This window comes from Pecten maximus, chromosome 13, assembly GCF_902652985.1.
Source record: "Pecten maximus chromosome 13, xPecMax1.1, whole genome shotgun sequence".
In the NCBI taxonomy this organism is placed as follows: Eukaryota; Metazoa; Mollusca; class Bivalvia; order Pectinida; family Pectinidae; genus Pecten; species Pecten maximus.
This window is the reverse complement of record NC_047027.1, coordinates 10273301-10345389: the sequence shown is the minus strand read 5'-3', so window position 1 is coordinate 10345389 and position 72089 is coordinate 10273301. Positions and strand designations below refer to the sequence as shown.

Sequence of the window (72089 nt, the reverse complement as noted above, 5' to 3'; positions counted from 1 at the left end):
CAGTACAGATGCATATGATGGGGAAAATAACATATTTTAATTCAGAAACAGCAAAGGAAGACCTCATTATACATTCACACCAAGGACTAAAAACTATATAAACATAGTACATCAAATCACATCCATAGCCACACAAACATGTGTACATCACAGCCGTAAGACCTCAATAAGATTGCTGGTAACACCAATAAACGACCAGCAACCACACCACCTCACGACCAACGAAAAACGAAGGTAAAACTGCACCAATTACCTTCCTTAAACAGCAGCAAGCCGAGCAAAGGCTCAGATGACCCTATTTATGGTCATAGCATGTACGACGTTCTTGAGGACGAGTGAATTTGTTTACAGCAATGCTGCTGTTACCAGACAACCTACACCTAGTAGTCCTGTAAGTCCAAAGAGCGTCCATCATGAACCTAGATAGTGGTCAGCAATACGAACGATTATATTATACAATGGAACATACAAATATAGAATAGTTTCGAAATATATCCAAAGAATTTAGACCTGCCCCATTTTGCCTGCAGGAGGTCATGCTAAAAATCCAATTACTTTCAGAAATTTCTCGCTCTACAATAGCATCGCAACGGTAGGAAACAGAGGTTGCGCAGCTGTAGCGGTCCAAAAAAATATTCCGCACAGAATTATCACGTTAAACACAAATGTACAGGTTGTTGCTGTCTGTGCAACTTAACATAGATAGGTAACTGTCTGTTCAATGTATCTTCCTCCGAGTATTGCTTTCACTTTTGAGCAACTTAATATTCTCGGAAATTTTAACGGGCATAACAGTCTGTGGGGATCCCCGAACACAGATGAGAGAGGAAGACGTATTGAGAAATTTATAGATAAAAACAACCTTTGCATGTCGCACGCACGGGAAGCCGTCCTTAAATGACCTTAGCTGTTAATAGGACGTTAAACAAAATAAACCAAACCAAACCCTTGAAGCAGGAACCCAGTTTGAGAGAAGGAACATCTGCAGGGGCCGGATGTGAAGCCGTCCCAGAGGGACCACATCCGCCAGGGAGTTGATGAATCCCACAGATCTGAGAAACCAACGAACCTGAACCAGAGGCATGTTCATGAAGGAAAGAGCCAAATCTCGAGTCTTCAGAAACTTGTCATCTGGTGGCAAAACAATACCCTGGACCGTATTGAAACGGTTGCACAGGAAGAAAAAGTCCTGAGAAGGAACCTCCTCTGACTTCCCTCTTGCCCTCGCAAGTGAAACGAAGGTATTTCCGTGCCGACTTCTTGATAGGAATATGGAAGTAAGCGTCCTTTAGGTCTACTGACGTTGTCCACATTCCATCCCCAACGGCCGCAATAATGCCCCTGAGGGTCTTCATCTTGAAGTGAGGAGAGTCCACGTGCTTGTTTAAAGCACTGAGATCGATGACCGGTCGCCAAGCACCCGACTTCTTGCGAACCAAGAACATCCTGGAGTAGAAGCCGGGTGTGCAGTCTGTCAAAGAAATATCGACCACACCCTTGAGAAGCATGGTCCTTACTTCCTCCCTCAAGGCAATAGACTTTTCTGGATCTCCTGGCAGAGAAAAGAAAATTGGCTCTGCTGACAGACGGGGTTCCAACAAGAGTGGAATCCCCAGACCCTCCGACACCACCGACACCACCGACAATTTGGTTTGGTTTATTTTGGTTAACGTCCGATTAACAGCTAAGGTCATTTAAGGACGGCCTCCCGTACGTGCGACATGTATGTATGTGGTGAGTGCGTATGTGTGTTTTGTTACTGGAGGTGTTGAAGCTGACGCAGATACTGATGAGGTCTGAACCGTAACTGGGGTACCAGTATTCATGTCTGTATATGTTATGTTTCTAAGATTATAATTGTGTTGAGGTTGTATACTCGTTGCTATCTGATTATGTGACTTCGGATTGGTGTTCTGCACAGTTTTAGTTTTCTGGGAACTTGAATTCCTGTAATTTTCAGGGGGATTTTGTTTGGCGTTCTTCATCCACGGGATCTTTGAATTCCTCACCAAGTTTTCAACGTGATTTTACGCTGGTTTTCATTATCTGTAAGTATAATGGAGACAGCAAAATTTAGTTGTGCATCTTTATTCTTCTTGTCCGAAAGTGTTACAATACAAGTTCATAAATTGTACAAACAATGATATAATTTTCTACACAAGAATATTTCTAGTAAAATGTAGAATAACAATTTGTTGTAGTAAAGATTGACATGGGGAATTTAAATTAAATATAAGAATTAGCTTGACATATGAGGGTGAAGGATGAAGACGCCTATACCTAAACATAAGTTACATATTTTTCACAACACAATTATATTTAAAACCATTTTGGTTGATCTGCTTAATAATATTTTGGCTATCTTCTAGCAAATAAAAGCTACAGATAAAAACAATATATACTGAATAACACTAAGATCAGGCTTTGTTTACATTTAAATTTTAACTGAGAACATGTTCTATTCATGACTTTCAGTCTGAATGTAGATAGCTTTGTAATATCTAATAAAGAATAAAATAATCTTGCCTTTTTAAATCAAGTTAATAAGTGGAAATTAATAAACAGTGATTAAGTAAAGCATTAGACAACACTTGTTGAGAAATAATAATAAACAATTCGATTATTCTGTTATTGAATAATTTGTAGAGAGCCAAATAAAATCAAGGTAAAGACCTAGTGCTCACTTACAATATACAATGACTGAACATGCTACAGCAACATGTTAAAAATGAAAGTTCGCTAAACATTGATCAATAATATTATCCTGACTGAACAATTACTTGTTATATGCGACAAACACCTGTTTAATATCACACAGAATCAAATGCATGACATCCAAATATGTTACCATACTTAATGATTTTACAGGTTAATTTGACAAGCATGGCTTCTGTTTGTTTACAGGAAGTAACTTCACTCAAAAAGGGGAGATAACTCTAGTTACAGTACAAAAAAAATAACAAAAAAATAACAGGGGAGCTAACTCCCGGTAAATCAATATACAGATTCTCAAATATCCTTATCCTTACATTATAGGTACATGGACAAATAATTTGGTAATATAGTAATCTAATAAAATTGACCGAAAAGTAATTTGGAACGTAGAGTTTCAACAGTCTTATATAACAACACTCATAAGTGAAAGTTATAAAAGTCTGTACGAAAAATTCTAGTTAACCAAAAATATAAACTTTTACACAAATCCTAGAATACAATTATAGAAAATTTTAATTTTCAGCAAAGCAATACATAATAACTGGATAGAAAAAGTACAAGGAAAATATTAGACTGACCTCACAAATATATATAAATTTACACACAAATAACTAACATAAAATAATGCCTATTGCAGAAAACATTATTTTCCGACAATGCAATATATAGTAAAATGGATAGAAAATACATCCAAATAATAAACTACATAAAATATATTCAAATGTACAACTGGAAAGAATTTGGTTTGGTTTATTTAGTTTAACGTCCTATTAACAGCTAAGGTCATTTAAGGACGGAAAGAAAAAGTGTGCTCGCCTGTAAGTACAAAAATGTATAATGGAGACAGCAAAATTTAGTTGTGCATCTTTATTCTTCTTGTCCGAAAGTGTGGACTTAGGCGATGGACACAACATAAAACTCAGCCGCTCGAAGGTGAGAATTATTTTGATTGGTCAGATCTAAGATAATTTTAACTTTACTTTTGTTTTGTAAATGAGATAGGGTCAGTGACCCTTACGGACATGCGCAGGTTGATTGCGTGGGTTCGGACCCTAACGCGTCACCGCAGCAAATATGTAGGTAATGCTGAGATAATACCTATTGTCCTATTATTGCACTTGGACTATAAATTACAAAAACTTGCTTACCTGTTGAGTATAGAAAGTGACATATGCCAAGTGTCGGCTTGACCATACAAGGTCATCGGAATGTCTAGATCAAAGAGAATTATTTTACGACAGACTACAAGTCAATTTATGATACAAAGGTAGACATGACCGTTCTTTGTTCAAAATGGTAACCTTGTAAATATTTCATCACGTCAGTATAATCTGGTAAGGGTAAATAAATTGACATGTACACGTTTGCGAAAACATATCCGTTGTAAAAGAATAACAATTCTATTTCTCATAAAACATACAAAAATCCAAATGAATTTTAATAATGAACTTTTTAAAATCCATGTTAGAAATAGAAAAAATATACATAAACTCAAATTGATTTTGAATTTCAGCTTCATAAGGAAAATACTAGAAAATACTAATTTTCCTTATGAATGTGGCACGCACGGGATGCCGTCCTTAAATGACCTTGGCTGTTAATAGGACGTTAAATAAAATCAACCAAACCAAACCATCTCGCGTAAAACAGCACTCCCATCAGCTTTTGAAGAATGTCGATGAATTCCTTATTAATCTTCTCATATGTCTGAAAACCATATTGTAGCATATTGGTATTCAAAGTCAGTATAATGTGACCGGGTGGGGTGTGCTGCTGGGTGTCTTCGGCAGTATGCTTCAGTGAGGTAGCACTATAAATCGGCAAAAGTTCCGGCCTATCACAAGGAGACTTACCACGAACATACCGCAGCCTCCCAAAACGCACATACAATGTACGCACTTACCACACGCATACATGTCGCACGCACGGGAGGCCGTCCTTAAATGACCTTAGCTGTTAATAGGACGTTAAACAAAATTAACCAACCCAAACCAAATCTTCGGCAGTATGCTTCAGTGGGGTAGCACTATAAATCGGCAAAAGGTCCGGCCTATCACAAGGAGACTTAACCCGAACAAACCGCAGCCTCCAAAACACACATTCACACACATGCATATCGCAAACACGGGAGGCCGTCCTTTAATGATCCTAGCTGTTAATAGAACGTTAATCAAACGTTAATCAAATAAAACCAGAACCAAACTATACATGTTCAAACACGCGTTCGTATTTACTAATTTGTTTCGCCATTTGATTTTTTTTATCTCATCAAGACGTCCGTTTTCAAGTGTAAGTTTAACGATCGATCGTCGCTAAATTTACCTAAACAAACAGTACATGCTACTTTTCCATCAATTTTAGCTCACCAGTTACAAGTTGCCGTGGGCTAATGCAATGCTAATGCCCCCGGCGTCCGGGTTTTGGGGGTAAGTTTTTGGAAAGCTTTAAGTCCAAAAGTATACATCTCACACCCTTCTAATTTGGTTTAAACATTTATTGGATATCCGGGAGTGATGTTATGGCAAAATTGTGTACAGAGAAAATTGTGATATTGTGTGAGTTATAATTTTAAAATGACATACATGCTTATTCATACATAAAATGAGTGCATAGTGTGATTGCCGCCGCCGGTGAGCTTAGCAATCATTGATTGCACTTGTCACGTCACGCTTCCAAAGACTCCTGACATCCTTAGTCACTTACTCAATCGTTTCCAAAATGTAGACATAACAAAAGTTAAACATACATGTATCCATATTGGACATGTGTATATATCCTGATGTATAATACGAACGGGGGTCACTTATGGCTTTATTTACATAACTCATATTAAGAGTTACCTCCTTTCTGAATATGATCTAATCCATCATAACACAAGTGCAACCAATGATTGAAGTTCTATTTGATTAAATCACAAGTATGCAGATCCATTAGGCGACCTGAGTATAGGATGTTGGACTGGGAAAGTCCGGAATGACTTCGTTCATTTTAGGACATGAGCTGCCCTCAAATAGTGTTTTGAACACAAAAGGGACATTTTGTGTGCTTATATCCAAATTTCCATAGATTTTATCAACTGTTTCCAAACAGACAAGTTCAATGAAAAGGTAAAAACAACCATCTGCCTGCATGTTATGACATTCACATACACAACATATGTGATCATCTAGACTATAAATCGGCAAAAGTTCCGGCCTATCACAAGGAGACTGAACACGTGCATACCGCAGCCTCCCAAAATACACATACGCACTCACCACACACATGCATGTCGCGCGCACGGGGGGCCCTCCTTAAATGACATTAGCTGTTAATAGGACGTTAAACAAAATAAACCAAACCATAAATATGGATACTCTAGATTATGATGCAAAATAAGTCCACAACACTTCAGGCCGCAAATCTGATGGGACATCTCGCTTTACTCGGGTAGAATGAAATAGGGCTTAGTCATCAGCATTGAACTTGTGACCTCACAGATCTAAGACATTGAAACTGGGTCAACATAGGTGAAATTTCTAGAAAAAAAATTTTTTCTCTGAAACAAACGACACTTTAGCGTTCACACTTTCTCAATTTTTTTTATTGATGAAATGGTGTGTTTTCAAACTGAATATTGTAAATTCTAACACGATTCGTTTGCAACGCGTGTTTTGATTGGTTACGGACCATGTTCTAATCTGCGATAGAACAATGATCTATCGTGTTAAGCCAAGCCCCGTTTCTAATCAAAACAACATGGCGTCAAGTTCGACTCGTAGCGAAATTCAACATTCTGCACCATTTATGATTGATGACCCGTGAGATTGGAATCGAAAGTGAAGAAATCGAAAAGAATGAATTAACTGAATAAATTTAACAAAAATCGTTAACATCATTCATACCGTCATTTATTGATTGAAACGTTCATTTTGTCCGTGTGTAGGCATCTAGCCAAGTAAAATCCGTAATGAAATGGAACAAGTGCACACAACTTCACATAACGGTTCAGCCTGTAGAAACACATCAACACTGACTATGTCAAAACGCACATGTCGTTATGCATACTGCAGAGTAAATCCAAATATGTCGTTTAATCTTCGGTAACAGGACTTTTACAACAATCCAAATAGGGGATATAGGGGATATTCCGACCGGTGTTAGGCTATGCTCATATTAAAATCATGGCCCTAACCATTTTACTGCAGCGAACTTTAGTAAATATCGTTACAGGAAATACGTTGCATTTCCTGAACATGGAGACATTTACATTTCGATTGTCAACGTATGCAAGAATAAAACATTTAAAAAATAAAACAAAAGTTAGATTTTGGTAATTCCGACCAATTCTGGTAATTCCGACCGATGCAATCCGCTAGGTCAGGGTAGGTCAACCAATCCAATCGTATCCTTATCGCACGCTTCGGAACGAGTGCTTTGTTTGTTTGTTTGTTTATGTTTTACGGCCCATCGACAACTAGGGTCATTTAGGGCCAAACAATATACTAACATTTTTTATTTTTAAAGTTAAAATCAGATAAAATTTGTCTGCTCTGCAGGTAGGGCGTAAGAATTGTACCTGCTGCCCCCATTGCATGATCGTAAGAGGCGACTAAATTTGGGATCTTATCTTTTCGCTTCTTTCATGACAACTTTCTTCTTCCTAGACATTGCCTCACTTTTGGCCTTTAGTTGAGCGTGAGGAAGGCTTTTGGTTCTGTCCCCTAGTCGAGACATACCAGAGTCTTTAAAAATGGTAGTTGCTTCTCCTGCTTAGCGCTCAGCATATTTGGAGTGGGACGACTGGTTGGCCCGTTGTCAGTATAATGTGACCGGGTGGGGTGTGCTGCTGGGTCTCTTCGGCAGCATGCTTCAGTGAGATAGCACTTTAAAGATTTGCCATGCTGAAAAATGCATTTATTCTCTATCTTGCAGCCATGTACCTTATTTCTGAATGTACATGCATTCAGTGCCCGCTTTTAATCTTGCTATACTGGATTATGATATGCTAAGATACTTAAAGGCTTTACAAGCCTGTACTTCTTAAGCACTTTGGAGCTTACAAGAATTTGACGCTTCAGGCGTTTATTCATTCGCATGTTAGTTCTTAATGTCTCCATCAGTTTTTCTGTTGCCTTGTTTATGGGTGGTTGTATAACACCTCTTGCTGCCAAAGCTTCTTTCTTCGTAGGTGACAGTGAAGCCTTGTTTATCAGGTATTGCAAGGTTGATGCGCACCTCTCTGAATTTCTGGGCAATTTTATTCTTGATGCGGCTTTCCTCATTGCTAAATTACTTGGAACATTTTCTACTTTTTTCTTTTCTTGTTCAGATGTAACTGTTGCTTTCGCTGATTTTTTTCTTCAAAAGGTATGCCCTATCCTTTTCTTTCTTCCTTCTTATTTTCTGGAATGTTCTTCTTTCTCGCGATTCCTTCTGTTTTATTCTCCAATATGATCGTTTTTCTTCTCTTTCCTTTCTTGTCAAAATGGATCTTTTTTTAGGTACATGTTCTTTCACTGGGACTGCAAAGATAATATAATATACTATAAGGCATAATTCAGACAACTGCATTGTAATAAATGCGCATTAAGTTCTATATATATATATACTGTTTTAATTGGTAAGCAGTACTAAGCATTAATTGGACAAACAGACTGACAGACAGTTGACACTTCCGATATAAACAGCAAATGGCGACAGATACAACTTCCAGTGTTGTTCAGCGAAAATTCGAAGTTGATAAACATTGCCAATATTTCACAAACGTGCCAAAAGGGCCTGTTTCCAAAATGGCCCCTTCTCTGATTCAAATTTCCTGTTGGTGGTGCATTGTCCATGCCGTTGTGGTCACAAATCTATAAAGTATAAAGATTTAGGTCACTTGTTTTGTTTTTTATGGCTCCTCAAAGTTGTACCTTTCAGAAGCTGTCTAAGTGTTGATAAAATGTGCAAGTTATGTAAAATATTAATGAAAATCTAATCACATGATGGTCACCGTAAAGAATACATTCATGGCATGATTGTGACAAAAAATCATGTTTCCATCGCGCCATTTGGCTGTTTTATGGAAGAAACAATGTCAAAAATGCCATTTTCGATGATAACATTTTAGACACAAAAACTGTGGGTTTTTTTTTAGAGAATACACCCTTTTATGGGCGTTGGATGCAAACCAATTTTTATCCTATTAAACAGTACGTAATATGATATTGATGAGAGGAAAAATCATCAACATGTAAGTGGTGGAACATTTTCAAATCTTGGGTTGAATTAGCCTATGGTTGAATTGCCGATTTTCACGATTTTCCACTTTCTTTAGATAATTAACAAAAACACGAGAGTATTTGCTCGGTATGTTGAGAATATGTACACAGATATGAAAAAGTGAGAGAAACACTTTTTCATCAAAAAAAATCCAAGATGGCTACTTCACAAGTCCCCGTGGTTGAAGACATTGGCTGACAAATAGACAGAACAACAAACAAAATGTGTTCCTTATGATTTTGGTTGGTTTTCGCATTTACGGGAGTGTTCATAGCTACGAGCGATTGTATAATACCTATATTTATAAGTTTGGTTAGTCACACGGTAACGGGGATCTTTCATATCGAGCCCCAGACATACTTTCGACATATGCACTCCGTTGCCGCATGGAAAACTATTTCAAGTTTTGTTGGAATTTCTTCACCTTGTGGTTGTAATAGTCGAGGGTTTTCCAGCGCCCTGTAATATCCAAGGTAGTACAAGATACTGGAGATGTGCGCACATATTCCCATCGTTCTCTCTCCAACTGGGCACTGGCAGTAGTAGTCCTTTATTGGGGCCTCATCATCGGGTGAAACGGTGAACCGTATCCAAACGTTATATTCCGTTTGGCTTTTGTGTCGAGAATGTATTTGACATCGGAGAAGGTCTGGGGAGTGCTGGTAAAGCCACACCTCGTAGTCTCCGTCATCACTTAAATGTTCGGCGATGTAACCAGGAGCCAGAGATATCTGATACGTTCCAAGGAACCTCTACCATCAAGGACAACCTCTGTAGACGGATCTAAGTCGTTACCAATAAGGTGAATGGAGCAGGAGCAGGATGAGGTGGGACACCACAGTTTGTGTGAATAGATCAGGTGATGTCTTGCACGTTTTGGTAAGACTGATGATTTTGTTCCATTTATTGCAAAGGTAACAAGACAGAGATAGCATTTTTTGTGTGAAGATGATCCATTCAAAAGATCATGAAGGGCCAGCAACGGCAGGATATGGGACGGGGAGTCGTCTTCATCTATTTCCTGGTTCTGCTGGGGTTCAGGTTCAGGGCTGATTTTTGTTCCGAAGATACTTCATGTAGCACTTCTGGCAAATAAGTGCTTGTTCCTTTGCTGACATCAATCCTTGTTGCACCAGCGTATCTAGGAGCCATTTATATTGTGGACTATTTACATTGCGTGCACTTCTGTTCTTATTGCCACTACGTTTCTTGAAGTATAGTTGACAGCCTTCTCCAACACATTTACCCTCCATCTTGAAACAATAACGATTGGTTTATGAAGCGTCGATAAAGTAACAAAATAGCAAGCCACCGATGTTTATTTAGTCGTTAGATATCATAAAACTGTCATGAAAATATCCGCTCCGATATTCAATATAAAATTTTGTATATAATGAGCTATATAATAGGGTTTCAGACAAGGTTGTTACTCATTTCCCCTTTTCTTTCAATTTACAACCACATTCAGGCGGCGATATGAGAACGTTCCACCACATGGAATTAGCTGATTTTTGGTACACATATGAAACAAGTAAAGCTCTATCCGATTTTGTGATGGAAATTTGCATCCAAAACTATATAACGGGATAAAATTGCAATTTTATGGCATTTTTCTTCATAATTGTGTCTCTGCAAGTGCATTTTCATCCGAGAAAATTTTTGTTTTATGAATAAACACGATGTTTTGGAAATATTTATCAAAAGAAATTTATACTATGTTGCGAATTACAATTTCGAGATAACCTTCTTTTATTGACGACCTTATGTCTTTGATGCTCAAAATGACAACTTTATAAAATACATTTTCACTGACATTATGAAATCTGGGTGTCGGAAAGGTGTAAAATTATTCTTCGGAAAAGAAAAAAACTGTAGTTGAGCTAGATAAGAAATTATACGGGGGCAGGCTCCTATGGAGAATTAACATTACTGGAAACAGGCCCTTTTGTAAAGAATCTAATTTCAAGTATCAACGCTTTCCGGAAATCAAATGCATGAAGAAACTGTTGAAATCTAACCATTATGTCCCTTTAAAGAAATTGTTTATCACTGTAGGGTTCGTCATTTTGGTCCTGGCAGAGGAAAGCGCCTCGGGCTTCCGGAGGGAGAGTTCTGGGTGTCTAGATTTTAATCCTTGCCACCAGGTATCTCCGGGCACACCATTTTTAAAGAGTGTTGGTAATTTAGATGTTCTGCATAGCCTTGCAGTTTTCAACAGAAGCTGTTTTTTGGAAACCCCAAATCCTTTGTTTGATGCCTCTATAGCTTTGGCTACCATGGAATCTTCGAGATTCTTTGGAATCACAGGTTTTCTCCCTGGAACCGAACCCATTTCATATTTGCCATTTTTGTGGTCAAGTATAGTAGTCTTGGGTATCCCAAATGCTTTGCTGGCCTTCCCAAACGACATTCCGTTTTCAACGGCTGTAATAGCCTTTTGTAATTGGTCACTATCGTACCTCTGTTCTTGAACTTAGGCATCTGAAAATTAAACATAGAAAGGGAAAAGTGATACTTATGAGTTATATTATTATGTATAGATAAAGAATATCCAGCATATTGTGCTTAAGGGAAAGGAATTGCTGTGGATTGCTTCATTGCCATTATAAAGACACCCGCAAACCGGTCTACTTCAGTAGATAGAACCAGTAGGGCCAGTGTATACTCAAATTTATAACACTAGATACGCTTTAGAATATATTGTTTAACTGCTGATAAGAAAATCGTCTAAAATTGTGACACAATATTGGTTGTTCGGAATTACCCCTGTATGCTTTTTAGGTCACCTGAGACGAAGTCTCAAGTGACCTATTCTAATCGCCCTTTGTCCGTCGTCGTCCGTCGTACGTCGTGCGTCCGTAAACTATTTACATTTTCGACTTCTTCTCCAAAACCACTTAACCAAATTCAATGAGATTTGGCAGAAAGTTACTATGGCTGAAGGTCAACCAAAATTGTGAATTATATGGTGCCCCCCAAGGGCCTGAGGGGTGGGGCCAAAATGGGTCAAATTGATTAAAACTTCAAAAATCTTCTTCTCTACTCTCAGATATGGTGGAGTCCAACACTCTTCATAGATGGAAGGGTCTTGTGGTGCTTTACCAAAATTGTGAATTTCATGACCCTGGGGTCTCACATTTGCCCCTGGGGAGGGGGTAAACTTAACTATAGTTTATATAGGGAAATCACATTTTTGACCGTTATTTGTTGGATTTGTATTGGAACTCATTCTGACCTGGTCAACATTATCAGCATGGGATAACAGTTTGATGGAATGCACATGTTGGCCCTGACTGAACCCCAGGGGCTGAGAGGCGGGGCTAAAAAGGGTCAAATCGACTGAAATTTCAAAAATCTTTTTCTCAATACCTATGTAAGATAGAATGAAATACTTTTCATAGAAGGAAGGGTTTCATGGTGTTTTACTTAAATTGTGAATTTCATGACCCTTTGGGTCTCACGTTTGCCCCTAGGGAGAGGGTAAACTTTGCTATAGTTTATATAGGGAATTTATATTTTTGTTTTATTAGGTCATCTGACCCAAAGGGTCAGGATGACCTATAGTCATCGTGCTTCGTCCGTCGTCGTCCGCCGTGCGCCGTGCGCCGTCCGTAAACTTTTTCTTTCAAAACGCTACTCCTCCTTAACGCTTGGGTGGATTACTTCCAAATTTGGTTTGAAGCATCATTGGGGGAGGGCAATCATATTTTATATAAATGAGGCTGGTCTGACCCCTGGGGCCAGAAGGGCGGGGCCCCAAAAAGGGAACTTAGGTGAATATTGCTATAAAATCCTACTCCTCCTTTACCCTTAGGTGGAGTACAACTAAATTTGGTGTGAAACATCATTGGGGGAGGGCGGTCATATTTTTAGCCCACCATCATCAGATGGTGGGCTATTCAAATCGCCCTGCGTCCGTGGTCCGTCGTCCGTCCGTCCGTCCGTCCCTCCCTCCGTCCGTCCGTCCGTCCGTAAACAATTCTTGTTATCGCTAATCCTCAGAAAGTACTGAAGGGATCTTTCTCAAATTTCATATGTAGGTTCCCCTTGGTGCCTAGTTATGCATATTCCATTTTGGGACAGATCGGAAAACAACATGGCCGACAGGCAGCCATCTTGGATTTTGACCATTGAAGTTTGTTATCGCTATTTCTGAGAAAGTACTGAAGGGATCTTTCTCAAATTTCATATGTAGGTTCCCCTTGGTGTGTAGTTATGCATATTGCATTTTGAGACCAATCGGAAAACAACATGGCCGACAGGCAGCCATCTTGGATTTTGACCATTGAAGTTTGTTATCGCTATTTCTGAGAAAGTACTGAAGGGATCTTTCTCAAATTTCATATGTAGGTTCCCCTTGGTGCGTAGTTATGCATATTGCATTTTGGGACCGATCGGAAAACAACATGGCCGACAGGCAGCCATCTTGGATTTTGACCATTGAAGTTTGTTATCGCTATTTCTGAGAAAGTACCAAAGGGATCTTTCTCAAATTTCATATGTAGATTCCCCTTGGTGCCTAGTTATGCATATAGCATTTTGGGACCGATCGGAAAACAACATGGCCGACAGGCAGCCATCTTGGATTTTGACCATTGAAGTTTGTTATCGCTATTTCTGAGAAAGTACTGAAGGAATCTTTCTCAAATTTCATATGTAGGTTCCTCTTGGTACCTTGTTATGCATATAGCATTTTGGGACCGATCGGAAAACAAGATGGCCGTCAGGCAGCCATCTTGGATTTTGACAATTGAAGTTTGTTATCGCTATTTCTGAGAAAGTACTGAAGGGATCTTTCTCAAATTTCATATGTAGGTTCCCCTTGGTGCCTAGTAATGCATATTGCATTTTGAGACCAATCAGAAAACAACATGGCCGACAGGCAGCCATCTTGGATTTTGACCATTGTTATCGCTATTTCTGAGAAAGTACTGAAGGGATCTTTCTCCAATTTCATAGGTAGGTTCCCCTTGGTGCTTAGTTATGCATATTGCATTTTGAGACCAATCAGAAAACAACATGGCCGACAGGCAGCCATCTTGGATTTTGACAATTGAAGTTTGTTATCGATAATTCTCAGAAAGCACTGAAGGGATCTTCCTGAAATTTCATATGTAGGTTCCCCTTGGTGCCTGGTTATGCATATTGTATTTTGAGACTAATCAGAAAACAACATGGCCGACAGGCAGCCATCTTGGATTTCGAAAATTGAAACTGGTTATTGCTATTTCTAAGAAACTAATGAAGGGATCTTCCTGAAATTTCATATGTAGGTTCCCCAAGGTGCCTAGTTATGCATATTGTATTTTGAGACCAATCGGAAAACAACATGGCCGATAGGCAGCCATCTTGGATTTTGACAATTGAAGTTTGTTATCGCTATTTCTCAGAAAGTACTGAAGGAATCTTTCTCAAATTCCATATATAGGTTCCCTTTGGTGCCTTAATCTTAACTTTTATATATAGGTTTCCCTTGTTTGAAAAGTACTAGAGGTTTCTTCTGAATTTACACAGATTAGTAAGACTTAGAAGAAGAGAAAAGTAGAGAAAAGATCAATCTGACATGGAACCTATGAAGAACATTCAATGGTGGGCGCCAAGATCCCTCTGGGATCTCTTGTATATAAATGAAGTTGGTGTGACCCCTGGGGCCTGAGGGGCGTGGCCCCAAAAGGGGAACTTTGATGAAATTTTGCTATAAAATCCTACTCCTCCTTAACCCTTTAGTGGATTTCAACCAGATATGTTGTGAAACATCATTTGGGGAGGGCGGTCATATTTTATATAAATGAGGCTGGTGTGACCACTAGGGCCTGAGGGGCGGGGCCCCAAATGGGGAACTTTGATGAAATTTTGCTATAAAATCCTACTCCTCCTTAACCCTTTAGTGGATTTCAACCAGATATGTTGTGAAACATCATTTGGGGAGGGCGGTCATATTTTATATAAATGAGGCTAGTGTGACCCCTGGGGCCTGAGGGGTGGGGCCCCAAATGGGGAACTTTGATGAAATTTTGCTATAAAATCCTACTCCTCCTTAACCCTTTAGTAGATTTCAACCAGATATGTTGTGAAACATCATTGGGGGAGGGTGGTCATATTTTATATAAATGAGGCTTGTGTGAGCCCTGGGGCCAGAGTGACGGGCCCAAAAAAGGGAACTTTGATGAAATTTTGCTATAAAATCCTACTCGTCCTTAACCCTTTGGTGGATTTCAACCAGATATTGTGTGAAACATCATTGGTGGAGGGTGGTCATATTTTATATAAATGAGGCTGGTGTGGCCCCTGGGGCCAGAGGGGCGGGGCCCCAAAAGGGGAACTTTGATGAAATTTTGCTGTAAAATCCTACTCCTCCTAACACCCATAGTGAATTATTACCAAATTTGGTGTGAAACATCATTGGAGGAGGACAATCATATTTTATATAAATGAGGCTGGTTTGACCCCTAGGGCCAGAGGGGCGGGGCCCCAAAAGGGGAACTTTGGTGAATTTTTGCTATAAATCCTACTTCTCTCTAACCGTTGGGTGGATTAATACGAAATATGGTGTGAAACATCCTTTGGGAAGGATGGTCATATTTTATATAAACGAGGCTAGTGTGACCCCTGGGGCCTGAGGGGCAGGGCCCCAAAAGGGGAACTTTGGTGAATATTTGCTGTTAAATCCTAATCCTCCCTAACCTTTTGGTGGATTACAACCAAATTTGATGTGAAACATAAGGTGACGGCAATCATATTTTTTAATGAGACAGGTTTGACCCCTGGGGAAAAAAAGATGGGGCAAAAGGAGCGCTTAGGTTAAACATTTCTTAAAAATGCAATTCCTCCTTAATGCCTGAATTGATTACAACCATATTTAGTATGAAACATCATTGGGGAAAGGCAATCCTAATTGATATAAATGAGTCTTGTCTGACCCATTGGGACAGAGGGGCATGCCCCAAAAATGGGAACTTGGCTAAAATTTTGCTTTATGATGCTGCTCTTCCTGGACAAGCTAAATGGATAAAAACCAAATTTGATCTAAAACATAACTGGCTGCGATAAATAATTTATGGTAATAATGCTGGATTGGGGTGTGTGTCCCTGCTGTGAGTGTAAGTGTTTGTCAGATGACCGTTAAGGCCCATGGGCCTCTTGTTTCTATTGGAATTCATTCTAACTTTCTTAAAATTATCAGCATGGGATGACAGCTTAATGATAAGCACATATTGGCCCTGACTGACCCCAAGGACTGATGGGTGGGGCCAAAAAGGGTCAATGAAATTAACTGAAATATTTCAAATCTCAGGTGACCGTTAAGGCCCTTTGGGCCTCTTGTTTCTTTCATGGTAATTCCGACCGAAATATATCTGCAGTTTAATACTAATTCTTCAATATTTTTTTTGTAGTTTTTAATTTTATATTTCAAGTCCTAAAATTGTCATTTAATTGATTTAAGATAAGCAAAAACGCCGTATACATACCTTCTAGCTAGTTGAAAAAAATCTGGATCGTCAGAGGACAAAGTCAAAAATTCTCGCTATACAAATGTACCTCAATCGTGGTTCGCAAAACGATCGTAATGTACGTGTTCCGCGTAAGGATATTTACCAGGCATTTTTTCCAAAAACACCGCAATAACAAAGCGTCAACTTGAGACCGATAGCGAAGCGATAGGACTAGGGCATTATTTTCCAAGCGATTTCTACCAAATTAGGTCGGAGTTACCCGACTGGTCGGATTTACCAGGAGTTCCCCTACACCGCTTCGTCAACATACAAATCGAACTCTCGCCAGTATGGGCGTGGCCAATTGACCGACTTTGAAAGCTTCTTTCTGATGGGTCAATCCGCCACAGTATGACACGTCACTAGCGGAGGTTACAGAGTACTTAACAGCGTACTTGTAGCGATGTAAAACAATGTTTCTAAATATAGGTGATAGTAAACGTGTTAGAATGGGGATAGTACGTTGTTTTTCGTGGCTATACTGGCGATAAGAACATGAAATTTGGTTTGAACTCGAGACTTATCGGTCTCGAGTTCAAACCAAATTTCATGTTCTAATCGCCAGTATAGTGACCTATCGGTCTCGACTTCAAACCAAATTTCCTGTTCTAATCGCCAGTATAGCCACTCAAAACAACGTACTATCCCCTAATCATTCCCGGTACACCTTAAATGAAGTGATAAATGCTGTAACAAGCATATTTTGTACTGAAACGTCACTTGATCATTCATACCAGTCTCATTCAACAAGGACACTAATTGATTATAAAGATGGTTATCATAGCTGCCATCTTTTATTTCATTTTCACTTAAAACATACAAATATTTGGTAGGTACCTGTTACTATAAATAAGTGATCAAGGGGCGGAAGGCCCACACTCGGGTTAATTTTACTTTTGGGGTCGTAGGAATATGTCAATTAAGCCCTTGTGTATATCATGAATAAACACACTGTATTTAACAAACAAAAATTCAAATCAGCTTATACATGTAACATGGGGAAGTCAGGTACAAAATTGTCATGCTACCACATATACACAGACAACAAGGATAACATTAAATTCTTCATGCATCTTAGGGATGTTAAAAAGAATCGAACCTGGGGCATTTACAAAATTCACTGCCAGGGATTTTTGCACTGACTTGCTACGGGATGTTTACTTTTTTGTTGGATTTGGGACAGAAACCTTAAAAACTGAGAAGGAAATGTTCAATGTTGGGAATTCGGCTAAACTTATATGACATTCATTTATTTGAATAGGAGTGGAGTCCATTATCAGCCTCAAAAAGCCCTCGGAAACGCACCGACTAAACAAACTATAATCACATCACTATAATTATCATTATTAGAAGATACTGTTAGATTTATAAGTGATGATGAACGGAGTTATCTGCGTGTATGTTATCAAATTGAATACAGATCAAGTTTGAATTTGATGATAACGCTAAACGACAAACAGTCTACGTTAGCCTATAGCTTAGCTGTTAATAGGACGTTAAACAAAATAAACCAAACCAAACCAGATATGGGTCAGTAAGGTGGATGATGCAGAGAAGAACTCTCCAGCTTCCCTACTACTACTTTTTTAACAGCTAATAATAACTAGATGATTTATTAACAATAAACGCTTTTCTAAATCATCCTTTACAACAATTACCTTAAATTATTAAATTACGTTCACTTTAAAAGGGTTAATTATGTCCATTTAATAACGTATTTGTCCTCAATGTGTAGATATAAAATGTACTTTCTTGTTGAGACGTGTTTTAACGCTTGGTCAAGTTCGTGATCGATGCGATATCTTTGGAGAGGAGGTACGAATATGTAATAAACTACTGTAATGCCAAATGTCCGAGTTCCCAGATCCATTTAGAAGATTACTTATCATATTACGTAACCTTACGCGAAATATCCAACTGTCAAACTAGTTCGCTTGACCTAGGGATTGGTCTACCACGAACGTTACCAGCCTGTTTGCTGGTCTATATTGGTAAATCATGAGACGAGTTAACGTTACAGCAGATTTTTACTTGGTACGGGAGTACTAGAAATTTGTGGCGATGAAATTCAACAATCTGTCGCTTCAACATTATTAAAGATTCGTCACGCATTAAGCCGATGTGTAGCCTACACGGTCTTTTGGGCCAAGTATAAATGCAGGCTCTTTGAAATATAGCAAAATCTTAAATGACGAATTCCTGGGCGTGAAAAACCTCTCTGAACACTCAAGTGCTATTCCCAGCCTGACTACAAGGCAACTTCGCCGTAACTTCGTAAGATCTATGTTAAAATTTAGTACTATGCAACCGTCCGACCAAATTTAAATGTGACATTCGGTTCGATAAGGGTATAATCTGTATATTACAGAAGCCAATATAGAAAGATCTTAATTAACGAATTCCTAAGCGAGAAAAGCCCGTCCTGGACACTCCAGAGCCGACCGCAGCCGGACTTTAGGGCAACTGCCATTGTTACTGTTAGATTTAATGCTAAAGAATAATATTATGCACTTGTCTGCTCGAAAAGAAATATTGCATAGTATTAAAAAGTGGTATAACCTGTATCTTTCAGAAAAATATTAAGAAAATATGAATTAACGACTTCCTGGGCGTAAAAAATACGCCCTGGACAATCAATTGCTGCACTGCAACTTCAGCGGTGCATTTTCATAATAGGCACTGGTCAGATCGAAGTGAGATTTTGCATGGTGTTACATAATGGAATAATATGTACGTTACAGAAAAAAATATCATCAAATCTTTATTTTTATTACCGAATTCCTGTGTGTGAAAAACATCTCTTTAGACACTCATTCCTCCCTGGTCACTTATTAGGTGCACCCCTTGTTTTACATTAATGTTTATCCAGAAATTTGTGGTCAGATTCGAATACAAATCTCTATCAGTCTATCGCATATACTCAGGCATAGCGATATGTTCATGCCGTTCCATTACACACAAAAATAAATTATACAAGATATATAAAAATACCCCTTAAAACGTATTTTTGTAGAGATCCTTAGCTCGTCTCTTCGGAGATGAGGGAGAGCTTATGCTGTCACTCCGGCGTCGGCGTTGGTTTTTGAAATGTTAAGTTTTTGGTGCAAGTGATGAAAGGTATAGTAATTTATGGCAATATGGTCCCTGTGAGGGTTAAACTATCCCTTGCCGGATATTTGTTTGGGGGAAAACAAATTTTTAAATTTTTTGGGACTTAAAAGATTTCTGCGTTTTTGGTGCAGTTGTTAAAAGGTTTTGATACATCACTTTACAATTGTACTAGGGTGTTGATATTTGGTAAAAGAGTCCCTCTGGAGTTACACTATTCCTTCTTTGATTGAGACTGGAAAAAACAATGTGAAAATGCTCACATTAGACAACTTATACGGTTCCACATTTTTCAAGGGAGACAACTCTCATTGGGATAATTATCAAAAAATTGAAGAAATAGGTCCAAAAGCAAATATTTAATATATTTTTTCAATCTGCAACAGCATAGCTGGGGTGTGCTGCTGGGTGTATCGGAGTATGCTTCAGTGAAGTAGCACTTTAAGGAAGGCCTCTCGTGCGTGCAACATGCATGCGTGTGGTTAGTGCGTATGTTTGTTTTGGGAGGCTGCAGTATGTTCGTGTTATGTCTCCTTGTGATAGGCCGGAACTTTTGCCGATTTATAGTGCTACCTCACTGAAGCATACTGCCGAAGACACCCAGCAGGACACCCCACCCGGTCACATTATACTGACAACGGGCGAACCAGTCGTCCCACTCCAAATATGCTAAGCAGGAGTAGCAACTACCGTTTCAACTAAAGGCCAAAAGTGAGGCATTGTCAAGGGAGACATTAGGAAGAAGAAAGTTGTTAAGAAAGAAGAGAAAAGATAAGATCCCAAACTTAGTCGCCTATTACGATCATGCAATGGGAACAGCAGGTACAATTCTTACGCGGCAGGCCAGAATTACAGAAAACGAGTATACTTAGGTTTAGACGTAGCTAAAATTGGAGAATCTACTACACTAGACGCATGGGTTTGGTTCCTTCATGAATGAAAGTATCGTCTGGAAAAGACCAGTCTGCCACCTGTACACCCCCACCCCCCCCCCCCCCCCACCCCCCCCCCCCCCCCCCCCCACCCCAAAATCAATCTCAATTGCTAGAATTAGTAGAAAGGTATGAACTTTGATCTTGACATGGACTTTATTGTGCATTTTGTTGAGTATAGGAACGAAAACAGTTTCAATTTCATATACATATTTATTTGTTGTTCCATAATAGTATGGTCGCAGTTGTCGTAGTTTGTAGTAGATGCTCATGTTCCTAAAATACGAATTTTGAAATTGAATATGTAAAATACCTTGAAATGTTAGCAATGCACGGGACATTTAGCATCGTTTCATTTTGTAGTTTCTTGGAATATGTTGTGATGTGATAATTCCATCAATTTAGTTTCATTTTATACAAGAAGGAAATGCATATTTTACAAAGAATTGTATTAATTCAGTGCTTTAATAAATCTTAAAAACAAAATACTATATCGCATCAGTTTTGCACTAATCTGTCCTTTTATAACCTTTATCTTAATATATAATTAACTTTATATCAAGAAAAACACTTGGTTGCTTCTGTTGCAATTAGTTTTAGGTTCGGCCATTTTAATGGCTAGATTGACTGGTTTACGTGGTATGTTTCAGGTTACACGGCCTCGGGATACACGCAATCGAAGATTGAAGCAAAGTCAACTAGTTTATGAATATTTATTAACATTGACAACACCTGTTATTGATACACTCGCTGTTACTGTTTTTCGGCATTTAATGAGGCAGATGATTATAATACTTAAATGGAACAGGTGGTGTCTATAGACCGGAAATGAGCCGATTAGTTGATGCGCAAGATTCCGGACACGACTATATGACCATGGGTCGAAATTAGCATTTGCACACTTGGTAAAAGAGAGTCAATTTTTGACATGGCGAGTGGAGCATCATTGTACTTGCATTTTTTGGCGAGTAGGTAATATATTTAACCGTTGTCTATAAACTTTGAGGTTGGACAAATAAATACGCAAATATCGGATAATAAATGTTAAAAATCATGAAGTTAACTGTCCGAGTATTGTATGGACTATTAATAACAACAAGACGTAAAACTTTATACAAATTTATGCTTTTCAAAAGTGACTAGGTCATATTAGTTTTAAAAAACTACCCCTAGGCCGAGTGATACCAATTTATTTTAAATCACTCCGAAGTGTACGGCGGACCTAGAGTGCTAGACTGAATGCGTGGGCAGGTTTAAAGGAATCCCTTCTTAACATGTATGAGCAATCTTTGTTGAAGATGTGACTGAAAATGACAGAACGTGTTTGATAACAGATACAGGGTGATTTTATGAATGTTGGTCCGTGCAAAAATATTGCAAACTTAAAATCAATTAATCATTTTTGAAGAAAATACTGATACAAAAGAAGAATATATCGTTGTTATGAGAAAGAACCATATTGACCCTGTATATAGGGGATATTCCTACCGGTGTTAGGCTATGCTCATATTAAAATCATGGCCCTAACCATTTTACTGCAGCGAACTTTAGTAAATATCGTTACATGAAATACGTTGCATTTCCTGAACATGGAGACATTCACTTTTCGATTGTCAACGTATGCAAGAATATAACATTTAAAAAATAAAACAAAAGTTAGATTTTGGTAATTCCGACCAATTCTGTGGTAATTCCGACCGATGCAATCCGCTAGGTCAGGGTATGCCTAACCAATCCAATCGTATCCTTATCGCACGCTTCGGAAGGAGTGCACATGAGTACCGGTGTAATGGGAAACTAATAGATCCAGCAATTTTTAACCCGGGCCTTCGTCTTTCGCTACTACGAAAGGAGTTTGACACACAACTTCTGAGCTGGGATAGAAATTGAAGAGTTTTGTTTTTCATTTTAAATAGTTGTTTACCATACAAATTTATGAACCAAATAAATCTATATACAATATTTTAACATATTTACAAAGTATGGCTTGTGCAGTTGCGGTAGGCCTACATGTACATGTATATATGTACATGTACATGTATTGTAATCATTGCTAAATGATGTATTTTAAATAAAACTGTCGATTTCATCCACAACTGACTTGCTTGTTTTGAATCATATAGAAAGCTCACTGTTTGACTAGCCTAGCGTTAGTAAAACGCACCATCAGATCAAACCAAATACAAAGTTACTTTTGATTTTTAGTGTACATGTTTATTACTTTTTCGTCCGATCAGAAATCTACCAAGTTAAACTTGATTTCATCTCATGATGTTTGTAACATTTATGATCTACAAGTCTACACTACTTTATTAATAACTTATACACTTCTAGAATCATGGCGAAATATACATATACATCGATGTAGTGTTTTCGTTTGCAAATGTATGATAAAGCATAATTATACGTAAACCCATTTAACAAGTAACAAGAATAACAAGAACGTTGCCCAAAGGCAATATCTCATTTTTTGTACAGAAAGTATTTGAAACATTAATCAATATGAATAACCATCACATATTTCATTCAATATGATGACCGTTAGTCCATTAATCCGTGGATTTGGTAAAGTCAGTACAACTTCAACGTGCACACATCAATTAAAATGGAGAAAGCAATTATTTCATAATTATTGAAATTTGGGGGGGGGGGGGGGGGGGGGGGGGGGGTAGCGCAAGAATATGTATATTTTCCTTGGGTGCCTCCTCGAACAAACTCCATGTGAACGATGGGAATCCAACACCAATAACTGTGGTCTTTCAGTGCCGCAATGTTTTATAAAAACGTTATGAAACCATTCCTGTCCCAATAAGTCGCACATCCAGGCCTTCTCCTGAAATGTCCAGACTGTGTCTTTAGGTGCATCCGATACAGCAAAGCTCTGCACAGACCTATATGTTTTTCCTTTGACCACGCACATGGGTGGCATAGTTGTTCCCGCGGCATTAACACATGCTAGTATTGTTACATTTTCTCTCGAGTCAGACGTTCTTGATGAAACAACTCGTGTCCCTTTCCTTGCCACTACATTTATTGGGCGGTGCTGGAATGGTTTGCCCGTTTCGTTGCAACTCCAGACACGTTCTGGTTTTGCTGCTATTCCTAACTCGGACACAATTTTGGCCAAATCCTTAAAGAAATGGTATATCACTGTAGGGTTCATCATTTTGGTCCTGGCAGAGGACAGCGCCTCGGGCTTCCGGAGGGAGAGTTCTGGGTGTCTAGATTTTAATCCTTGCCACCAGGTATCTCCGGGCACACCATTTTTAAAGAGTGTTGGTAATTTAGATGTTTCTGCATAGCCTTGCAGTTTTCAACAGAAGCTGTTTTTTGGAAACCCCAAATCCTTTGTTTGATGCGGATTTCAACAAATTTTTTGATTGTTTGAATGTGCGGAGTCTCTACGAAGGTAGGAATAAGAGAAATCCTGATCTGAATCCATACAAGCAAATAACAGACCCAAGGTTAGATTGGTTGAAAAGTGACTTTTTGGGATATCTAGATAACTGGAATGTGTGTGTCGAAAACCGACCCGGGGACTTCAACCAGAATCAGCGCAACAAAATGAAGTTGAGTAAACAGACAATAGATGGACTTCAAATTAGTGTTAATTCAATTACAGAATGTGTAAAAGTAACGCTGAATGCAGGTGCAAACTTTGTTCTGACACACCATTTCAATCAGGACCCAATTGAACAACACTTTGGACATTATCGTCACAGAGGTGGCAACAATAGCAACCCAACTGTTTACGAGGTTAGAAATATGATGACATCAATGAGAGCAATCGGTGCTCAAGCTCTGGCCCCCAGAAATGGAAATGTTCAGCGTGGAAACGAGGAAACATGCAGCCTGTCATAGACAATACAAAACTCCCAAAAAGGAGATCTTAGATGACATTCATAGACATTGCACATGTATTTTTGTTCAGACCTATATGCATCCAAAAGTACATGTATATATTTTCTATGAAGGAAATATTTGAAACTGTTGTTTGATTATTCCTATTTTCAATGGATTTTATGATCAGTATATTAACATTTCTTGAACTAATACTTTGCCAAAGTGCAATTTGACCATAGTGTGCAAATATACCATATGTTTTTCATTTTGGACAGGCAAAATACATTGTGAATTATATATACACACAATGTATATGATTAAATACTGATCACAAGCTAAAGCCATGTAAAAATAGTGAAGCAGGTAAAAACGTTTTGAAATATAAGAACAAAGTCAATTAGTAGATTTAGAAAGTATTTAATGTGTTTCAATATAAATAGTATGTACAACATGACAATCTTGATGCCATATCCTGGTCATTATGAAAGATTATGGTAGTTAGTCATGTGGTTGTGGTGGCATAAGTAGTAGTAGTCTAGTTTATTTGATATAATTACTGGATTTTGATATGACTTCAATGATTCAACACCAATGTGATCATGAACAGACTTCAACTTAAACACATAAATATATATATATAACTCGGGCTATGTATATTATGATTACGTACTTGTTGATATATGTGATGAGCTTGGATTGAAAGAATAATTTCATAGAATCTTGATTTAAGATGTTATGCATATGCATGCTGACAAATAGCAAGGCTCGAACAAACAGTTCATTTTCATGATTCCTTTTCATTAATGTTTGAATAGATTGGGAAAATGCCTCTTTTATATGCAAATGAATGGAAATTCATAATAGTGACATCTATTCATTTTGGAATTCGAAATTCCTCTTACTTTTTTTCTTTTGTAAAAACAAAAAATTGAAGAGTGGTTAAACTGTCAGCTTAAAAATTCTACAACATTGTATGCATTGTCAAATATAAGAACATTTGAAATCATTGATTACACATTGTCATGAACTCTTGGAAAAGGTTTAATGTTTTTCACTAAAATAATATGTTGTGTGTTTCTTTTTTTCTTTAATTATTTCTGGGTCGATACTACAATTGCAATATGGAGCATTATGTAAATGGAGGAGTGAAATAAGTCAAAGAGTAAATTTGTAAAATACATATATATCCTTTTATGATATGTATAAATTGATGATATTAAACCATTCAACTCCGGCAGTAAATTAAAGATGAATTAATATACTAATTATGATACCGGTTACTTTATATACATTATTTACAAACAGCTGATCAAGTGCTTCATTTGTACACAAAAATGCTTACCTATATATATATATATATAGATACGTATACGTGTACCATATTTTCTGTTCGTGTTATATATATAAATTCATATCAAACTTTTCGTAGAAGAAATATTTTGTCATGCATTTACCTAGTAAATTAAAAAGAAAAATCTGCATGCCAGTGAAAAAATGGTACACAAGTATCTACAAAAAATGCTGCGCTACATACTCAGTCATGATCTTGGCATGATGGACTTTCTCAGGCCAGCTGACGGTTTCATTTTCTTTTTATGTTTTTGCGACAACGCTAACTTGTTGCGCTCTACTCTCACCACAGCAAAAACCTCGAACCCGTAGGAATAACGAAACTATATCCTCCAACACACACACATGTACATGAGTACCACTGTCCTGAGTTGAGAAGATGTCTTTGACATAATATTTCACCATAAAAGACTCTATGATTTTCTCTTTAAGGTGCAGACAGTTTAGTGAATTTGAAGACAGATGATTCAAGTCAACATTGCAGCGCACCACATTTTCAAGTTCTCGAACAAGTAAATAAAAGCTGCCACTGGGAAAAATAAGGCCACCACAATCTTTGAATTTGTCAAGAAAGGAGCATCGGTCAGACTTGCACTGTAGCTTAGTAACACAAGCTAATTTACTGTCCTTAACTTCAGACTTAAGTTTAATGTAGCGTTTGCGAAGTGCTCTGATAATATACCCAGATATATAGAATAAAATGGATTGATCTGAATTTGAAAATTCTGATTGCTGAGTGGTGGAAATTTGTTTATAATAAGCAACTTGTAAATTCAGCAATTGTTCAACCAAGCCTAAAAGTAATTACTGCCCAAATTCATTTACGTCAGAGTCACTGCCTAAACATCCTTGGCCTGAAAATAGTTCATGTATCTGTTTTTCAGTATCAATGCAAACACGTACACGATGCAAATGATTAAAAAATGATTCGCGATCTTGGGATAAACACAGGTTAATGTCCGCAGAAAACAAAGACAAAAACAATTCTTAAAAAAATAATTTGACCACAGAATTAATCTCCACAACTTTGCAATTTCACAAACAGAAGATTTGAATAACTTATTTATACTGTCATTATGTATGTCTAACACACTCTGCTTAAAAGCATTTGAAAAGTTCTCGCTGAAAATGTCTTTATCAACAAAAAGTTTTCCCACTGGTTCCTTAGAACTTTGAGCAATAACTTCTGATGGTATGTGTGTACTTGATTTTGTCTCACTCTGAGTCTGACTTTGCAATCTGTGATCACTCGCTGAAAAAAAAATCTTAATTAGACATTTAAAATTGATATTATTTCATGCAATGTATTTCCTGATCGAAAATAATATTTAGATATAATTTTATAATGGTTTAATCCTGTTTCTCCAAAAACTAAAAATCCAGTTAAATTTTTTTGGGACAAACAGGATTTGTTTACACAGGGGTCTAATTAATAAGTAAACACATAAGACTATTATAGCTCTCATTCATTTATGATGAAATCCAGGTAAATACAAGTAATACAGGTAGATATGTGACAACACTTCGAAAAGTTCAATCTGAAGTTTCACTTTGAGATGTGAAATATTAAATTTCATTAATATCTATCATAAAACATACAGTTGAGTGTAAGCTAGCCTTTACACCTAGTGCACTAGTAGTGCACTACGTTTAAGTTAGTAGTGCACTACATTTAAACTACAGGTAAACTAGTAGTGCACTACACCCAAAGAGGTGATGAACAGCAAAACCCCCATACAGATAATGGGCAGTACCCGAGGCTACCTGTGATTTTTACCTGTACTGTATATATAAGACTATCTAACAGCTATATTCAAAGAGTTATTTAAAAGGTTTGGGAAGCTTAGTTTGATGTTATATTTCAACCTTTCTATTCTTGTTAATTATACAACTAAGTTAAGACAAATTTACTTTATAAATCCTGCAACTAAGTTAAATTGTTCAAGCCAAGTTTCATTTATCTTTTGGTACTTTATATTTTGTATCGATTGATCAGTTATATATTTCACAAGTTTACTTCCAGTTTTTTTTTGTTTTCATCACATGAAAGTATATAATAAAACATTTGAAAACAATTATCATTACTTGGAATATTTTCAATTTGATACATTTAATTTATATTGAAGTTTAATTTCAGATTAAATTAAGCGGCATATTCATAATTTCATTTTTGATGTGATATTATGATTATCAAAACCCAATTCAGCCCATTATGGCATAATATATTTTGTACATTATATGTATACATCCAATGCTTACAGTCAGAAACCTGAACACCATAAAGAAATTATTTAAATCTTGATTTTACATGTAAAGAAAGAGATTCTTTGATTGTACTGGTAATTAAGTGATCATAACAGTTCTACATTTCAAAACTACTTGAATTGGACATTCAATTAATAACAACAAATTCCATATAAACATACCCGGAGTTTTTTCATAGTTTACAGTCATGTTATAATTGAAAGAATAGCAAAGACTTATTATTAATTATTAATTCAACTGAAAAAGGGATGCAACAGAAAAAGAAAATGTACAACTTATTTTGAACAGACCAAATTCATGATTGATTCATGATTGATTTATAAATCTTACCAGATGAAAATTTCAAATTAAAAAAAAAAAAAATACCAGTGCTAGATCTACTAAAAGAACCATCCAGACATGTCACAACTTTGACACAAGATGCACATTACATGATTGTTAATCACGGCCCCGGGCCCTTACAACGATTACTCTACCCAAACAGTACGCTAATAATAATACCTTTCAGTCCTGATTTGTTATGTTGTTTCTTTGTGTGACCACGGAAGCCAGCTATACTTTTGAAATGTCTATTACACACTGGACAAGAGTATTCTGCCTTTTCTTTTTTGCTGCTAACTTTGGTCAATTTCTTACAAGATGGTCCCTCAAAATCACTGTCACTGCTATTTCTGTCGTGTAATTCGCTATCTGTATACTCTTCTCTAACAAAAAATCTAAATCGATATCGTCATCCCACGACAAAAAGTCTGAAGATGCCATCTAGAATACATAGTACCATGATTCACAGTTAAGATGCAAGATTTTCTGCTGTTAGAACTAATTCTTGTGCTCTCCAATTGAAAATGACTATAAAATAAAACTTTACAACTTACCGGTGATCGGGTGACAAGTTGACACAACTTGACGAGTACACAAGCAAACTCGCGAATGTAAAAAAAAATACCAGACAGTCGTCGCCACGCTCGTTATAACTGACATGCGAAGCCATGTGCCAATCGCCGTCACAACAACAACAATCCTTAGTTCCGTGTTCAAGGCGCAGGCGCACAGCCAAATCTCGCGACAGAAAGCTTCCGCTTCAGATAACAAAAGGTGCATGCGAGATGTAGCGAGACTTACCTATATTTCGAGTCTCAGTGATATACAAGTCTCTGGTTAAACTATCCTCTGCCGGAGTCAAAAGATTTTTCGGGAAATTTTTTGGGCTTAGAAAATGTTTGCTTTAAGTTTTTGCAAGTTTTTTTTAAGTTCACTGCTCATCGCTGCAGTGACAATATAAGTTTTGTTAGTTAGATATTTTTTTGAAAGCCTCAGCGCGCGAAGCGTGCTCGGCAAAGATCGGCCGGATTTGCTCGGCAAAGATCGGCCGGATGCCGGTCTTTGCCGAGAGGCTTTTATCTGTTTTTGCCCCTCTAAAACGGAAGTAACTGTAAACCGGAAATCGCAGTTTTCAAGATCTCGCGGGTTTTATGAATAAAAAAATGAATAAACTGATTTTAAGTGCTGAAATCGAGATAATTCTCATACAATAGATATTTTATTATAAATGTAAATGTGTAGTTGAATTTCTGTAGTATTTTAGTAGAAATATTTGTCGGACAGTTGGTTCGAGATTATAAGCTTTAAGGTGTCATGGTTGTCAAGTGGGAGCACGCGCTCGGCGGTAGAGAGGAGAGAGTTTGTTTTGCAACAATTTCATCAGCTAATTTTGGTCTTCTTATGCAACTTACATCTTTAAATAATGATATCATGGACTAATCAAGTAAGATAAAAGACTATTTGTGCTGACTTAAACGTTCATTGATAAAGTTTACTGAATGAAGTGATACTGAACCAATCATATTTATGTTTACATACACCAGAGACATATATACATGTCTCTGCATACACTGTTCGGAAGGCTCAGTTGCGGTATTTTGAATAGAGACTATTAATTGAAGTAATAACTAGCAAGAAAGTGCATAGAAAAATGTTCATCCGGACTCTTTGTTATTCTTTGTTAGATATTTTATAATAAATTTAAATGTGTAGTTGAATTTCTGTAGTATTTTAGTAGAAATATCTGTCGATGAATCGAATAACAACACCATGCAAGAATCCTTGATATTTATTAAATGAAGGTAATACACAGTTTAGAACTGAAATACATATACTTCTAAAGAGAGATAATTTGATGACTGACTACTTTCACTATTGATTAGTCATTTTAGGATAATGAATCCAATGATAAATTGTGTATCATTTGAAATTTAATTTTAACGTAGCAATTATATAAGTGTGTTATAGTTGAAAGATGAAAATATTAATAATAGTTTTATCTTTAAAATCTAACACACTTATATTTATATGATTGCAACGTTAAAAAATTTAATAACCTTCGGGTCAGATGACCTAATAAACCAAACCAAATCACGGGCAAAAATGCAATAAAACCCTTTATTTGCTTACTTTGTTTATCCATAACTTTATAGTTTGTCATTTCCATATAACATAAGTATACATTGTGGTCATTTCCTTTTTTATTCTATTTTCCATATTTTTTACAGGAAAACGCATATGCCGCCCAGAGATTGCCCTAAATCATATTATGAAACTATCATGTTACCGACTTTACCATGGCCACAATGTCTGGGCTATGGTTACCTGAAGATATGACTGACACATGGATGTTTTAATTCTGAGGAAACAGCTGGTTTCATTTCTACCTTTTTTAGGCTTTCTACAACAGATGGTATCGTCACCGAATTAACACAAGTCAAAAGACTGAATATTTACAGTTGGCTCTAGCAGTGTACCTTAATTTGTACGCATTCTGCTCAAGAACATTATTTGTGATAATTGTGAGGTTGCTACCGAAAATGTAACCCAACAAATGAAGAGAGCTGGGCGTAAGTGAAACCTAAAATGTTATTTCGTGGATTTTCGTGACTGTGAAATATAGTGAGCCGTGTAACTGTATAAGAGAAGAATGATTATGACAGGTTGAGTTTTAATGAAAACATTGATACGCTTTAATAGCATTGTGTTGTTTTATTCTGCACAACTGTATTTACTACACACGTGTACCTTCTTCCTGGATAAACAACTGGCATAGGCAACGTTCCAATTTGTAAAATAAGGACGGGAAAGTTTGACCAGAAGTCGCTCCAAAGCTACGAATCTATAATAAAAATGTCCTAAAATATACGTTCATGTCAATTTCAGGTTAATACAATGACAAGAAGTTGAAGTTTCAAGAAATTGAACTGAATTAGACCCGATTTTTTTCATGTCAAATGCAGGTCATATTCTTGACATAAATTGACTATTCTGCTCTTTTATTTTCAGGTCAATTTCAATTTGACCTGAAATTGACATGAATACGTTGCATGTGTATAGGTTGATAGGAATGGACTTTAAGCTTGTTGGTGGAAGGGAAGTAACTCGCATATATCGTTGGAATTCGTATGCTCTCTCACATTTCACACCTTAAAAACACGAAGTAATGATGTTAATTTGTTATTAATAGAAACATTAATTTGATATTGAATAAGTTTTAGTGTTTATTCCAAACACATATATACTCCGTTTATACACATTACGTGGATCGTCGGATGGGAAAAGTATCAAGGCCATGTGGATTCGTCCATCTTGAAGTCGATAAGGTGAACTTGGTGTGATCTTATAATTCTAAGTAGAAGTTCATTAAAGTAAATTAATGTAAATTGAAATAGCCCTGTAATTGTAACTAGAACCCTGCACAGACGGCGCAGTAGTAACGTCCAGAAATATACTGATCAATGAGTACATGTATTGTGGTCTAATATTTAGTCTGCCGCAAAACAAAATTCTGCTGTACAAACTGTGCTTTCTAAACAAGACTTCTACGACAGTCAACCTCGGAAGCCTATCAGTTGTTAGATAGATGGTTACTCAATCACATGCTTGCGTCATAGCCCAGCAATTTTACCACATCGTAGGTACGTTTACCATTATCTCATCTATAAGCTCACTGCTATTGATAACACATGGAACCTAAACATTCATTAGATCGACACAAAGCATCAAACAACATAGAATACCGACATACAGTAATAACGAAAACATAATTCAAATTGAAATCGGTGAAATAAGTCATAGAGACTCCACATAAACTCCAATGAGACCATGTGTTTAGGAAGGATAAGCTTATTTTATTTTATCGCCGCTAAACAAATTATACAGTCTTTTTATTTTGGTTAAGTCAGAATTTCAAAAGAGAGTTGGGGTAATTACAATGGAACCACTATAAACACAACCAGCAAACACGTCTGACTTATCATCGCATAAGGGAATATAACATCTCCAAATGACCTGATGATGTCAACTATGGAAAACTTCCCAGAGGTCTTCGTTCACCTACATCTATCAAAACCTTGTGTTGATCATTTCCCCGTCAGTGTTTGACATCTGTCACGAAAATCGTGATAATGGGAACAGGCCCTGTATCAACTGTGGCACGCTATAACACCGAAGGCAGGGCATGTTCATATTAATAATTGTAAAATTGAAATGATCACGCTAATCGTTCACTTTAGTTGTACCAGGGACGTCTATATCACAGAGACTGGAAACAGTCTGTATCTCTTACCAAATAATCGAGGTAAACAGCTGATGTTGAAGTATGTTGTGTCCTTGATGTCAAGTTCTACAGGGTATATCCGATCGCCATGGTCAATAAAGTTTGTATTATTAATAGATAACTTATCGCCAATATACCTATATGTGAAAATTGAAGGACTGTGAAGGTCGTTGTTATCTTAAAGTCATAAATACAGTTTTGCGATATCAAAGAGGTACACATATTTATCAATTCAGACGTTGAGTAAAAGAAATTACATCATGTACATTATATGTAATTAAACTTAGCTTCACAACATGTTGGGTTATTGTTTGCCTCGGTTGATGATATCCTGCCAATAAGTCTGTATCTTTTACCAAATAACACTCACACCCGAAAGTAGCTAATATCCATCGGAGTGTCTCGTTCTGATACCAAGGCGACAATCGCCTCGGAGCGTTTCGAAATACACTGGGATTAAAAGCCTATTTTGTGGCGAAATAGACCAAAATTAAACGCAAGTCACACTTTGATGTCTGGTTTGGTATCAATCAACAAGTTTGTGTATATCTTCGTTATTTTTTGATGTTATGAGATTTAGATTCGTCTTCAAATCAAGATCAATAATCAAAATACAAAAAATCGTATCGTGATGTGGATCAAAATTACCGAAACGGTCAAGGATACTGTATTTTTTCTAGTGAAGTGAAGTTTTATCTGTTGAATGATATATTTTCTATGACATTTCATACATTGTGTTTTAATTTCAAATCGGTCAGGCGTTTAAAAAATACTTTATTTTAATAAGAAAACGGGCACTTTCATGTGATGAGGAAGACAAAAATTAGCATGGTATTTCAGCCGCGGGTCAAAATTACCCAAACGGTCAAGGATACTCCATAGGTGCTTACCACGTTTATAAGTCCAAGACCGACCACACGCATGCATGTCGCACGCACGGGAGGCTGTCCTTACATGACCTTAGCTGTTAATAGGACGTTAAACAAAATAAACCAAACCAAACCGATTATAGACTAATATATAGAGAAAGGACTGGAACTCCTCCGTCCTTCAAAAATTGGTCAATTCCATTCAAAGTGTCGTCAAAATTTTACAAGAAATGTTCAAAGGCGATGTCTTAATCAAAATTTAAGATAGTAACCGTTAACATGGCACCAAGAAATATATTAAGCTATAATCGGTCTTGGACTAATAAACGTGCCAAGCACCTATGGATACTCTATTTTGTTTTTTGTTACGCCCGGCAGTTATAAGGTAAAATTCATCATATCTAGACAGTCGTTATTAATATAATTTACATTATTTACGGCATGTCACTGTGTCAGTGGACGAGCTGAGGCTTGATCAAACACTAGGTTCAGTTTTCAGGCGTGCAACCAAATCTCGCGACACGAAGTTTTAGCTCCAGATAACAATTGTGGCATGCGGGATGGAGCAAGACTTACTTAAGATACCAGTCTCTGTGATATATATGTCTCTGATTGTACACTGTCCCTGTTTTTGACGTTATGTAAAGATCGAGGTAAACAGCTGATGTTGAAGTATGTTGTGTCCTTGATGTCAAGTTCTACAGGGTATATCCGATCGCCATGGTCAATACAGTTTGTATTATTTATAGATAACTTATCGCCAATATATATATATATGTGAAAATTGAAGGACTGTGAAGGTCGTTGTTATCTTAAGAGTCATAAATACAGTTTTGCGATATCAAAGAGGTACACATATTTATCAATTCAGACGTTGAGTCAAAGAAATTAAATCATCTACATTATATGTAATTAAATTAGCTTCACAACATGATTGGTTATTGTTTGCCTCGGTTGATGATATCCTGCCAATAAGTCTGTATCTTTTACCAAATAACACTCACACCCGAAAGTAGCTAATATCCATCGGAGTGTCTCGTTCTGATACCAAGGCGACATCGAATTCGCCACCATATTGCCTTCATCGCCTCGGAGCGTTTCGAAATACACTGGGATTAAAAGCCTATTTTGTGGCGAAATAGACCGAAATTAAACGCAAGTCACACTTCGATGTCTGGTTTGGTATCAATCAACAAGTTTGTGTATATTTTGCGTTATTTTTTGATGTTATGAAATTTAAATTGGTCTTCAAATCAAGATCGATAATCAAAATACAAAAAATCGTATCGTGATGTGGATCAAAATTACCGAAACGGTCAAGGATACTGTATTTTTTCTAGTGAAGTGAAGTTTTATCTGTTGAATGATATATTTTCTATGACATTTCATACATTGTGTTTTAATTTCAAATCGGTCAGGCATTTAAAAAAATACTTTATTCTAATAAAAAAAACGGGCACTTTCATGTGATGAGGAAGACAAAAATTAGCATGGTATTTCAGCCGCGGGTCAAAATTACCCAAACGGTCAAGGATACTCCATAGGTGCTTACCACGTTTATAAGTCCAAGACCGACCACACGCATGCATGTCGCACGCACGGGAGGCTGCCCTTAAATGACCTTAGCTGTTAATAGGACGTTAAACAAAATAAACCAAACCAAACCGATTATAGACTAATATATAGAGAAAGGACTGGAACTCCTCCGTCCTTCAAAAATTGGTCAATTCCATTCAAAGTGTCGTCGAAATTTTACAAGAAATGTTCAATGGCGATAGTCTTAATCAAAATTTAAGATAGTAACCGTTAACATGGCACCAAGAAATATATTAAGCTATAATCGGTCTTGGACTTATAAACGTGCCAAGCACCTATGGATACTCTATTTTGTTTTTTGTTACGCCCGGCGGTTATAAGGTAAAATTCATCATATCTAGACAGTCGTTATTATTATATTTTACATTATTTACGGCATGTCACTGTGTCAGTGGACGAGCTGAGTCTTGATCAAACACTAGGTTCAGTTTTCAGGCGTGCAACCAAATCTCGCGACACAAAGTTTTAGCTCCAGATAACAATTGTGACATGCGGGATGGAGCAAGACTTAGTTAAGATACCAGTCTCTGTGATATATATGTATCTGATTGTACACTGTCCCTGTTTTTGACGTTATGTAAAGATCGAGGTAAACAGCTGATGTTGAAGTATGTTGTGTCCTTGATGTCAAGTTCTACAGGGTATATCCGATCGCCATGGTCAATAAAGTTTGTATTATTTATAGATAACTTATCGCCAATATACCTATATGTGAAAATTGAAGGACTGTGAAGGTCGTTGTTATCTTAAAGTCATAAATACAGTTTTGCGATATCAAAGAGGTACACATATTTATCAATTCAGACGTTGAGTCAAAGAAATTACATCATGTACATTATATGAAATTAAACTTAGCTTCACATGTTGGGTTATTGTTTGCCTCGGTTGATGATATCCTGCCAAAAAGAGATAGTATACGATGGTGCAATTAATAGCTAATGTACCTACTTTGTTTAAACTAGCGACCTTTACCATGCCGAGGTAAACGAATGACTTTGACGTACTCCAAAATTACACAGGTCAAATATGGTCATTTTTTTAAAAACAATTTCTCAATAAAAAATTAGCCTATATACTTGATATTTTGGACATTGTCATACTAGGTTTAATGTTTGTTCAAATCAATAACTTTGACCTAAACTGAATAAAATAGGGCAAATAGGCTTAAATCTTTAAACGACACACCTGCATAAATAACCAAGATGGCCGCGGTGGCCGAGTGGTTAAGGTGTCCCGACACTTTAACACTAGCCCTCCACCTCTAGGTTGCGAGTTCGAAACCTACGTGGTGCTGTTGCCAGGTACTGACCGTAGGCCGGTGGCTTTTCTCCAGGTACTCCGGCTTTCCTCCACCGCCAAAATCTGGCACGTCCTTAAATGACCCTGGCTGTTAATAGGACGTTAAACAAAAACAAACTAAAAACCAAACACGTGATGTTGTGTCTGTAGCATGCTGGAATGATGGGCAAAAAAATGTGTCCAAATTATTAACACCGGTCTACTTTCAACCTTCATCCTAACACGCTACGTTACGGTTATGATACTATTTTTGCCGAGTTTATCTCACCGTGATATTAAATAAGATATTTCATGACAGAGTTTCCTTGAAATAGTTATATGTACTGACTGCCTTTCTGAAACAAGAGGTCCATGGATCTTTACAGTAACCTGAGACTTAAACATATAACTATCTTCTTTGTATTTACATTGTACAATGCACATTGTATTTCTAAACAGTTTTATAAATCAACAAATGTAATAGTATTGTTTTGCCCTCATAATTCTAAAAATAATGAATCATTTCCATCAAAATGTGATTTCCCTGCATAATGATTTTTTTGATTATTTGACCCCTATGACCTTGAATGAAGGTCAAGGTCAGAGATAAACATAACATTTGAAGCCAGTCAAACATGTTATCTGTGTGCCAAACATCCAGGCTTCATGTGTATAGATACAAAAGCAGAAACCTTTTGTGTGTTTTTTGAATTTTGGCAGAAAACGTTTTTTTTACAAAGTGCCATATCTGCATCATTTTTGATTAGTTTACCTTTATATATCGTACACATCTTCATTAAGCAGGTTCTTTAAAATGTGACCCAAATAAATAATTTTGGAAGAATTTTATTTTTTTTAATTTTTTCACCATTTGACTGACCCCTGTGACATTGAACATGCATAAATATAACAAGCAGAAACCTTTTATCTGCAGTTTTGGATGATTTTTTAATTCTGGCGGGGGAAAACTTGGCTTTATTTTTGTTCAAAGTTCCATATTGTCATTTTTCATCTGATGATCATAAAACTTTCACATTCTGTTTTATTGAATCATGTTCTTTCAGATGAGATAAAAAATACTCAATTTGAGATTTTTATTTTTGAGCTATTTTTGACCCTCATAACAAGGCGTTGACCTTGACATTCTCTGATATGTCATTGGGAAAAGCTAGCCCTGACCAAATGCTAACAAATTTCCAATAAAAATGAGACAAAATATGCTAAATTTTATGAGTTTCCTATATAAACTATATTAAAATTTACCCTCTTCCCAGGGAGAATGTGACACACAGCGGCTATGAAATTTACAATTTGATTAAGCAGCTTAAGAACCCTTCCATCCATGAGGAGTATACCATTCTGCTATATCTTGGTCTTAAGAAGAAGCTTTTTGAAATATCAGTCAATTTGACCCTGCCCCTCAGGACTCTGGGAGGGGGGAGGGGGTTAGGGACCATATAATTTACAATTTTGGTACACATTTAGCCAAGGAAGGTTTCTGGACAAATTCTTCAAAAATAGTTCACGTCAGAGTTTATGAAAAGTTGAAAATGTGAAACGATGGACAACGGATGACATTGCATGGACGAAGACGGTTCGGAAAAGGTCACGAAGCTTCTTTCAGGTGACCTAAAAAAACAACATGCAGAAGGTTAATTACATGACAAAACTTTAATGTACAGATCTCAGCTTCCTGATTTAATGATCTGCTTCGAGTAGAGATAAAATATTCAGCTTGGATCTTCACCCGAGATTAACATTATCATATTTCTACTGAATAAGCTATCACTTTACCAGTAACCTAGACTTTCAAAGATTTTATTGGTACATATTATACAAAATGTGACCTTTCAATTTAACACAATGACCTTGACCTTTATTCAGCTGACTCCTTGTTTATTTCTGAGCAACTTTGCTTCATTGTGTCATAACAAAATCTCCATTAGTCAAAATGTACAAAATGTGACCTTGATTTATTAGCCAATGACCTAGACCTGTAGTCGGCTGCCTCCTTGTTTAATTCTGACAAATTCTGCTTCTAAAACGTTCATCAGTGAATAGATGCCAAATTTGACATTGACCTATGTCATTATGACCTGGATCTTTGGTCATTTCACTCCTTGTTTAATTCTGAACAATTTTGCTTCATGTCAATTATGCCCGAGCCTCTGACCAAGTAACCTTGATATTATGTCAGATGACTCCTTATTTAACTCTAACTTACTTCAGTATGCCTTATTAAAATTTTCATCAATAAAAATAAACAAGAGCTGTTGGAGAACAGCATAGCTCGTCTTGCATATGTTTGTCAATAAATAATTAAAATATATCAATCGGTATGGTTTCACAAATTGCATTAATAATATTTATATTGTTTACTTGATCAGATTGTGTTCAGTGAATTCATGCAATTTTCAAGACCATACCAATTTATATATATATAAACTATTCATTGACAAACATTCGGGAGACCAGCTATGCTGTTGTAGATTGAATGATTATATTAAATACAAATGTAATTGCTTTTGGACATATTTCTTCAATTTTTTGATAAAATATTATCCTTATGAGAGTTGTCTCTCTTGAAAAATGTGGACCGGTATAAATTGTCTAATGTGAGCTTTTTCACATTGTTTTTGTTTCAGTTTCACTCCAAGAAGGGATAGTGTAACTCCAGAGGGAGTTTTTACCAAATATCAGCACCCTAGTACTGTGTAATAGCTTTCAACATTCGCAACACAAAGTCCAAAGATTTAAAGAAAAAAACAAAAAAAACCCAAACAAAAAAAACACAGTTTCAAAAAGAAAAAATCCATTTTGTTTCTAGTTTTACTCCAGGAAGGGATTGTCTTACTCCATAGAAACTCTATTGCCAAATATCAGCACCCTAGTACAATTATAAAGTGATGTACTAATATCTTTCAACACTTGCACCAAAAACTTAATGCAAAAATATTCTAAATCCAAAAATTTGAAAAATCTGTTTATTTTTCCAAAAAAATCTTTTAGTTTAACTCCGGCAGGGAACAGTTTAACTCCAGAGGGACTCTATTGCCAATTATCAGCTCCCTAGTACAATTAAAAAGTGATGTACTAATATCTTTCAACACTTGCACCAAAAAGTTAATGCAAAAATATTCTTGATGTATTAATATCTTTCAGCACTTGCACCAAAAACTTTCAAAAATCTGGTTTTTTCCCAGAAAAATCGTTTAGTTTAACTCTGGCAGGGGAAAGTTTTACCCCCACAGGAACCATATTACCATAAATTGCTACGCCTTTCAACACTTGCACCTAAAATATTTGACAAACCAATGCCAACGCCAGAGTGACACTCTTCTTTGAACAGACGAGCTAAAAACTGTGACCTTGACATTTTACCAATGACCTTGATCTTTGATCAGTTTACTCTTTGTTAATTTCTGAACAACTTTGCTTCATAATGTCGATACAAAATGTGACCTTGGTGTCTGATCCAGTTATTTTGACCTTAAGTTCGATACAAAATGTGACCTTGGCCTCTGATCCAGTTATTTTAAGTCAGAGACTGCTTTTTTAATTCTGACTAACTTTGCTTCATAATGTCTTAACAAAATGTTCATCAGTAAAAAAGGTACAAAATGTTACTCGACGTTGACACCATGACTTTGTCCTTTGGTCAATTGAATCATTGATTCTGACAAGCGTTGTTTCATTATGACAAAATGTCAATTAGTAAAATGATACAAAATTTGACCTTGACTTTTAATTGACACCACGACCTTCGGTCAGCTGACTCATTGATTGAATTGAACATCTAGGGGAACGAACCAGTGATGTTTAGGAAAAGTTCTCACAGTCATTCTGAAGAAATTGTGATAACAAACTTTAATTCTCACAATCTGAGATGGCCCCCTATCTGCTATCATGTTTCCAGATCAGACTAAAAAATCAAACAGGCACAATTATAGGGACCAAGGTGAACACACATGTGAAGCTTGAAAAAAATCCTTTCTTTACTTCTAAAGAAGTAGCGATAACAAACTTCAATTGTCAGATTCCAATATCTCCGCCTGTCGGCCATGTTGTTTCATGATCAGACTCAAATAAGAATGGGCACAACTACGGAGCAGGTGAAACCTACCACAGAAGTTGTTGAGAATTATCCTCTCAGTACTTCTAGAGAAATAGCGATAACAAACTTCAATTTTCAAAATCCAAGATGGCCGCATGTCTGGACCAAATGGAAACCATATATAAAGTTGTAGAACAATCCCTCTAGTCCTTCTCCAGAAACAGTGATAATAAACATTGTTTATGGATGCAGGGTGATTGGAACAGCCCACTATCTGGTAATGGTGGGCAAAATATGTACCTCAGGCTTGTAAAATTCCTGTGGAATGTCACATGTATCAAGATATTGCCTCAGACCAATTAGATAACTATGGACTGTACTAACCAATAAGGTCCTGTCTCTGAACCATTATCCATTCAGGTGTAATAGTTACATGATTATGGACATGACCTCAAAGCTGATTATTTTTTATACATAACCTCAAAAACACCATAAAATATAATATTTTGTTAAGGGCCAGTGGTTATAATTTAATGTTTGACAGTAAAATCATACAGTTATATTAAAATCCCAGAGGTAGATGACAAACTTCATCTGAATTTCACCTACGGTAATTATAACTGCCTCATGTCATATATCTTAGTACTAATTCAGGAAAACATTAAAAGATTGATTCTGAAATTCAAGATAGCCACTCAGTGGTCATTTTATTCCTCATACATATGATTTAACATTAACTTTGTACATGAAGGTCCTTTCGGAAATATGTACACAATTTGAGCTGGGCCTAAAAAGTCAACTTAGAGATGAGTAGTTACATATATATATATACATTGTATATATTTACAGATATATATATACATTGTATATATATATAAATCAGTTTCAAATATTGACTTTGAAATCAAAACTAGCCATGATCAGATGACAATATATTCTACATATGTTTTTTTTTATACAGAAATGATGATGTTTCACAGCTAGAGGTTCCTACAGAAACCTGTACATGTGTGTTCACAATTTACGAAAGATATGATAATTTTTTTCCAAGAAATAGAGACAACAACCTCTGATCATAAAATCATTAAAATCCAACAAAGCAGTCTGGCAGACATATTCTTATCTCACACTGGGAAGGAAAGACAACTGGCACACAATGCGACTCCATTCACAATAGAATACAAGTAATAACATCATTTTATGTAGCATAGCTGGTGTTGCTAATTGATAATGTCATCAATTTCAACGTACATTTCATGACACATTGATAATAGCGTGATGAAAAGTTTAAACAACAATTTAAAATTGTTACCTTTTTAAGTATGTTTGAAATATAATCAAACATTGGCCTGTAGCATGGATATATAGCCCTGTTGAAAGAGATTGCCAAGCCAGCACTCGGGAAGCCTCATGCTGGTCAGCCAAACCCTTATATACTAAGGTTGAGATAACCCTGTCCACAGAACAGACAGATGTAAGAGTCTATTATAAGTCTCACACTCTCAGAGAAACAGATAACAGAGGACTAACTGTATCATAAGTGTATGGACAGGTTAGCAGACCAAATACAAGATTGAAGAGATAGAGGTTACACAACGAGTGGTTGTTGGATATGGAATTTATTTCACACGAGTAAGTTATTTTTTAAAAGTTACAAAAGACACGAGCTTCAGCGAGTGTTTTTTGCAACTTTTAAAAAATAGCTTACGAGTGTGAAATAAATTCCATATCCAACAATTTCGAGTCGTGTGACCTGTTTCTACCACAATAATATCAAAAGGGAAATAGTAATTTAATAATATAATTTGGCGTATGCAAATAAAGTGTACCGGTGCATGACGTCCGGGACCCGGTGATGTGACGTCATTAGATTATTGATGACGTCAACAACAATTGCAGCTTTGGTCAAAAATCACCGTGTTAGCCAATCGAAATGCGTACAGAGTTTATACCACATGTGGTATAAACAGATTGTTAATCAACAGCTGTAATGATTAACTGATGGTCTGAGAGTTGAATAACACAGGGTATTGTGGTAGAGAATTTGATATACAATAGACATCAATGCATGTACATCTGACCAGATAACCTAATAATTCTCATCACTAATAAGTGAGAATAACCAGTATTACATGAAATTTTATTTATGAATTCTAAAACATTATATCAGTAAAATGCTTACTGTCTATGATTGAGAGTTCAGTATTTCAGGTAAATCAAAAACACCATCTCCAAAATTCTGAAGATCCCAATTCTAAGAGATAAGAGGATACTAAAAATTCAGGAAATCTCTTAGATGAGTCCAAGATCCAGAACTGAAGTATATATATTTGAGTCCCAAAAATCATTGCATTTGTTTTCTGGTTTCAGGAAGAATAAAGTGTGTCATGAATTCCATCAATATCCAATGAAAATCTATAGATCAGTCATTTCAAAGGTGTTTTTGTAGGGATAATCAAAAATTGTTTATTTGATCACAGCACTGAGGACAATCCACAGCTATGGCGATGATAGCACAGTCTCTCTGAACTTTACACTGTGTATAATAAACATGTACTCAGGGGAGGTCCATTTTCAGCTATTGCAGTTTGTCAGTGGTGGTTGTTCATGGAGACGTGAAAGAGCCAAGTCTGTCCATTTCTGTTCCTGTTCTCGGAGCGTTTCATTGCTGGGGCCATTGTCAGGTTCCAGTTCTGGCAGTTCCATCTGAGGGACAGCAATGTCCTCCATTGGTAACTTGTCCTCTCTCCATTTCTCATCCACCATCTCCATTAAACGTCCATCTCTCACTACCTCACTGTCCATGATGACTGCAAATTTAACACGGCAGAAGTAATAGAACATTCACTGATTATGGACCAAAAAACAATTGAAAATGTTAAATGAAACTTTAATTGCTGAAGCGGATTCAATCAACTGCCTTTGTATTGGCCATGGTAGAATTTTGAAATAACGCAATACTTGGAATGACCTTTACATAATTCAAAAGGCTCTGAATAAATTTTGCATCATTAGGCCAAAAAAATATATATGTGTATTTAGAGTTCCCGACCGACCCTACATTTTGACTGCCAACTCAAACTTATTTTATTTCATTTTTTTTTTACTGAATACTTTCCAAATTAAAACTATTACAGCTACCTGTAATCATGCAAGAATTCTACCCAAACCCCGGAATTCCCCATATTAAGGTTAATAATAAATTCAATTTACCATTACCAGTAACCAAAACCTGGGGTCCTAGGTTGGGATAAATGTTTTACAATTTAAGAATAGCCCAAAGGAGGGAATGTTAGGAAAAAACACATTTACAGTATGGTTTAGCTCTCAATCGCATGATTAACGTCCGATTCTGCTAAAATATGTTTTTATTGACTAATTTCAAATAATATACTGCAAAAAGGAGTAAAGTAAAAAACATAAAATAACTTTCCTACCTACCGACCCTACAAAATTATCAACCTGTAACCCTAAACACATATATATGTTTATTTGGCCTTATCAATGATTTTGCATTGTTGGCACAATTTTCACAATATCTATAATTGACTCTAGCCAACAGCTTGCAAAGTTGATATATAATGTACTTCCTAAAAGGGTTCTTTATTAAAAACTAGTTTTGACACATATCTATTAAGCAAGAGGAATCAAGTTTTTACTGTTACTCCAGATGAAATCAATAGCCAGTAGATCAGCAGGGCATCCAGTTGACCCTCGACTTTTAGCAATTTCAGAAGTCAAATCACCTTTTCTCAGAAATATGAAGGGTCAAAACATAATGTCAAATAGACATGTCCCTTCAAACTCAAGAGCCAAATCTGATTTTTGAGAGTCAAAAATATACTCTCAAGGGTCTACTGGATGCCCTGGATCAGCATTTGTTATTCAATCAGTGCAACGACAGGTGTAGGCTGTGTCAATATATACCAAACATTACTTATATTGTAGTATGCCTATTGTTATATGGACCCAAGGGCTACAATACGCTGTATGCTAGATCTAGCCATGTTGATTCAGCTGCTAGACAATACATTTGTATATGTTATTATTGCAGTACTTTGTGTCTCACAGACATGGGGTAATAAAAATTGTGATGGTAATTAATTGGAATGGATTAATTACACTTTTGCAAGTAATTGAATGCAATGTGTAATTGAAGGTAAATAATAAATGTAATTGTAATTTGCTAAATTATATTCAAAAATGCACGGCATATAATGCCAAATTACATTTCCATTGAATTATGATTACATATATATAGCTATATTATACACAGACATATCCAGGTAGCAGACTACAGTAGGACAGCCTGGCCATGGACGATTTTTTAGTTAATTAAGTAAATAACTCCTGTATTATGATATGCATAAAAAATGAAAAAAATAAATGTACACTATAATTGGTATATTCAGTGTGAAGTAGTACATACAGGCTTCACATTTCTTGAAACAAAAATTAATAAATACGTTTCAGAAAAAAAATTGTGTAGAGAATTGTGTCATTTTGGGTCAAATATCATAATATTTTGCAATTTTTGAGCACTTTTTAAGCTGTTACCATGGTATTCACAGCTCTAAAAATCACAGCAAAAATAAGTATACTTATCCTTCACAGCTGTATTAAAATTGCAAATGTTGTTAAGATTACAAATTTATATACTTTATTAGAGGTAATATGTAGGGTTAACTGGCAATGTTCACATACATATGTATCTAAAAGATATGTGCCATATTAATGATATTTTTCAGAATTGGGCATTTTTACTGTACACTGCTACCTTATAAGGGTTGAAAAATGTTATTTTTTTGAAATGTGCTTAATTATGCTTGATTGAGCTTCATTTTAATTCATTATTGCTCAAAAATACATAAAAACAATTCAAAAACTTCTTATCTGGCTTGTCATGTTAGTAGAATCAAGGGAGATAACTCACAAATCTGCCCATTTTAAGGGTGGGTTGATTAAGCATAATATTAATGAGTCAGTGTAAATTGAAAAAATATTCAATGTTTTATAACAAACCCAAAATAACTTATTGGGTATCTCACAAACCATATAGACTGGATTCTGGTTTATGTTACCCGATTTATTAACCCGTATCCATGGAACCTATTACAGTAAGTATAATTTTTTTTTAATTTTTGGTGAAACCATTATTTTCAGTTTATTTATGCAATGATAAGCATGTAATATCAATGGACTGAGTGTACAGCTGATACAATATTGTCAATTATTGTCGTTTCCTTAGGTAAAGCAGAAAAAACAGCATTTTCCGCATAAAATGAGATCAGCGGACAGTTTCATATGATCATTGGTACATATCTGAATTACCTGGGTGGAAACAGATGACTCTGATGTCATAGACATGACATTTTGAAATCTTGGATGTCATGTCATTATTTATCAGTTAGAATAGTGCATGTGTTGCTAAGCTGATGTTTGGATAGGATTTTGGTTATTTATTATGACACCATTGAGTATTTATGACGTCATAGATACCATCTGATGGAGTCATAGTTTACTGATGACGTCATGGTAACTATGACGTCATATAACAAGGCTAAATTTGATATTTGTAAAGTATTTTTTGCTTGATTACATGCACAGAAACTCTAAGTACCACATTCAACTCAAAACACCACTTTATTCAAGAGATATACAGAATTATGGGAGTTTTCATTTTCAAAATTACCTCCCCTAGGCCTTATTACTGGATTGGGAGAAAGAGTTGTCAAAATACACCTCTCAGGGAAATCAGCAGTACTCAAATACAATGACTTTTAAAAATACACAGTAACCTGGTATGTCCTTTTGTTGGTCGGAACATATTCTAGATGTTCATGGGGGTTTAAGTGAAATTGGAATTAAAAAAATTGATGTATAATATAAGGTAGCAGACTACAGTAGGACAGCCTGGCCATGGGCAATTTTTTTGTTAAGTAAATAACTCCTGTATTATGATATGCATAAAAAATGAAAAAATAAATGTACACTATAATTGGTATATTCAGTGTGAAGTAGTACATACAGGCTTCACATTTGTTTAAACAAAAATTAATAAATTGGTTCCGGATTTTAAATTTTCGGATTTTCCAAAAGTGTGTTTACACAGGAAATTTAGTTTTGGCTACAGCGAAAAATGGATGCCCACAGAAAAGGTAAGATAGCAGGAAAACTTAATTTACAACATACAAAATGTATGTCTAAACAAGATTAATTCTGTCTTTAGGATAGATATATTTAATTTTAAATAGGTTTCAGAAAAAAAAATGTGTAGAGAATTGTCATTTTGGGTCAAATATAATATTTTGCAATTTTTGAGCACTTTTTAAGCCATGGTATTCACAGCTCTAAAAATCACAGCAAAAATAAGTATACTTATCCTTCAGAGCTGTATTAAAATTGCAAATGTTGTAAAGATTACAAATATATATACTTCATTAGAGGTAATATGTAGGGTTAACTGGCAATGTTCACATATCTAAAAGATGTGCCATATTTTTCAGAATTGGGCATTTTTACGGTACACTGCTACCCCAGACTTTGAAGATGACCATGATAGATTTTACAAGTCTTTGAACCATTTTAAGTTGTGAAGCCACTTACAAGGGATGAATAAAGGATGGGTATAGAATGTTTGACAGCATTTAACTCTACATTCTGCCATAGTATATAGTGTTTTATATAAAACATATCTTTCCTTCACCCTCCCTGGAACTTTAGAAAGGTAGGTTATTATTTTTAAGAATTTGCCATTGTGGCTGACAAATCAGTCCAAGAAATTGAAAAGTTAGTTTTCTTATGCACTGATAATACACTTACAAGTCGAAATGATTTTTACTTTTTACAGATGGCCAGATAATTTAAATACCAGTAAATACATTTTTACAATGTAATGTGTAGTTGAATCAATGGTCGATATCTGCAGCAATTTCAAAACTGACTGAATAGGTTATATTCACAATGGTACAGTATTATGGACCCCATCAGAAATAAGCCTGCAAAATCATCTTACACTACATCATCCTACATGTAGATATTGATAATTTGATATGTCATCCTTCTACTTCTACTTCTACCGATTGTTGACCTCCTTCAACATTATGAAGATGCTGTCAATGATCTGCGCTATGCTTAAAGGGAAAATAAGAAGTAGCACTAAATTATCAGGTTAAAACTATGTACATTGAGGACGAAATTAATATTTGTAGGAAGAGAGCTGGGATTTGAAGGCAGTAATAGTGTTTGCAGAGATGAGATCAGGAGGGAGTTTGTTCCATTCGGATATGGTGTTTGGAAAGAAAGATTCTTTACGACAGGTGGTGCGGCAGTGCGGGACTTGATAGGAAAAGGAGTGTGATAGTCGAGTTTGACGGTTTTGAGTGGTAAATGTTGGAACTATACATGCACAGATGGCCTGTCTGTGGAGCGTTTAAACGTAGTGATAGAAAGAAAGGATATAAGATATGTTATATCATAGGTTATGTATTAGCATATTTAAAATGATTTCTAACTGTTACAATGATGAATTATCTATGTCAGTAATATATATTTGTTGTATGTGTTTACCATACTATTGTATTTTTGTGTGCAATGGAACGGTCATGTACCTATCGCTTTACACGAATAAGTTCTATTATTAGACTTATTGTTATATATGTGCGATAGGTAGAAGGTCATAAACAGGTACGTGCGCAACGGCAATTCTGTCGGGTCTGCCCACGCGTATACATGTATTACATAGGACAAAATAAAAGACCTGGCCACAAAAAAAACGTGTAACTACACATCGAATACGATGCCGTAACGAATCTTGTGAATGATAGTGAAACGAAAAATTGTTGTAAAAAGGAATTTGTTGGTGGGTTTGCGATTCATCACCAAAATTAATATTGTTGGTGCTTCCAATCCTGGACCGATATACAGCCGAGTGATATAATATATACTGTAGGCCTACTGTACACATGGATATATAGGGGACGTTCAAAGTAGACCAATCCCTAGGTCAAGCGAACTAGTTTGACAGTTGGATATTTCGTGTAAGGCTACGTAATATGATAAGTAATCTTCTTAATTGATCTGGGAACGCGGACATTTGGCATTACAGTAGTTTCTTACCTCCTCTCCAAATATATCACAGCAATCACGACCTTCACCCCACGTTAAAACATTTCATGCGCAGAACGAACTTCCGGTCACGTCTCAAAGAGAAAGTACATCTGTATGCCTACGTGATGTTTACTTTGACACCACTGCCGGAGCTTTACGCACCAAGACATTGAGGACAAGTAAGTCACTAAATAGGCATAATTAATCCCTTTTAAAGTGAATATACACAATAAAATTCGTTAATGATTTAAGATAAATGTTGTAAATGATGATTGAAAAAAGCGCTGACTCTTAATAAATCAACTGATCTGGTTATTTTTAGTTGTTAAAAAGTAGGAGGGAAGCTGCAGAGCTGTTCTCTGCATCATCTAACCTACTGACCCATATCTGTCGGCTAACGTAGGCTGTTTGTCGTTTAGCGTTATCACCAAATTCAAACTTGATCTAAATTCAATGTGTTGACATAAACACAGATTACATCGGTATCATCACTGAAGTCTGTGTTTAGAGAAGATATAAATATATTTTGATAGGGGTATTAATCTAACAGTATCTTGTAAGAATGATGATTAAGTGATTACAGAGTTTGTACAGTCAGGGCTTTTCCGTGAGCTTTTTGAGGCTGATATTATGGACTCCACTTCTATTCAAATAAATTTATTTCATATTTATTTAGTCAAATTCCAAAAATTTGAAGTTTAAATTACTCTATAGAAACTTTCCTTCTCAGTTCTTAAGTTTTCTGCCCGAAATCAGGCAAAATGTAACACCAAATAGAAAATCGGTGAGAAAAGCACTGGCAGTGAATTTTGCAAAGGTGATGATTTTTTTCATTAATTTTTTTTTCTATATACAAAAGTAACCTTGCTAACTACAGTACTACATGTAGCTGCAATATAACACTTTGCTAGAGAGGTTGAGCTAAGACTAGACCCTATGCCAGATGTCCCAGGTTTGATTCATAATTTAAATTTATAGGTCCCTAATATAAATTTGATTAATCTTGCACTGCTGTGTCATCCATAAGATTCGTGAAGAATGAAATGTTATTTTTGTATTCTGTATATCTATGGGTAGCATGACAATTTTGTATTTAACCTCTATGGCACACCATTCTGTCATAAAATACACAAATTACAGGAAAAATCAGTTTCAATCCTACACAATGGCAAAAACTGCCCTCTATAAGGTCAAATCTTTTGAGCTTTATAAGGTAAAAAAAATTGGTTAGATAATGCCAAAAACAACTATTTGACAATATGTCCACTTTTTTTTTTACCTTGTGGAGTGAGACACACAATATAAAAAAAAAATTCCCATTATGTGACGTCAGACATGTTGACGTACCACTTGTAGGAAAATGGAATAGTCCTCTGCATTGGGCATACATACACTATCTTCCATCCGCCATATTTGAATTTTATGAAAGAAAAATGGAGAGGTAATGCGTTTTATAAGAAGAATTGCACTGTCTTTTAAGGATTTTTTTAACTTAATTTTTCTTTAATTTCTAAATGTTTAAATGTTTTATTTAGTAAAAATTGCAACACAGTACATTTATTAATCTTTCAGTACTCACCATTAAATCAATAAAAGGTTATTTGAACTAAAGGTCAAGAGAATTTTTACCGGACTTTTTGAAATTAGGTAAAAACATGCAAAAAAGATTATTTTCAGTTTGGCCATAATGGCTGACCCTGGCTGTTAATAGGACGTTAAACAAAATAAACCAAACCAAACTAAACCTTAAGGTGAAAAAAATCTTTTGACCTGATGGTAAAACAAATCTTTTGACCTTAAGGTCAATAAACTTCTGACATTTTGCCATATTGATAATTGCAAAAAAGTTTATTTTCTTAAATGTAAAACAATCTTTTGACCTCAGATAAATAAAATGTTGATATTATGGCCATTTTTACCTCAATGTACAATTCATAATGGTTAACAATTGCTCATTTCTGATATAGCCAGTTTTTTTTTTTTTTTTCATTTGCTAGTTTTTGTAGTGATAAGCTCTGTCCTTTTCCATTACATGTCCTGATCAAGATAACAGTGACACTAACATGCACTGAACTCAACCCTACCCAAAACCATGCTTTATTTTCACACCTTTGCATTCTGGAACAAAATTAGGAAGACAAAAATGGCAATGATAACATAATATTTACATTTACACTGCAGCCCCACGATATAACTCACTTGAAGGTTATGAGTCTATAACTTCCAAATCTTTATTATGACTTCAATATTATAGTGGTGTCATAATTGTCACGTCAGAGATAACGAAAGATGGCTGTTGAAAAGGCTGTTCCGCCTTCAATGATAATAATTTGTTCATTCATCGTCGGAGCAAAATTCCTGGATATAGTCTTTAAAAATTGTTGTCAAATGTAAATACCGTATTTGACCTAATAAGGGCGCAGGGCGCGGGTAATTAACAGTGGGGCGCCCTTATTAAGATTAGTTATTCTGAAGTTTTATGAAACAGACTATACCTTATAGCAGAATACCCAAGGTTGTGGAAACAGTAAATTATTAAGTCATAAAAATATTTCAGATGAAGATATCTAATCATTATCATATATTAAGCTTAAATATCACTTGAATACTCCTGTAAACTTGTAAACCATGCCAGCTGATCTTTAGACCAGAGAACGTGTGTTCCACCATTTATGTTCAAATGGAACTCTTTTGTGTTCTATTTATAGAAACAGGTGATTTCCCAGATCATATCAGACATCGTTTTCTTTGACCTAATAATTGATTTACAATGTCTTTTGCTAGCTTTGTGTTCTGAACAAAAGTTATTTATCAACAAGAATGAAGTCTTTACTTGACCTTCAAATAAAGATGGTAAGTTATTATTTGTATGTGTGTTTAGTTTTGGCTGCTCTTTGCACTGACATGTCATCTGTAGCCTGTAGGAATACACAAACTGTGGCGAAAACATGTGTTCCAGTTACTTAATTTGCTGAAGAAAATTTAACACATAAAGTAGCAAAATATTTCACATGAATTATTACTTTTGAACACCATTTTGACACTCAGTCAAAGATTTATTTCCTTGAAAAAAGGTAGGGGCGCCCTTATTAAGGCAGGCACCCTTATTAGGTCAAATACGGTATAAGCATTGAACTGCTTTCATTTGGAAGTTACATAGGCTGATGAATGCCAACTGGACAAAGGCAAATTCAACATGATGCGCTAGCGCTTCATTAAATTTGCCTTTGTCCAGTTGGCATTCATCAGCCCATAACTTCCAACTGAAAGCAGTTCAATGCTTAAACAAACAAATCATATCAGTGTTAACATGTATATAACCTGACATTAGTAACACCAATGATTCTTTTGATCTTAAGGTAAATTAACTTTTGACATTATGGCCATAATGACAAAAATCTTTATTTAAAAAAAATAGACTTTAATGTAAATAAATGACTTTACGTCACAATGTCAAAAGATGTTTTAACCTTAAGGTCAAAAAGTGAGCTTATGACGTGGTGCGGCGTCCGTCTTCCATCCGTCTGGCTGTTAGGTGTAAACTTTTTCCTTTAAACAACTTCTTCTCAATAACCAAGACCCAGGGACTTGATATATATATATATATATATAGTCATGTGGTGTGCCGGGCTGAAAGGTTACAAAGTTTGTTCAAATGAATGGCCTTGACCTTCATTTAAGGTCACAGGACAAACCTTCAAACAACTTCTCCGCAATAACCGAGAGGTTCAGGGACTTGTTATTAGGCCTGTAGCATGCTGGGGTGGATGGCTACCAATTTTGTTTCAAATGAATAACCGTGACCCTCATTAAAGGTCACATGGGTCAAATAGGCTTAAATCTTAAAGCAATGATTTTTCAATAGCCAACATAAACTGAGACTGGATATTAGGCCAATAGTATAATAGAATGAAGGACTAGAAAATTTATTGACATGAATAAACCTAGCTTACTCTGATATTTGAATTAAATGGTTATCAGCATTGTATCTGTACAAATGACCTAGATCAACTTCAAAGTTGCTGTAGAGCGATTACACGATTGTGAGCGATACAGGCCTATTGGCCTCTTGGTTTACTGAAGGACAATTAGTCACAGATTTTTGTACAGTCTATTTTATAAGATCTTAAAGCTGTACTTCTGTATTTCTTATGAACTATCCATGCCAATTTATTGTGAAAACAAGTTTTTGGTGTGTTTTTTAAATAATCATGACAAAATCTTAAACGTCGAACATATTCAACGGATAGGCATCTGAAAGCTTAAAATTGTCTACTTCTAAGGATAAAAGCATATATCATATGTCTGAAAAGCAAACAATAACGAGTGATTTGAGTTCTTATAAAAAAGATAACTTTAAGCAAGTAGATATATAAGTTCTTGCACAGGTATGGGTCTTGCGAGAGGGGAGCATTTTTTACCATAAAAATCATCAAGAAATAAACTAACCAAAGTGGACATCACATCTGATGTAGATTACAGTGTTACCGACTGTTCCAATTTTCATAAAAAGTAATACATATTTGATATTTGCCAGCATTTTATTTCCTATTTGACCAAATTGTCCCTTAATTTTTTTGATTAATAAACTTACACATATAATTCTGAATATAAACAAGAAGTATGCATAGAGAAAATGAACTATGAGGAAAGATTGGGCGAGTCCATTATGTTCAGGGCACAGTTTGAATCGTGACTTCGGGTGTATGTTAATTAGCTTAATATGAAACAATTTGACCTTCGCCATGTTACATGTATAAGCTGATTTGGATTTTCTTTGTTAAATACAATGAATCTCTCAGAAACAGTGTGAATTATACACAAAGGCTTAATTGAGATATTCCTATAAATTCCCAAAATGAAAAATTAATCAGAGTGTGAGCCTTCCGACCCCTAGATCACTCATAGTAACAGATACTGTACTGATCAAATATTTGCATGTTTTAAATGGAAAGAAAATAAAAGATGGCTGCCATGATCACCATCTTTAAAATCAATTAGCTCCCTTGTTAAATGAGACTTGGTATGAATGTTACTGTTTTTAAATTTAATTGCATTCACAAGATATGCCTGCCACAGCAATTATCACTTTATTTAAGGTGTTCGGGAATGATTTACAATATTCAGTTTGAAAACACACAATTTCATCAATCAAAAAGTTGAGAAAGTGTGAAAGCTAAAGAGTCATTTGTTACAGAAAAAAAAAGTTCTAGAAATCTCACCTATGGTGACACCGATTTAATGTCTTAGATCTGTGATGTCACAAGTTCAATGAAGTTGACTTATAAGCCTTATTTCATTCTACCTGAGTAAAGCGAGATGTCCCATCATATTTGTGACCTAAAGTGTTGTGGTAGGAGCTTGTATCTAGAGGATAATTTTCCATCAGTAACCCTACGATATACTACTAGCATGTATTTGTTATTATTATACCATCACTTTTATTAATAAGCCCAAACATGTGAAGGCGAACTGTGGCTGACGCGTTTATCTAAAGTTCTTAAGTAAATATATTCTGTGGTGCTCTAAGCTTGGTCATTTTTACCTACAAAAGATTTGAGGATGCAAGGATCAAATAAAGTAAAAAATGAAAAAGATAAAAACGTATTGCCTGCCTTCCTGATGTTTTTCAGGATTTAACCTTGAAAGAACACTTGAGCCTGCCTAGCACCCGATGTTTCCCAGGTTAAAACCTGATTTGATAGCTTCAAATACAGTAAAAAAATTTATAATAGATGTTATTACCTGCCTACCTGATGTTTGTCTGGGTTTAACCTTGAACTCACACTTGAGTCTGCCTTACCTATAGTACCCGACTTTTTCCTGGGTTTGTCCCTGAACTGATAGCTTCATTGATATACTTAGGTGACCTATATATATATATATACATGTATATACAATTTGATTGGTTGTATATGGGTGACCTTGGGTAAATAATTTTAGATAAGTGGTATATATTTATCATGATGAACGGAGCTTCTGTTTACAAGTGTATTCTCACAGGCTTAAGGTAGGTTACGATTGTATTACCATGCACAGTCTTGTTATTTAAAAATGTTGGTATTGATTTAAATAACTTCTACTTTGGAAAATGTTAAGGCATCACTGAGCCATCAATTGACTTGTTTTGGCAAATGCCATGGAACTTTGACAAAGATAAGGAAACCACAGTATCTTAGGATTTATAACTCATGTGAATTTGAAATTTGTACAAACACTTTAAAAAAAAAATGCTTTTGCTTAAATATATATATTGTGTCATTGTATTGAACCACAGGGGTTGGTAATGAATGATTATGATAGTGATAATAATAAAAATCGAGTCAAAATAAAAAAAAATAAATTTTTTGATTATTATCAATATCACGCTCATTCTTATATAAACCCCTGTGGTTGACTTTGTTGTTAACTTTGTAGGAATGACAGAATTCTACTGTGATACATGAAGATAGGAGTTGATTAAATAACTTTAAATTCATGATAAGCTCTGGGAACTTTACATATATGAATAAACTAAAGTAACAAAATGGAAAACAATTTGTCACATTTTTAGCCTAACATCATCAGATCGTGGGCTATTCAAATCACCCTGCGTCTGGTCTGTCCGTCCGCCCCCAGTCTGTAAACAATTCTTGTTATCGCTATTTCTCACAAAGTATTGAAGGGATCTTTCTTAAATTTCATTTGTAGGTTGCCCTTGGTCCCTAGTTATGCATATTGTTTTAGGGGACCAGTCAGAAAACAACGTGGCTGACTGGCAGCCATCTTGGATTTGACAATTGAAGTTTTTTATCGCTAGTTCTCAGAAAGTACTGAAGGGATCTTTCTAAAATTTAATATATAGGTGCCTCTTGGTCCCTAGTTATGCAAATTGCATTTTGGAACCAATCTGAAAAAACATGGCCGACAGGCAGCCATCTTGGATTTGACAATTGAAGTTTGTTATCGCTATTTTACAGAAGTTACTGAAGGGATCTTTCTCAAATTTCATATGTAGGGTTCCCCCTCGTCCCTTGTATTGCATTTCGGGACCAATCTGAAACAACATGGCCGACAGACAGCCATTATCACTAAATCTCAAATTTCATATATAGGTTCCCATTGATTGAAAAGTACTGGAGGGATGTTTCTCAGTTTACACAGATTAGTAAAAGGAAAGGAAAAATAGAGAGAAGATCAATCTGGCATGGAACCTATAACGATTATTCAATGGTAGGCGCCGAGGTCCCTCTGGGATCTCTTGTTTTTAATGTGAATTAAAGAAAAGTACAATGTAGTACTTATTATTATAGGGGACTCATTGGAAAGATAAAAAGTCATTCTCTTAGTCCTTTTAATTTCAATTTTTTTTTTCTTTTCAGAGCTGTTTGTCCTTGGAAATTCATAAAAAAATACTAATACACATTAAGTAAGTGTCAATATTTGCAGATTTTATTTTGGAAAACAATTCTAATCTATGATTTTGAAATTATGCCATATTAACAAGTACAACCAAATTATACACATATCTTTCCTGAACCCTTGAAGACTTTTTACCTTGGTAACTAACCCTTTGTTGGCCTAGTATAGTTACTAATCTAATTGGGAATTGATAGTCTTATACTTTTGGATTTCAGTTTGTGAGTATGGTCCTACCTATGGTTAAATCATCAGTTCTTCGCTCTGGATCATTTTTGCGGGTTAGCACGTTATCTCATATTGTGGCCCGGTCTGTCAGTGTTTTATCTAGATCTACAAACTTATTATGCTGGAAATGTACAAAATCCAAATTTGAGCCACAAAGGTCATTTTGTTCCTCAAGGACAGTATTGTTAAGGAGAAATTGGAATTGTGTTTCAATAGGAACAAGGAAGATGTCAGACTTCACCGGAAAAGACAAAGACTATATATTTAGACAGGTAAGATTTGTAATCTTCGATGTCTCACTTGAATTAATTACTGTTAAGGGCCATGGCCCTCTTGTTTAATTTTGTCATCATGTGACCACTTAATGTATTACTGGCAAGTTAAACTGGAATTGGAAAGTATAAATATACAGTTAAACTTGTAAAAAAAACAACACAGAGTTAATGATTTATTATATCATGTGTTGATTGTTATAGTTGTAAATAAATGGGTTCATCCTCGGAAGCTTTACTGCATTTATCAAGTTCTGGATAGATATACAAAATCTTTACCCGATAGGATGAATATCATTTGTTTGCTGGAAAATCATTTGTTAGTCAACCAAATTACTGCAGCAGTTAGTAGTCAAATTGGAATGAATTCTATAATATCTCAGATGTATATTCCTCTAATTGATTTTAAAAAAAGTGGTATCTGTGGTAAAATGATGAATTTTGAGATTAAGTGATCATCCAAAATTTAATATTTTTTTCATTGCAATGCATCAAATTATTTACATACAAAATGTATGTCTATTTAAGGGTTAACTGTAATATTTTTTTTACATTATTGAGCAATAACACAAAAAACTGGGGTGTACTCTTTTCATAAACCGCAAAGAGTACACCCCAGTTTTTGTGTTATTGCTCAATAACGTAAAAAAAATATTACAGCTAACCCTTATAATTTAATTAACAACGATAAGAAACATTTTCATTAAGTTAAACATGTTTATTTTGCTCCAGATATTTAAAAACACATCGATAAATACAAAATCCTGTGAACAACGATTACTCCGCTACTTCCGGTATAACTGAAAGTAGTTCCTTTTATTTTTTTTATGTTATGAGGTGATAACATAATTTTTTGAGCCAATGAAAATGCTTGTTACAAGCAAAATTAAATTATATATATATATAGGATGCTTTTATAAGTTGAGATGATTTTTTTTTTTAAATATATTGAAATTTTTTGAGTTTGCTTAAAACTTTATTACTATGTATACTGACACAACCAGACAGGAGAGTCATACAGTTGTGTGAAATTCTTGTGTTTTACATTGATGGTTACAGCTGCTGGACTACAAGTCTTTTACCTACACCTACCTGTTAGCTGACCCAGTTACTAAGGAGGCTGTTCTTATTGACCCCGTCCACGAACTCGTGGAGCGTGATGTAAACCTTGTCAAATCTCTCAGCCTCAATTTGAAGTTTGCAAGTATGAAAATATGTAGTTAAAAATCAGCGTTCTTGAAACATTTTCATATCTAATCATTAAAATTCTACGGAGTTTCAAAGAATAAGATAAATATGAATTCCAGATATTATGATATCAAATAAAAGATCATTTTATTCCTGCATAATTTACACTTCCACAAATTACTAATTGTACAATGTCTCTATCAGTCACACATCATTGATCACAAGGAATTGTTTGGAGGAAATATTTGTCATGAGGATCTACAGGTTCCTATTTTAGAGCACCTGGACATTTTACTGAGATTCCATGGATGCAATATATAAATAAAAGTCGTGAAAAGGTGCTTATGTTAATGAAGTTTGATCATTTGAAATAGATGTTAAAAAAAAGACTCACTTTTTGTCTCAAAATGTGTTTCATATAGCATTAACCCCAATTTCACATGGAAATACAATAACCGATTAAATGGGTTTTTTGTAAGCCTTTTTTCCTATATATAAACTTGTGTCACACCTGTATTCAACTTGACTTTCATGATGATGATGATGATGATGTTTTGAAGTTATGAAGTGTTGATGAAGAGGAAGTATGATAATGGTGATAACATATGTGAGGATAACAAATGATAATGATGTTTGATATCATGGTGATGCTGCTGCTGATGATGATGATGTTTGCAAGTCTGAATGAGAGTATACTAGCATTTGTTTGATGTATATTGATGACAGACCTTTCAAAAATAAAATAAATGTGAAAAATAATATAAAAATAATCACTTTTGTTAACAACAGGGAAGGTATTTAAGTCAGGAGATTAGCATATAGATTATTATTGTATAGAATGGGTGACAGGTTGATGAAGCAGATGATGCCTATACTGAACACATAGCCTTCTCCTGGTACTTGTACAAGGACTTCAGTTTGTTTGAACACACAAACACTCCCATCACATACATGTATCTGGCACACAGGCGATGTCGTCCATAAATGACCATAGCTGTTGATAGGATATAAAAAAAGTACAAAACCAAACCAAAACCAGTTTGAATCTAAATTTTGTCCTAATTTTCTTCTGATGTGAGGATTGAATTAGATCTTAAGATTGCCATTTATTTTGAGCTATAATTACGGTTTTAGTTACTACATGTAACAGATTATAGATATACTGTATCTCTATTTGTAGTCAACACACATGTCCATGCTGACCATGTTACGGGTACCGGAGAGATCAAAAAGAGGCTTCCATCCTGTAAGAGTGTTATAACTGATGTCAGTGGGGCCAGTGCTGATGTAAAAACTGAAGAAGGATCAAAGTTGGATTTCGGAAATTTTTCACTGGAGGTATTGAAAACCCCTGGTCACACAAATGGTAAGGATAACATGTTATCATAATTACAGTGTATATAACTAAACACAAAAGAGGTCAGAAATACTTTAATGTGAGTCTTCTTTTAGACAGTCACTCCAATGATATCTGTTTATTTGTTCTTGAAGTTTGAATTATATATGACACACAGTAGGTTGGCTATATACTCAAATTGCTTATCTGCAAATCTCTCTATCGGTTATCCGTCAATTTTGCTATCACTATCACTTTATTTTTAGAAGTCTAGAAGGATATAAGTTGTGCTCAATTAATTTTGAGTCTGATTGGGGAAATTAAATGTCTGCCATACAGCTATCCTGAATTTTGACATTTGAGGTTTGTTATCAAGTGCTACTTTTTCAGAAGTACTGGAAGGATGTTTCACAAACTTTCCTCCTTAGAGTTGCAGATTGTTATCACCATTTCATAGAAAGGTGTTGAGGGATCTTACATTTGTAAGGTTTTCTTTGGTCCCTACTCGTACAATGCATGTTGTATTTTGAGACTGAAAGGGAAAACAAACAATGGCCAACATGTAGCCATCTTGAAGCTATTGCTCAGAAGTTCCTCTTAGCTTACATTATGTTGTAGGTTATCAAATGATTAAGACAAAAGTAGAGATAAGACCAGTCTAAAGATTATTCAATGATGAACCCCAAAATTTTTTCTGGGATCTCATTTCATAATAGTTGAAGTAACAGCTAACTTATACACAATGTTATCTGAAACACTCTCATACAACTGTTTCTCCCATTGTCTGTACAATGTGACCAGGGTCCAGTTGTTCAAACGGTGATTAGGCTAATCACATTTTAGCAACATTTTTCAAATCTTGATATAATAATTTCTGGTAGAACTAACTTGATGAAACTTAATGAAACTCTGTAATGCTTAATTCTCTTCCAACTGACATAATTTAAAGATGATATACTCACAGGTTTTGCAATAAATGGGAAATGAAATTTTCACTAATCAAGTGATTAAGCTAATCACCTTTTGAACAACTGGGCCCAGTTGGGGTGTCATGCTGGGAGGTTTTAATTATTACTTCAGTGAGATAACACTTTAAGTCGCCATCTGTTCAGCTCTGTCATAAGGAGACAAATATACTTTGGTTTGGTTTTATTTGTGTAACGTCCTGTCATCAGCTAAGCTCATTTAAGGACGGCCTCCCCTGTGTGCAATATACATGCTTGTGGTGAGTGCGTATATATGTGTTTTGGAAGGCCGCGGTATGTTCGTGTTAAGTCTCCTTGTGATAGACCGGAACTTTTGCCGAGACAAAAATACACCAGCTGCTCAAATTACATACTCACCACGTGCACACAGATAGCTTGCAAACAGTTGAGGCAGTCCTCAAATGACCATTAGATGTTAGACAATACAAACCAGAATTTTTTATTGTAATCCATTTCTTGGTATATTTTGCTGTTGTAGGGTGCTGTACCTATGTGTGGCATGAGAAGGGGATGGCCTTCACTGGTGATGCCGTACTGATCCGTGGCTGTGGTCGTACTGACTTCCAGGAAGGTAAATACAGCTGTCTTAGTAGTGACCTGGTGTCAATGGTCACATTTCACTCTACTCCATGGGAATTTAATACTACATGGATATAAATGGATTGGACTTTGCCGTCGCCTGTCTTATGTTGTCATATAGGTAATGCATTTAGTGTGATGTTGTCATATAGGTAATGCATTTAGTGTGATGTTGTCATATAGGTAATGCAATTAGTGTGATGCTGTCATACAGGTAATGCATTTAGTGTGATGTTCATATTTGATGACACAATGTATAATTGAAAAAAATGTTACAGAATTTATGCTATCATGAGCCTTGGTCCTACTATCACTCTTCAATATTTTCAAATTGTTCACTTAAATGAATTAATTTATAAGACCATCACTAATTCTACTACTTTTCATTCCAGGTGATGCGGCCACATTATACGACTCTGTACATACCAAAATCTTCTCTCTCCCATCCAACTTCTTACTGTATCCAGCCCATGACTATTCAGGTGAATGACGGTTTAAGGGGGATCGTTTTGATTACTGTGTAGCTGGATATTTTTGTGGGGATGATATTCTGTTTTATTGCTGGCCATTTACATGGCTTTCTGGAATGATTATTATAATTCCCAAATTTATCAATGTTTTTTTCCTAAATGAGACAGAAACTCAAAAGATATGACTGCAGTGAAGCTTGGTTACTGCTTACTAGAAAGCAATGTAAATGTGTAATAGGCAGTTGTAAATGTGCAGGGATAGGGATCATTATTGAGATGGACTATGCCCTCTAAAACTTTAAGACAGTTGTGTTACCCAGTAAGACTTTGTGTTGCTCTATACATGTAGAACTGTGTGCTGCCCAATAAAATGGTGTATGTTGCCCTTAAAACTCTGTGTGTAATCCCCTGTAAAGCATTGTTGCTCCATGAAATGTGTTGCCCTATATAACTCTTTGTGTCAATCGACCTATAAAATAGCTATATAACAGTGTTGACATATAGAACAGCACTGTCCTAAAAAGCAGTTTTGCCCTCAAAAACTGTGTTACCCTATAAAACAGTGCTGGCTAATACAGCAGTTTGTTGCCCTATAAAACGGTAATGTTGCCCTACACAACTGTGTTGCACATAAACAATGTGTGCTGCTCTATAAAGAAGTGTGTGATGCCCTTATAAAGTGTGTGATGCCCTTATGAGACATTGTGTGTTGCCCTTTAAAACAGTATATGTTGCCCTATATAATACAAGGGTATGCTACATGTACCCTGTAATCAGTGAATGCTGCCCGGAGGAATACTGTAAGTTCTTTTAGATAGTGTGCTTGTCTTATAAATTGCGGCATGTTGCCCCAAGGGATTGGTGCATGTTCGTCTTTAAAGCAATGAATGTTGTCAAAAAAGTTATGTTGGCCAATAAAAAAGGTGTGTGTTACCTTTCAAAATAGAGAGAGTTGCCTCTTAAATATTACATGTAATATGATGCTTTTTAAAAGAGTACATTTTGCCATGTAAAAAGAGTGTATTGCCCTATAAAATAGTGTCCATGTATCTTGCCATTTAAAACAGTATGTTGCTTGTTAGATTGATGTGTCTGTCCAATAAAATAGTGTATGTTGCCATATATTGTAAGGGAGCCTAACTTTACATTTGAAGGTCAAACAGTGACAACAGTGGCAGAGGAAAAGACCTTGAATCCTCGTCTTTCAAAGTCTAAGGAGGCGTTTATAAAAATCATGGCAGACCTGAATCTCCCCTACCCTAAACAAATAGGTATGTATCAGCTTTACCTACCCGCCGTTTATACTGTATTTATCCAGTAATAAATCGATATCTGTGCAGATTAAAGAATGCTATATCTTAAGCCAATCAAATTTGCCAAGTACATTTACCACGTCGGTCAAAGTGAAAATATAAATAGTAACTTTTAACTGAATAAGGCCTTTCACATTTGTTGTGTGGATGTTTCAATAAGTAAGCAAATTGAACCGACTTTTGTTATTTGTTTCAACATCAGAGAAATAGTTCAGTTCTCGCCGTGTAGGAAACAACATTTTAAATATGGCTGCCTCTACTGGAAGACTATCCATATCTACCCGCTAACAAATTCGATCTGTTTCTGTTATAAGCTCCCTTAAAGTTTCTGCCCACAAAATGATCAAAATGTTCTTGATTTACATATTATATATACTCTATCAGCCCAAACATATTTGAGTTTGGAGTCGTCAACAAATAAAAATCACTTTCAAGTATGGCGATGTTGTATCATTCTTTAGTAACTTTTTTATAAGACTGATTTCTATATAATTATTTTAAATCCCTTATAAATTCAAATATCAATACATGTAGTTTGTAGCTATATACATAACTTTACAATTTGACAAATTTGAAGTGTTTATTTATTTTTATTTCCCAACTTGAGTTTCGGTTGTTTTTTTCCAAAATGGTAGGCTTTGAAAATTTGCGATCTTTTGTTCCAATAAAAAAAGACATGAAAACGTCTCTACCTTTATAATTTGCGCATCCCCAACTTTGAACTTTATTTCAGTACAAACAAATTATTTATTGGAAGCCATTCTTTTAAACAAAAGAGAAATTATAAATATTAAATTAATTATTAGAATATTCATAAGTCTACCATCTTTTAATGTGCTAAGGTCTAATTATTCCTTCTAGTAAATGTAGTCTTGGAAGGGTCAATGGCTAGTGAGTGTTGTGGTTGTCTATTTCATTTGTTCTGACAAAAATAACCAATGGCAATATCATGTCAGCTTATCCTAGATCAGAGCTTTGTCTTCTTTATTAACCACGAGTGTAAGTCATTGTATGAAGAAACAATGTTTTGGTTTTTAGCTCACCTGGTCCAAAGGACCAAGGTGAGCTTATGCCATACTGTGGCGTCCGTCGTCCGTCTCGTCCGTCGTCCGTCAACAATTGACTTCTTCTTCATAACCGCTGATCAGAATTTGATCAAATTTGGTCAGAAGCATCCCTATGGGTAGGGGACTCAAAATTGTCCAATTGCCCCCCAGGGGCCTGAGGGGCGGGGCCAAAAGGGGTCAATTTTGCTATATTGATATAAACGACTTCTTCTCTGAAACCGAGCAATGGATATCGCTCATATTTGCCTGGTAGCATCACTATGGTGTGAGGATTCAAAATTGTACAAATGATAGGGTTGGCCCCCAGGGGCCTGAGGGGCGGGGCCAAAAGGGGTCAATTTGGCTATATTGATATAAACGACTTCCTCTCTGAAACCGAGCAATGGATATCGCTCATATTTGCCTGGTAGCATCACTATGGGGTGAGGATTCAAAATTGTATAAAATGATGGGGCTGGCCCCCCAGGGGCCTGAGGGGCGGGCCAAATGTGGTCAATTTGGCTATATTGATATAAACGACTTCTGCTCTGAAACTAAGCAATGGATATCACTCATATTTGCCTGGTAGCATCCCTATGGGGTGGGGATTCAAAATTGTACAAATGGTGGGACAGACCCCCAAGGGGCCTGAGAGGCGGGGCCAAAATTGGTAAATTTGTTTAAACAACTTCTTCTCTGAAACTAAGCAATGGATATTACTCACATTTGTATAGTAGCATGGTTATTGGGTGGGGATTCAAAATTGTACAAATGTTGGGGTTGACCCAGGCCGCAAGGGGGCTGAGGGGTGGGGCCAAGAGAGGTCTATTTGGCCAAAAGGGTCAAAAGGGGTCAATTAGTCTTAACAAGATCTTCTCTGAAACTAAGTAATATGGATATCACTCACATTTGTGTGGTAGCATCCCTATGGGGTCGCGCCAAAAGTCAATTTCATTTCATGGATTAATGCACTTTTTGGCATTTTTAGCATTAAAATAAAACCAATGTACATGTACCCATATAAAATGCTTATGATATATATTGACATAGCAATACCAGCGACAAATATACTGAAGCATCATTCTTGTTTCATATCTCATGAAACCAGGTGAGCGATACAGGCCCTCTGGACCTCTTGTATTAGCTCACCTGCCCGATATTAGGCATGTAGCATGCTGGGGTGAAGGGCTACAAAGTTTGATCAAATAAATGACCTTGACCTTCATTCAAGGTCACATGGGTCAAATAAGCTTTAATCTTCAAACGAATTCTTCTCAATAACCAAGAGTCCCAGTGACTTGATATTGGGCATGTAGCATGCTGGGGTGAAGGGCTACAAAGTTTGTTCAAATAAATGACCTTGGCCTTCATTCAAGGTCACATGGGTCAAATAGGCTATAATCTTCAAACGACTTCTTCTCAATAACCAAGAGTCCCAGGGACTTGATATTGGGCCTGTAGCATGCTGTGGTGAAGGGCTACAAAGTTTGTTCAAATAAATGACCTTGACCTTCATTCAAGGTCACATGGGTCAAATAGGCTATAATCTTCAAACGACTTCTTCTCAATTACCAAGAGGCCCTGTGACTTGATTTTGGGCTTGTAGCATGCTGGGGTGAAGGGCTACAAAGTTTGTTCAAATAAATGACCTTGACCCTCATTCAAGGTCACATGGGTCAAATAGGTTATAATCTTCAAATGAATTCTTCTCAATAATCAAGAGGCCCAGGAACTTGATATTAGGAATGTAGCATGCTGGGGTTAAGGGCTACAAAGTTTGTTCAAATAAATGACCTTGGCCTTCATTCAAGGTCACATGGGTCAAATAAGCTTTAATCTTCAAACGACTTCTTCTCAATAACCAAGAGGCCCAGGGACTTGATATTGGGCCTATAGCATGCTGGGGTGAAGGGCTACAAAGTTTGTTCAAATAAATGACCTTGACCTTCATTCAAGGTCACATGGGTCAAATAGGCTATAATCTTCAAACGACTTCTCAATAACCAAGAGGCCCAGTGGCTTGATTTTGGACCTGTAGCATGCTGGGGTGAAGAGCTACAAAGTTTGTTAAAATAAATGACCTTGACTTTCATTCAAGGTCAGATGGGTCAAATAGGCTATAATCTTCAAACGACTTCTCAATAACCAAGAGTCCCAGGGACTTGATATTGGGCCTGTAGCATGCTGGGGTGAAGGGCTACAAAGTTTGTTCAAATAAATGACCTTGGCCTTCATTCAAAGTCACATGGGTCAAATAGGTTATAATCTTCAAACAAATTCTTCCCAAAAATCAAGAGGCCCAGGGACTTGATATTGGGCCTGTAGCATGCTGGGGTGAAGGGCTACAAAGTTGTTCAAATAAATGACCCTGACCTTCATTCAAGGTCACATGGGTCAAATAGGTTATAATATTCAAACGAATTCTTCTCAATAATCAAGAGGCCCAGGGACTTGATATTGGGAATGTAGCATGCTGGGGTGAAGGGCTACAAAGTTTGTTCAAATAAATGACTTTGACCTTCATTCAAGGTCACATGGGTCAAATAGGCTATAATCTTCAAACGACTTCTCAATAACCAAGAGTCCCTGTGACTTGATTTTGGGCTTGTAGCATGCTTGGGTGAAGGGCTACAAAGTTTGATCAAATAAATGACCTTGACCTTCATTCAAGGTCACATGGGTCAAATAAGCTTTAATCTTCAAACGAATTCTTCTCAATAACCAAGAGTCCCAGTGACTTGATATTGGGCATGTAGCATGCTGGGGTGAAGGGCTACAAAGTTTGTTCAAATAAATGACCTTGGCCTTCATTCAAGGTCACATGGGTCAAATAGGCTATAATCTTCAAACGACTTCTTCTCAATAACCAAGAGTCCCAGGGACTTGATATTGGGCCTGTAGCATGCTGTGGTGAAGGGCTACAAAGTTTGTTCAAATAAATGACCTTGACCTTCATTCAAGGTCACATGGGTCAAATAGGCTATAATCTTCAAACGACTTCTTCTCAATTACCAAGAGGCCCTGTGACTTGATTTTGGGCTTGTAGCATGCTGGGGTGAAGGGCTACAAAGTTTGTTCAAATAAATGACCTTGACCCTCATTCAAGGTCACATGGGTCAAATAGGTTATAATCTTCAAATGAATTCTTCTCAATAATCAAGAGGCCCAGGAACTTGATATTAGGAATGTAGCATGCTGGGGTTAAGGGCTACAAAGTTTGTTCAAATAAATGACCTTGGCCTTCATTCAAGGTCACATGGGTCAAATAAGCTTTAATCTTCAAACGACTTCTTCTCAATAACCAAGAGGCCCAGGGACTTGATATTGGGCCTATAGCATGCTGGGGTGAAGGGCTACAAAGTTTGTTCAAATAAATGACCTTGACCTTCATTCAAGGTCACATGGGTCAAATAGGCTATAATCTTCAAACGACTTCTCAATAACCAAGAGGCCCAGTGGCTTGATTTTGGACCTGTAGCATGCTGGGGTGAAGAGCTACAAAGTTTGTTAAAATAAATGACCTTGACTTTCATTCAAGGTCAGATGGGTCAAATAGGCTATAATCTTCAAACGACTTCTCAATAACCAAGAGTCCCAGGGACTTGATATTGGGCCTGTAGCATGCTGGGGTGAAGGGCTACAAAGTTTGTTCAAATAAATGACCTTGGCCTTCATTCAAAGTCACATGGGTCAAATAGGTTATAATCTTCAAACAAATTCTTCCCAAAAATCAAGAGGCCCAGGGACTTGATATTGGGCCTGTAGCATGCTGGGGTGAAGGGCTACAAAGTTGTTCAAATAAATGACCCTGACCTTCATTCAAGGTCACATGGGTCAAATAGGTTATAATATTCAAACGAATTCTTCTCAATAATCAAGAGGCCCAGGGACTTGATATTGGGAATGTAGCATGCTGGGGTGAAGGGCTACAAAGTTTGTTCAAATAAATGACTTTGACCTTCATTCAAGGTCACATGGGTCAAATAGGCTATAATCTTCAAACGACTTCTCAATAACCAAGAGTCCCTGTGACTTGATTTTGGGCTTGTAGCATGCTTGGGTGAAGGGCTACAAAGTTTGTTCAAATAAATGACCTTGACCCTCATTCAAGGTCACATGGGTCAAATAGGTTATAATCTTCAAACGAATTCTCAATAATCAAGAGGCCCAGGGACTTGATATTAGGGATGTAGCATGCTGGGGTTAAGGGCTACAAAGTTTGTTCAAATAAATGACCTTGGCCTTCATTCAAGGTCACATGGGTCAAATAGGCTATAATCTTCAAACGACTTTTTCTCAATAACCAAGAGGCCCAGGGACTTGATATTGGGCCTATAGCATGCTGGGGTGAAGGGCTACAAAGTTTGTTCAAATAAATGACCTTGACCTTCATTCAAGGTCACATGGGTCAAATCGGCTTAAATCTGTAAGCAATAATTTTGCGATAGCCAAGAGCCTGCAAGACCTGATATTAGGCCAATAGAATGCTGGAATGAAGGACTAGAAAATTTTTAATATGAATAAAACTAGCTTACAATGATATTTGAATAAAGAGGTAATCAACATAGTATCTTTAGAAATGACCTCAATCAACTTCAAAGTTGCTGTAGAGCCAGGTGAGCGATACAGGCCCATTGGGCCTCTTGTTTTCAAAAAATTATCATTTCAGATGTAAGTAATTGAGATGCAGATCACATCTGCATATGTAGATAAAGGCATTGACAGCCTTTTCAAAGGCTTCCAGATGTTAAAATATGATCAGTAGGTCAATTCATAGTTCATATACATGTATAAACAAATGTTTCATCCTTCTATGACTCGTCAATTATAATAAGGATTTGGATATGTGGCAGCTGTTACATTAGAATTGAATCAAAATGAAAAGACACAAATCTCTTGTTGGATTTTAAACATTTATAATACGTTTCATATATGTTTCTTACCATAAGATCGCGCCCTGCCTGCTAACCTGCTGTGTGGAGTATTTGACACAAAATAGAGGCCTACAACCAAAAACAAAATGGAGAACTTGCCTTTTTGGGAGATCATGGTTACTTCCTCTGCAGACTGGACATGGTGTGACGATGATATGTGGAGACCCGATCCAGTGTGGATAATTTGATTCGGTTTGGAGAATTAACTCTTTGCTGTGGATGCCTTCGAACAAGTCATATTAGTATATATATGTTTTCCATTTTTCCAAGGTTTTATTACATTTGAGATTGTATATCTGGTTGTATCATATACACACAAATCATTACAATGTCTTTCAGTTATGGAAATGCTAACGAATCAATTTTGTGAAGTAAGTTTTATATATAATGGATGCATTTTATTAAACAATGAAAAATCTTTCAAATTTAATAGTACAGGTTTTTGATAAACAGAAGAGAACATAAGTATTTTCCTAATGAATTTGCCAGAAACATATCTCAAAGAGCAAATGTAATGTGAGATAGCAGGGTTGTAATTTTTATTTTTATAGCTATGCATGGTCTCTAATAAGCAGACAGAGAAAATGGCTTCTCACTTAATTCTGATATTTCAAAACAGACCCATGTTCAGATATTGCAAGAGGATATATACATTCTGATACTAGTACTACATAAGAAACACATTCAGATACTGGTACTACAAGTGAAAATTTACAAGGAGAAACACGTTTATGAATTACTTAAGATAGTTGAGACACATACAAAAGGAACTGGGGGTTAATTAGATGTATTGGATTCTAGCTTTCTGTTGGAGTGTCTTGCTAGGAGTTTCCAATGGACCAAAATACTTACTCGCTCGTTCCTACTCTGGAGATGTACTCATGATTCTTGACCATACTCGACCTTCCAAGTTCAATCAATTTTTGCTGCCGTTTGCTGTATATTAGCTTGATAGGTTGTACGTTCAGTTGCCAACAATTTACCTTCCTTGAAAGTACAGACGTCTAGAAATAAATTGTTGAACTCATAATGACCATATAGTGCTTTTGTTGAGAAGGTGGTTTGAAGGAATTAAAGTCAATCAAAAGTCAATTTTAAGATCTTGCAACACAAACCCGCTATGAAAACTTTATAAGCTGGAGGTTTTGTACAGTTTGCACATTGGCTTGATCATTTACCATTTGATAGATTAAATCTAAATTAACGGTTTGACAGTGAATAATAGAATATTCCGTTACCTCCATGGTGTCACAGAGAAATGTGCAAGGACTGATATTCGTAGGTGTGAATTCAGAGGCCGTTCTCAGGGTTAGATAATCTAAAATATCACTACATCACATCCTTAAAACAAGGGATGATTATCTTTCCTCCGTCATATTATTTTATTGAAGCAGGGTTCATTTGTACTCTAACAATGCTAAGAGGTTTTACACAGCGAGATACTTTTGACAGGCGCCGTGTAACGACAAAATCATATCCGATAGAAAAGAGCCGACCAGCGGCCTCTTATGTTATAGGAGTAGGTTCAGTTGATCAAATATTCAAGAAAGACATATGGTAATTCAATACATTGTTGACATGATGTCAGTTTATCGACTGAAATTTTGAACAAATACAACGAAGACCAATCTGTGAATGATGGGAATGAATCATTCTGCTTTTTCAGGAATTCCCGCTATTAACGTACATATTTATGCATTCTTTTTTTCCGGTATTATTTACATGTCTGTCTGTGGAAAACATGCAATTTAAACTATTTTCAAGCTACCCAATAAATTGAGATGGTCCAGGTTTTTAGACGTTTCAGTGGTAACATCCTTTTTTTTTTTTGATTGATCATCTTATTAAAAATGCATACCATTTTCCCCCAGCAAACTTGTTAAGGTCAATGATCTGGGTTGTTTTGATTAGCCAGAAGTTTACATACTGTTTTTCGTTGTAGTAGCCTTGTTCTATTACAATTCAACCTATAGAACTTGTGTTTGTCAAGTTGGACAATGGTTATTTTAAGAAACACCTGATGAATGTACATATGGAGTTATACATGTATATATATAATTCAAAATAATTTTCCAGTGTAACATTACTATTTTTATCATAATAGTATTTAGCACTGACAGTGTTCTGTACTTGTCGAGGTCAATCATTTGATAATTGACTTCTTTGTGATGAGCATAGTAAGGATTATTGAAGGTCAAATATATTTTCAGATATGTCCTTAATGTAAGAATGGTTTTAGGAAACTTCTAATCGTTAATGTATGTTGATTTCGAGCTTTACCAGTTAGGTGATTAGTTATTAATGCTGTGTTTATATTCAATATTCAGCTATACCTATGTATCAGTTTATTATAAGGTGAATGCAGTGTTGATTTATTTTATGCATCATGCAAAATGAAAACCGATCAAAATGTATTGATATTAAATATAGACTGCTTATTTCAGTAAAAGTATTTTTAACATGCAAGAAAATTTTACAATTACAACTCAAGAATAGCAAAACAGAGGTTGCTTAAATCTGGTGTGAATTTGTTCAAAATTTGGAGAATAAACCGTGTTAATTTTCAGTAAAGATTGTTTCATTTGAATTAAATATACGATATTATACAATACCATGATATGATATACTTTTATAGAAAACATTTGTTATAAAAAATAATTGAATTATATACCAAATTATATTTTCATTTCACATGGAACATGCGTATATAAATTGTATTGAAATGTGGAGCATGTACATGTATTAATTGTTTTTCATGGCTTTATATTTTTTATGTACATATAAAACAGCAACACAAATGACAGAGGACAATTTATTCATCGTCACGTTTATAAAATATTGCATAATGAGAATTATTTTAGAGCTAATTATGATATTTAAAATACATTTAACAGCAAGCTGTAGGCCGATGCTGTTTTGTATGATGATTTTAGTTCCATAGGTTGTTGTCGGAGAATTAACAGAAAGTGCTTTTTATGTTTTTTTTTTGTTTTGTTGTTGTTACTTTACTGATATGCAGTTTGCTTTTGTTTTTAATCTCTTAGAAAATGATGCTTTTATTTATACCTGAGTAATACCCCATAGGTTTGATATTTATCGGCGCTATTTTTGTATATTTTGTCCCGCGTTTAGATATATAACTACACCATATATAATAACATATTCTGATCTTTTCTGCCCATGAGTTTAGGTGGGAAAAATAAAGCTACTTATTGACAAATTTTGATTAGTTTAACAAAATAAAGATGTATCAAGAATTTCGTGATGTGAAAGTTGTCTTTATGATTGAGTATAAAAAGTGGACTATATCGTCGGTTTAGGGACATACATAGACGTCCCAGCTTCGGTGTCGTCAGAGGTTTTGTCTGCACAATGCTTTCGGTTTTTAGTTTGATTTACGGGCTCATTAATTATAAATAAAAAAAACTGTCATATCATGATGATAACAATAATTAGTAATAAGTTCCATTCAATCTGACATTTTTTCAAGAAGGGAGTCAGGACTGGCATTCTTTGCCATATGGAATTTGTATCGACTCAAAATGAAATTGTAATGAGTTGAGAGATTAAAACTGTTTAACGTTCTATCAACTCAAAAAGATCAAAAATTGTCATTTTAATTATTTCAAGTGCATTGGGTTCTAAATGCTTTCCGAACTAAATAAAGTAATTTATTCAAGAATATTTGTAGTATGGTGTAGGAATATTATAAGGTATTTTCCAAGATCAGCGGTCGGAATAAATCCTTTTTGTAGACCTCACCGCAGACGATACCGAGGACAGGAAATAATTCCATAAACAACATAATTACTTCATTGACGATTGTTTTTGAAAGAGGGCGGTTCTTCGACAGATTAACATGATTATCAGAGTCAACA

The 72089-nt window shown here is 35.9% G+C and overlaps 2 protein-coding genes and 2 long non-coding RNA genes across 5 annotated transcripts; 2 read left to right on the top strand and 2 right to left on the bottom strand.

Annotated features, from left to right (window-relative positions):
- Window positions 1-24738: 24738 nt before the first annotated feature.
- Window positions 24739-28925, bottom strand: LOC117341388. The gene is made up of 2 exons (XR_004535623.1): window positions 28828-28925; window positions 24739-26939 (listed from the first exon to the last, which is right to left on the bottom strand). It is a non-coding gene; the product is annotated as an uncharacterized LOC117341388 (long non-coding RNA).
- A 682-nt stretch (window positions 28926-29607) lies between these two features.
- On the top strand, window positions 29608-30967 carry LOC117341387. Its single transcript, XR_004535622.1, has 2 exons — window positions 29608-29717; window positions 30502-30967. It is a non-coding gene; the product is annotated as an uncharacterized LOC117341387 (long non-coding RNA).
- An 11511-nt stretch (window positions 30968-42478) lies between these two features.
- LOC117341460 (anaphase-promoting complex subunit 13-like) lies at window positions 42479-48525 on the bottom strand. Its single transcript, XM_033903311.1, has 2 exons — window positions 48471-48525; window positions 42479-43162 (listed from the first exon to the last, which is right to left on the bottom strand). Exon 2 carries the CDS (start codon window positions 43155-43157, stop codon window positions 42927-42929), a length of 231 nt encoding a protein of 76 aa, XP_033759202.1. The 5' UTR covers window positions 43158-43162; window positions 48471-48525; the 3' UTR covers window positions 42479-42926.
- Window positions 48526-48553: 28 nt separating this feature from the next.
- On the top strand, window positions 48554-71471 carry LOC117341459 (persulfide dioxygenase ETHE1, mitochondrial-like). 2 transcript variants are annotated; one of them, XM_033903309.1, is made up of 9 exons: window positions 48554-48640; window positions 55823-55869; window positions 56078-56359; window positions 57419-57563; window positions 58728-58913; window positions 60348-60440; window positions 60841-60930; window positions 62073-62189; window positions 68227-71471. In XM_033903309.1, exons 3-9 carry the CDS (start codon window positions 56087-56089, stop codon window positions 68274-68276), a joined length of 954 nt encoding a protein of 317 aa, XP_033759200.1. In that variant the 5' UTR covers window positions 48554-48640; window positions 55823-55869; window positions 56078-56086; the 3' UTR covers window positions 68277-71471. The 2 variants fall into 2 exon arrangements, with proteins under 2 accessions (XP_033759200.1, XP_033759201.1); XM_033903310.1 differs by lacking the exon at window positions 55823-55869.
- The last annotated feature ends 618 nt before the right edge of the window (window positions 71472-72089 follow it).

Excerpts from the sequence above, each read along its gene's own strand:
- LOC117341460 (XM_033903311.1), bottom strand. The coding sequence starts at position 43,157 with ATGGACAGTGAGGTAGTGAGAGATGGACGTTTAATGGAGATGGTGGAT.
- LOC117341459 (XM_033903310.1), top strand. The coding sequence starts at position 56,087 with ATGGTCCTACCTATGGTTAAATCATCAGTTCTTCGCTCTGGATCATTT. Across the intron at positions 58,914-60,347 it reads AACCCCTGGTCACACAAATG|GGTGCTGTACCTATGTGTGG; the intron begins GTAAGGATAACA and ends TTGCTGTTGTAG. Across the intron at positions 62,190-68,226 it reads CCCCTACCCTAAACAAATAG|ATCGCGCCCTGCCTGCTAAC; the intron begins GTATGTATCAGC and ends TCTTACCATAAG.